The 72,089-nt window shown below is 42.0% G+C and overlaps 1 protein-coding gene across 1 annotated transcript; it reads left to right on the top strand.

Moving 5' to 3' along the window:
• Positions 1 to 55,626: 55,626 nt before the first annotated feature.
• LOC127663470 (general transcription factor II-I repeat domain-containing protein 2A-like) lies at positions 55,627 to 68,533 on the top strand. Its single transcript, XM_052155072.1, has 4 exons — positions 55,627 to 55,782; positions 56,037 to 56,165; positions 66,870 to 67,424; positions 67,553 to 68,533. Exons 1-4 carry the CDS (start codon positions 55,627 to 55,629, stop codon positions 68,531 to 68,533), a joined length of 1,821 nt encoding a protein of 606 aa, XP_052011032.1.
• Positions 68,534 to 72,089: the final 3,556 nt, after the last annotated feature.

Raw genomic sequence — 72,089 nt, 5'->3', positions numbered from 1 at the left:
AAGCTGCGAACTCGCCCTGAGACGAGACGGCGGTTACATCGCGACGTCGCTGGGGCAAATGAGCGTGCTGGGTAATGGGAGATCCGTGGAGGGTTTCCCGGCAGAGAAGCTCCCATTGAAATCCTCAAATTGCCCCCAGTGCTAACCGGCCCCACCTCATACCCGTGGGTAGAAGGGCCGAGTCGGGGAGCCACTGGAGTGGCTTTCCCTCTTACAAGAGAAAGACGTGGCTGCAATTTTTGTCAGAATCATGCCCTCGATAGTGGCCATGGGAAGCGGAGAGGTAATGATCGCAACCAGGAAACATACACAAACGAAAAAGGCATCTGAAAAATATGTTTTTCGTTTGCACCATTCTTTTAGAGAAAACGAGGGCTAACTAAATCCTTCCAAATGTTTACTTTATCTAATTCTTTGGAAATTATTTTCTTATGCTTTATCTCCTACTGTAATTTCTAACCCGATCTCATGACAATAAACAAAAGTATGAGGTGGCAAAAAGTAAGACTTGATGGATACAAAAACTTACAACTTCACCTCTGATCAACTCACCAATGAAAACAGTAAAGTTTTTTTTTAATTTAATCCATAACCCATACCTAAACGTAGAGCAGTCAAGAGATGAAACCCTCAGGTGCACCTTGTCGTGGCTTCTGCCACCTGTGTAAAAGATCACTCTCGAAGTCTTGTGGTTTACATATGTGAGCACCTTCATTCTCACACAGGCCTCTACACAACATACTCAGTAAGATACCTTCTTGACCACCAGAAAAAATTGTAGAATGAAATGGCTATATTTACATTGATTATACTTGATTAATTTATATTTAACTTAATAAATATATTCCACATTATCCCCCCTTTTGGGACTTACATAAGTTTCACCTTCAATCGTCAACCTTACACAGATTGCAGTTTCATAATTCAGTCACCTCAGTTATGCTATCTAAATTAATACTAAATTAAGTCACACAGCTTCGGTGGAGATTTCAGAACCAAACATCTCTATTCAAGTTTGATTAAGAATGGAGTAAAATATTCTGTCTCCCTATTATGTCATTCAATAAACTAAATATATAAGCATGTTATAAGCATGAGCGTGCAATTTGTTCAGCCTTGCCTGTGGTTGTCACAGTTATGTAAAGTATATCAAATATTAAACAAAATAGTCATCATAATATTAAGAGTTCTTTTTTGTAGTGTAGATATATTCAACACAGATGCTTTGCGCATTGTAGAGGGTCAACTCTGGGGAGAGGTTAGGCTAGCACTTTCATCACGGGGCATGGCTCATCATTCATATCCTCATATATATTCATTAGCGGAATCAATTTCTTCCCATTTTGGTCTTTCTCTCTATCCAGGGTAGTTGTCATTGCATTGGACCATTCACAATGGTCAATGTCATCTGCTTCACTGTTGCTTAGATCAAGAATGATTTTACCAATGGTAACACACAAAAGAATATTATTATTCTCCCACAAGGATTGTAATTCCAATCATTATACCAATTTTAGCCAATCATGCACCTCATTTCTTAAACAATTCTATTTAAATTGTAATAAACAAACAAGACAAGGAATGTTAATCTTTAGTCACCACCATGTTTTATTTTTCCATTCTTCATTAATATTAAAATATACCAGAGTTCAATAAAAGCTTAAGTAACTGTAATAAACAATTTTTTAATCTTAATTCTTCATCATACAAGCATTCCCAGGTTTGTTTAATACTTCTTTAATAAGATAGACACTCCTTTGTCTGCAACGGTTCTCAAAACTTTACCCCCAAAATCAATCTATAAATACTCTTCTACACAGGGTATGATCCCCTGATGGCACAGTGACAGAACTCTTGGTATTTCACACTGTGATGAGAGGTTTTAGTAAAGCAGTTATTAAAATGCAGTAGGGTTGAGTGGAACTCACAATTTTTGGGCAGGTATTTTCTAAACTTCCCTTTTGATGCTTCCGACCTAAAAGCATCCATCCACTTCCTTAAACCCATCTCAGCCCTTCTTGGGCAGGCTTCCAGGGTGGTGATGCTCTGCCTTAGGTTGCCCCACTTTTTGCCATTGGAGTCTTACCCATCACTGGGTAATCACCTCTTTCCATTGGTCTCGATACCACTCAGACCTATTAGTCAATCCTTAATAAATTGGTATCAGTAAACAGATATTTTCTTTTGTTTCAGGGAGTATCATCTGAGAACCGCCACAGCCAATGAAATCATCTACAACTGCTTAAATATGAAGACAGTTCAAAATATTTTTTAATTCACAAAGCATTATTCAAAATTCAACAATCTATTAACATTTTATAAATTAAAGTAAAAGTAAAAATGCTGCAATTAAACTAATTTACAGATCATTCATTTTCATCCAAGTTGTATTTCTTCTCCTTTAGCAAATGCCACAAAAGACCTTGTATCATGGTGGGGACTAACATCAAAACAAAACAAAATAAAGGGTAGCCTCTGTCAAGGTTCTAGAAAGCTTAATTTAAAACATCACCATAATTCAATAATAGTTTATATGTAGTTTTTTAACCTACATTTATCAACTGAATCTCTTATCTTTAGAATAAACACTTAACTCCACATTACTGTCAGAGATCAGTCAAGTTCATTGCAGTCCACCACTCAAAGATCACTCTCCCCAGAATTCTAAATCACAAACACCTGGTCATCACTTATCACCTCATCAGCCAACTCATAAAAACACTCACCTTGTATCCAGTCTTTGTCAAGCCTCCAACAGGAACAGACCATTTCTCCCTGAGTCCTGATATCTCCGTCGATCCTGAAAACCTGAGTATTCCGTTTTCTTACCTGATTCATACTAACCCTATGCACTGTTGTTCTGCCATCTCCAGATCACTTATCCGATTCCTGAACCCTTGTCTGAGATCTGATCAAACCGGCCCGATTGCTCCTAGAAAAGAGAAGGAGTTAACGAACTGATACAGAGTGAATGTTCTAAGATCCAAGTCATTTGGATTTCCAGTTGTTCTCCGTGCAACAAACTATCTTCACTAAACCAGCACCTGAAAAGTCACCTGATACTTACCTTTCACCTTCTATACTTGAATAAAACTATATTTGAATCACTTACCTCCGATCTCCTGGTCTCTACCCTGACAATTACCCTCTGAATATATAACATTTTTAATCATGATGAGGAAAGCTGTTTGAACCTCTCTTTCACATCACTGTGTATTTTCCTAATAAAAGAAAACAAAATCAAAAGAAAATAAGACAATTTAGAGATGTGCCTTTAGCACACTTCAAAAACTGAGAGTGTGAGAGAGAGTAGGGCGGGGGAGGAATTCAGAGGACGACATTCCATTCCTTCTCACTGTTTCTAATCTCATTAGAGCTATTCCTCATTTTATTTAGAATCACAATAATACATTTATGTTACTGTTTAACAGTGAAAATAGTGATACTTATAATAATTCATTATATTAACTGCTTTCAAACTCTCCCATCTTAAACCACCTTCAAAAAAACTCTTCCAGAAATTTCAACCTACTCATTCCCTACTTTCTTTTGTCCATCCAAACAACATACATAAAAAAAACCAGTAGAACCTTTCAGTATTCCAAATCTAAGTATTAACTCTCTTGTTAGAAATTTGATTACTGTTCCTGACCCCTGATCTGCTGATGGCACTGCTTCCAGCCATCTGCTAAATCTGCATATTACCACAAGCATATAATGCGCTAAATCTGCATATTACCACAAGCATATAATGCGCTAAAATCTGCATATAACCACAAGCATATAATTCTTTCCATGAACGTTCTTTATCATGTCCACATAATACATAACCAAATGCTTGAATGGTCCTTCTGGTATATGAACTATGAGTGTTATTATTCCCTTTCTGACATTGTTTTGAGCACAGACTTCACATGTGGACATAAAACTCATCAACCTTTGCTTGCAAAAATGGAGACAATATCCCTGTTGTTTATTTCTCCTTATCGCTTCCCCCTTGTGCAGTTGTCAAAACCATGCACATCTGTAATAATAACATTGAGAAGCTTAGTTGATGCTACAATATGTGCTTCATGAGAAAGCTATACCTTGTGAGTCTTCCTTTGCACCCCTATGTTCCTACATAGTATGCTCATATGGACTGCTTCCTGTTGAATTTGAAATATATCATCCAAATGTGGATGTGGTTCAATAAAAACCATTGGTGCCAATACTGCAACTTGACAGCCAGAAGCCTTCTTGGCTTCTATATTTCCAGTAATGATAAAGTCATTTTTTTGTTTTTCGTTTGTGTTGGCTTGACATTTAATGATCTTTTATGTAATATCATTGCAGAAATCAATTGTTCAATCTGTTCTGCATGAAAAATTAGGTTTCCATCACTTTTTCTAAAACCTTGTTGTTTCCATATTGCTCCAAACAGGTCAGAAACACCATGAGCATAAGCCAAATCATTGAAAATGTTAACTGTTTGTCCTTTAGCTAACTGACATACAACAGTAAGAGCATTTACTTCTGCTAGATCAAATCTTTACTAAAACACAAACATTTCCTTTCTTTTTCAACGTTCTCTTTACATTCAATACAACTTTAGCCTTCTGTTCGAGCAGAGCTTTTAATTTTCAACACCTATCTTATCCCCTCCTTTTTTCCTTTAAGTGCAGAAAAGTAGAAGTTTAAACAAAACAATGTCGTAAAGAGGCACAGTGGAAATTCAAACACATCTCTTGTATTTTGAAATAATTGCTCAGTAAAATACACTACATCCTTTTAATTTCTCATGACTCTTATTTGTATATCCTAATGTTTAGCATCATTTAACAATAAGATTTGTCAGTTATTATTCTCTTATACTTCTCAGCATTTCCTGACAAATTATTCAGATAAATAGCATAACCAAAATTCACAGTGCAGAAACTGTACTGTGAAGAAACTGTACCTTTAAAGTAATGTATTCATAGATTATTAAAGATACTCAATCAACTCTTTGTAGAACCCACTAACCTTTTTCTTTAAAGTGAGGGTACTTTCTGGAAAATTTGGGGGAGTAACCAATCAAATAGGTATTTCTATCTTTGCCAAACCGTTTGTTATACTTACTCTTTAAATCAATAACTCAGCGGTTAGATGCTGGATTTAAATTAAGACCCCCAGAACAATTTAGACATGGGTATTGAACCCATAGATGGCAGTCTGGTAAATAAAACACCCAACTGGTGGTATAAGACTGAAATCAACTTATCCAGAGAAATTTTAATCCACATTTGAAATGTCAAATTTGTAATAATTATCAGCAGTCATGTGAGCGGGAGGATCAATCGGATAATAGCCAACATTATTTAAAAAAATGTCTTCAGACTTCCTCTTGCATTATTAGAAGCTTCAATAAATCATCTGGCCTAGCCATCTGCAATGGTGAGATACTGGTTCCAGATAATGGAACAACATACATATAATGATGATAAAAGAAAGGGTGAAACATAGTTAGTATCAAAGACACACACACAGGATAGATCTTAATGTTTCTCCATGGGTTTCACTTACTACCAATGACCAATTTTTCTTAGCATTTTCAATAATCTTTTACAAACTTCTTGATCAGAACTTTTAGCACAAATAACATTCCAAAAAGAAATAATTTATATTTTGCTAGATATCAGAGCAATTGAGCAGAACTATCCACAAAGTTTGCTTAGTTCTGCCTCCTTATTAAAGGTTGGGACTTTATTTTCCATTTAATCTGGCATGATTGGTCACAGAACAACCCCAAGGAAAAAGCATCACAATATTGGCAAGGTTGCCACACATAAAGATCCAAAAACAGGCATTAAGAGCACAACTTCAGCAAATTGGAAAAGAAGAGAACATGAAATGACCCAAATCATTCTTACATTTATTTTCCTTTAGTTTTTATCTCAAAGGCAGCACTCAGTGTACCCATGATCAACCAATGCCTACACTGTGTATATAAAACAAGAAAATAAAAGAAAAAATATCTAATCTTAACTAAAACAATCTGCTATCTATCTTTTCTCAATTTGGTGAACCCATGTCTGAATGGAGACACCAAGAGAGACAAGTTTTCCCATTCAGTGCATCTCACTCAATCTCTCCATCAGACAGTCCCTAACTCAATAATAAACTACCTATCTTAATTTTGTTGGTTGATCAAGTTTACACCAATAAAGTTGCAACTGACATGTAAATTTTTTCTCCAGACATACTTAAACCAAAAACAAAACATATAATCATGGGTTCTTACTCAAGGGCCCAACAGTGGTATCTTGGCAGTGCTGGGGCTTGAACCCCCGACCTATCGGATAGCAACCCAGAGCCTTAACCGCTGAGCCACCACTGGCCCTAATCTGAGTGAACCTCACTTCTGCTGGCATCCCCCCTCACCAAATATCCCTGATTACCTGAACTGGACGGCTTTTGATCTTCCACGGAAGAAGCGCCGCAGGAGACGTGGCAAGCAAGCCGGTGTCACAGTTAGGTGGAAGTACGGCTGGGCTTCGGATCTTGCCTGCTGGTCCGGTTCGGCCCTTCCAACATTCTACTGCCGACAGTGCGTTGTGTGGCGCTCACCTGAGATCCTGCATCGGTGGCTTCGCTCAATTTCCCCTGACTCGCCTGCCAGGACCCCTCGGTGTATCCCCCCAGGAGGAGTGAATCACCTTAATCTCCACACCATCAGCTGTGTAAAAGTTACTGCTAGTAAACCATTACCACTCAGGATTGCACTTACCAACGCATGGTCTTTGGTAAACCAATCTGGAGAAGCGTTCTATCTACAGGAGTCTGCAGTTGTATGTATGTGTGTTTATTTCATTGTTTTTAACGTTGTTAGAGTGCTATTCATTGCTAGATCAGGTGCTGTTTGTTTACTGTCTTGAACGCGGGTCGCTTAAACGTGTGTTTGGTGTGTGCGCTATATTTGTGTTGACTTGTCCCATAGTATTCGCTGATAGAATTGTTTGACTTGTCACATAACATTCATTGCTAGATTTGTTTAAACTTGTCACGTAGGATTCGTTGCTAGATTTGCTTAGACTTCGGGTTGGTTATCTAGTGTGTGTAAAACTATCGTCGTTTTAGTGTCTGCAAACAGTGCTTCACTTGTTTTAGAGTATTATTTATTGCTAAAGTGCAGCATAATTTATTTGCGCTGTACAGAAGTTGCGTTTGTTCCCACGCAACCCTGAGTTTTGGTTTCGGGTGACCACGTGACTAGCTTTGTTGTGCTAAGTAGCATTAAGGCGTGGCCAGCGCCAGGTAAGCTATTTAAACTATTAGATATATAGTCATTCAGGAGAAGCGTTCTATCTACAGGAGTATGCAGTTGTATGTAAGTGTGTTTATTTCATTGTTTTTAACGTTGTTAGAGTGGTATTCATTGCTAGATCAGGTGCTGTTTGTTTACTGTCTTGAACGTGGGTCGCATAAACGTGTGTTTGGCGTGTGTGGCTGCTTTTTTCCACTGACCGGCTCATTAAAGTGTGTATTTATTGGACTTAATGCTGACGTGGAAGCGGCAGCGTAAGTGGTGGCCCTCGTGTCAAGCCCTCCTCGTGTGAAGACCTAGTTGGGTAAAGACCAGCGACCTGTGCGAGTCCACCGAGCAAGGACACTGACAAGGCTCCACTCACCAAAGCACTTTAAGTATTTTTCTATTCTACCTCTTTTATTATTTTACTTATACATACATACTAACATGTCTAGTTCACTAATAACACATGCCTTCAAGCACATCCCTGTTATCTGTTGTAGACCGTTCACAAGATACAGATGCAAGACAAAACGTAACCCACACAACCTACGGCCGCTTTGCACTTCAACACCTGCTCCACTCTTGTTCTCAGTTGGACTCTGGAACTGCCAGTCTGCTGTGAACAAAGCTGCCTTCATCCCAGCTTTCGCCACACAGTCCACCCTCAGCATCCTGGCACTGACGGAGACATGGATACGTCCTGAGGATACAGCAACACCTGCTGCTCTCTCCAACAACTTCTCCTTCTCCCACACCCCTCGACATACTGGTAGGGGTGGGGGAACAGGTTTGCTCATTCATAATAACTGGACTTTTTCAACACAGGCTTACATGTTGTTGTCATCTATCACCCCCCAGCTCAGCTGACAAGCTTTCTTGAGAAATTGGATGTCCTGCTGTCTTCCTTGTCAGAGGATGGCAGGCCACTTGTGGTTCTTGGCAATTTCAACATACAACAAGACAAGCCACAGGCCATTGAACTGAATACTCTTCTGGCCTCATTTGACTTGGAAAGACTACACACCACAGCAACTCACAGGTCGGGCAACCAGCTGGACCTCATTTTTACACGTAACTGTACCACCTCTAATATTCTTGTTACACCTTTACATGTCTGTGATCACTACTTCATTCAATTCAACATGATTCTCACATCCATTGTAAACCCGACTCCACCTTTGGTTTCCTTTAGCCATAACCTCCGTTCCCTCTCACCCTCTCGCCTTTCCACTGATGTCTCTGCCACTCTTCCCACAATAAATGTATTTTCCATGCTTGATGTAAACACTGCCACAGACACACTTAGCTCTACTTTAACAACCTGTCTAGACAACATCTGTCCTCTCTCCTCTAGACCAGCACGGACTACACCACCCAGCCCCTGGCTGTCTGACGTCCTTCATGAACATCTGACTGATCTCAGGCCAGCTGAGCAGAGATGGAGGAAATCTAAAGATCCAGCTGATCTAGGTAAATATCAGCTTCTGCTTGCAACTTTTTCAAATAACGTTAAAACTGCAAACCACCATATTACCAGACCAAGATCAACAGCACCACAGACACTCGTAGCTTGTTTAGAAAATTTAACACACTTCTCTGCCCTCCCCCTCCACCACCTGGCACATCACTGACAGCAGATATATTTGACACATTTTTACTGATAAGGTTACAGCCATCAGCAATACATTCACTGCACCACACCCTGTCAAACACCTGGCTCCTGTATGCAACTCTTCTTTCCCTATGTTCTCTCCTTTAACTGACACTGAGGTCTCTAAACTCCTGTGGCAGGGCGGAGGGCGGGGCCGGGTCGTGATACTACACACCCGGTCTCGTATTAGGCTAATTATGCCTCTGTGAGGTTTAAAGGCTGACTGCGGAGGGCCGTGCGAGAGAGAGAGATCGTTAGCGGACATGTCCGTCGTCCGTCGTGTGTGTTTGTGTTGTCTTTTAAGTTTATCATTAAACCTATTATTTATATTGAAAAGCCGGTTCTCGCCTTCTCCTTTCCATTGATTCCTTTACACACACATGACGGACGACGGACATGTCCGCTAAAGATCTCTCTCTCTCGCACGGCCCTCCGCAGTCAGCCTTTAAACCTCACGGAGGCATAATTAGCCTAATACGAGACCTGGTGTGTAGTATCACGACCCGGCCCCGCCCTCCACCCTGCCACACTCCTCCTCTCCAACCACCCCACAACCTGTTCCCTTGACCCCATTCCATCACACCTTCTCCAGGCCATCTCTCCGTCCATCCTACCGGCACTTACACAAATAATTAACACATCCCTTCTTGCAGGCACTTTTCCCACTACATTTAAGCAGGCTTGAGTAACCCCACTGCTGAAAAAACCTGCACTTAACCCCACACAGATAGAACACTACAGACCAGTCTCTCTCATCCCATTCATGGCAAAAACACTTGAAAGGGCAGTTTTCAATCAGATCTCCGCCTATCTCTCACAGAAAAAGCTGCTGGATGACAATCAGTCAGGCTTCAAAAGTGGACACTCCACTGAGACTGCCCTGCTGTCTGTCACTGAGTCGCTGAGACAGGCGAATGCTGAATCCAGATCATCCGTTCTGATTCTGCTGGACCTTTCTGCTGCCTTTGACACAGTCAACCATCAGATCCTACTCTCCACCCTCCCTATACTGGGCATCACTGGAACTGTGCTTGACTGGTTCAACTCTCGATTGGATTATTGTAATTCTCTTTATGTTGGTCTTCCTCAATCCTCTCTTTTCCGTCTTCAGCTGGTTCAAAATGCTGCAGCCAGATTTTTGACATCATCTAAAAAACGGGATCATATTACACCAATCCTGGCCTCGCTGCACTGGCTTCCTGTTTATTTTAGGATTCAATTTAAAATACTGTTGTTTGTTTTTAAGGCTCTTAATAACCAGGCCCCGTCATATATTAGGGATTTAATACAGCCATACTTACCAACTAGGTCTTTAAGATCTGAAGACAAAATGTTATTGCATATTCCTCGGTCATGTTGCATATGCAAGGGTGATAGAGCATTTGCAGTTGCTGCTCCTAGGCTATGGAATCAGCTACCACTTGACATTAGACAAGCTTCATCACTGTCTACTTTTAAACGTAGGCTTAAAATGCATTTTTATTCTCGAGCGTTTTGCAGTATTAAATGAGATTGGCTTTTTATTTATTATTTTATTTTATTTTTTTTATTTTTTTATGACATGTTTGTTTTATGAATGTATTGTATATGTACTTGGTGTGTTTGTTTTATTTTAATGTATTGTATATTCATCTGTGCAGCACTTCGGTTAGCTTTGCTGTGTTTGAGTGTGCTTTAGAAATAAATTTTACTTACTTACTTTACTTACTTACTTATCTCTCAGAAAGGTCCTTTGAGGTAGCCTAGAGAGAGGAAGTATCCAAGCCACACCAGTTACTTACTGGAGTACCTCAGGGATCAGTGCTTGGGCCACTTCTCTTCTCCATATACACAACATCACTGGGACCCATCATCCAGTCACATGGTTTCTCTTACCACTGCTACGCTGATGACACACAACTCTACTCGTCTTTCCAGCCCAACAACACTACAGTGACCGCTCGAATCGCTGCCTGTCTGGCAGACATCTCAGCCTGGATGAAGGAACACCACCTTCAACTCAACCCAGCCAAGACCGAACTCCTTGTCTTTCCAGCCAACCCTGCTGTTGAACACAACATCACCATGCAGCTGGGTCCAACTACAGTTTCACCTTCCAAAACGGTCAGAAATCTAGGGGTAACCATTGATGATGAGCTAAAGTTCACAGACCACATTTCAAAAACTACAAGATCATGTAGATTTACACTCTACAATATCAGGAAGATAAGACCCTTCCTCCCTGTACATGCCACACAACTGCTCATTCAGTCCCTTGTCATATCTAGACTGGACTACTGTAACGCTCTCATTGCAGGCCTTCCTGCATGTGCTATTAGACCTCTCCAAATGATCCAGAATGCAGCAGCACGTCTGGTCTTTAATGAACTTAAGAGAGCACATGTTACACCAAATTTTGTCTCTCTCCTCTGGCTGCAGGTTCATGCACGTATTAAATTCAAGGCCCTGATGCTGGCATACAAAACAGTCACTGGGTCTGCTCCAGCATACCTAAAAACATTTATGCAGAGCTACGCTCCCACCAGAAGCCTGCGGTCGGCTAAGGAACGTCGCCTTGTCGTACCAAAACAAAGAGGCACCAAAACACTTTCCCGGACTTTCAGTTTCATCATACCACGCTGGTGGAATGACCTTCCCAACTCAATCCTGGAGGCTAACTCACTCTCTATCTTCAAAAAACGCCTAAAAACACATCTTTTCCAAAAGCACCTAACCGGTCACTAAAAAAAATTAAAATAAAAAAAAAATAATAATAATTATTTACATTTCTTGTTGCACTTAAATCTGTTTTGTATACTATTCTGATGATAGTGAAACTTTGTAATATGGCACTTTTTGTACCACTGTCTCCCTAAGATGATTCGCTGATGTTTTTCCTCTTTTGTAAGTCGCTTTGGATAAAAGCGTCTGAAAAATGAATAAATGTAAATGTAAATGTAAACAAAACTTTTATACTACATTACTTTTTTAATTCACAAAATTTAGATCTTATTTTTGTCACAGAGACTTGGATTAAAATGGGATACTTAAATCCATTTTCTGAACTAGTCCCTCCGGACTGCTCATTCTTTAATTTCCCTCAGACTACTGGTTGCGGCGGAGGTCTGGCTTCTGTTATAAAAAACACACTTCACTGCCGCTCCGTTTGTTCAGTGGGTAAATGGCCCCACTCATTCACATGGTCATACACTTGACTTGGTATGAATGCATGGAATATCTGTTGAAAGCATTGAAATCAGTGTCAACACCTTTTCTGATCACAATCCGATCCAATTTTCAACCTCTTTCTCTCTGACTCTGTGGTAAAAATCCCATCTCAGGTACGCTTGTCACGGTTATTTTCTCCACGCTCCTCTACAGATTTTTTAAATGCCTATAACGTGGTCCATAAACCTCTGGATTTTGCATGTTCATCAAATAATTGGGATGCTGAGAAACATCTCAATTTAATAAATTCCATGTGTTCAAATACCTTAAACTCTATAGCTCCACTAAAGGCACGTCACTGAAAACCAAAATTAGAGCCCTGGTTTAATGATACTACGCAATCACTCAAGCAGATCTGCCTGCAGGCGGAACGTCAAGGGAAATAGGACCATCTACAAGTGTCTTACGAAATAATGAAGAATGCACTGTCCACCTTCCAAAAAGATGTCAAATCTGATAAATCGAAATATCTCTCTGAGATTATAACTAAAAATTCCCATAGACCCAGAACTCTTTTCTCCACCATCAATAAAGTTTTAAATCCTAACACAACTATTTTTCCTGAGACATCAGTGGATCTGTGTGAAAACTTTCTTAATTTTTTTTACAGAAAATGTTACCAGTATTCAATCACAGCTGCTGCAAAATGTTCATGACCACTCATCTTGTCCAGCTGTTTAGAGTGAATTTGAGGCTGTTTCTCTCCAATTATGCAGAGAAATCACTGAACATCTATAAAATGTCATGACAAACAAGCTCTGCTCCTGCAGACTCTTAGCTTGTCTGCAGGAGCTCAACCTGGCTGACAGGTAATTTCCTACACCTAAATGAGAATAAAACAGAATTTATTCTGTTTGGACCAAATGTGCTTAAAATAGTGAAGAGCATTGACTTCTCACTCCTCATCTCACTTCTCATCTTCTTCTTTGATAGTAGCCTAAAGTTCGACAAACAAATTAACAAAGTGGTTAGATCAAGGTTTTTCCACCAATGTCGTCTAGATAAAACGAAATATTTCCTATACAGGAAAACTTTTGAAATTGTGATCCATGCCTTTATTTCTTCTCGCTTGGTTTACTGTAATTCTCTGTAATCTGGCCTGTAATCAGCTCTATCCCGCCTGCAGATGCTCCAAAATGCATGACTTTTAACTGGTAGTTGTAAATATGAAAACATCACTCCCATCCCGATCTCCTTCCACTGGTTGTCTATCAGATTTCAAATTGATTTTAACATTTTAACATTTGTATAGAAAACTTTAAACAATCTGGCAGCCCATTATCTCTGTAAATTGGTTCGTCTGCATAACCCAACCAGATCACTCAGATCCGGGGATTGTGGACTTCTGTCTTTTCCTAGATCAAAGATGAAGCATAGACGTGAACAAGCTTTTTGTATCACTGGCCCCAAACTGTGGAACAGCTTACCGGATTACCTCAGGACTGCCCCCTCTCTATCTGTTTTTAAATCTTTGCTTAAAACTTTATTTTCATTAGCTTTTATTGCCATAAATCATGGTTAAGCTGTGAAATTGCCCTATTACCTATGTTTATTTCTGATATACTGTCTTGCCTGTGATATCACTGTAGAGCTCTTTGGTCAACCATGGTTGTTTTGACCAAATGTGCTATATAAATAAATGTGATTTGATAGTCAGTTTCCTGATTTGATAGAAGTCTCCTCTTCACTTTCTTTCTTCCTAATGTCTAATATTCTACTTCTATTTTCTCACCAATTTATCTGTCTCTTGTTTCTCAAACTTTTCTATATATTTCTGCTTCTATTACTTGCACATCTTCTTCAATATCCACTTCTTCTCTTCTCACTTGCCCTAGTGGTTCTTCTTCACATACTGTTTTTTCTTCATACTGTGCTTTCAATTTTTCTAATGCTGTCCATGCCTGTTCATAACAATTCAAAGGCTGGTTTCTCTCACTTTTTCTATCATGTATCTTCTTCGGTCTCACCCCCAGCCTTGTTTGTCTTTCTTTTCCTAACTCCAAATGACCCTCCATCTGCATTTCTCCTAAAACATCTACAGCACAGTTCCCTTAAGTATTGGGATCTGACCTTCCGGGGGCACATATTGAGGTGGTTTGACAGAGACCACTCCTTTTTTACATATCTCTTTTTCTGCACCCTTCAGTATTTTTATTGCCTGTCTTATATTTTTCATATAATTTCTCCTTCCTTTTTGAACAGTGCTAGCACTTCTCTCTCTTTTACTCTTATTTTTAGTTGAATAATTTTTGTATCAAAGTTTCCACAACGCTATACAAATGTCCCTTCCTTTGACCATTTTGTCATCATATATTTGGTTCTCTTTTGCCATTTGCTTGTAAGCTTATCTATAAGTTCTCTACACAATGGATATTGTAATCCTAATATGTCCACAGGAGTGGCTGCCATGATTTTTTCTTATAATACAACAAACCCTATCTTTAGGAAAAATTTATCAATGTATCAGTTTTTGTAACAATTTTTATTTGTTCAAATCATTTTATCTTCCAAAAGAAATAAAATTATTTTCATTTATTTATAAACCAATTTCCCTTATCTTCTTCATTTTAATTGTAATAATTATTATAACACATACAGGTTAAATGTTCATATATGTTGTCAATTTACTTTTAGGATCACAACAGATACTTTTTCTTAGATAAGCGTTTCTTAGAAAAAGAGTCTTTATTTCTTTCACTGTTATTTCTACTTGGCATACAAATAAATAAAATAATTTTATCACCATTCATTTAGATGTATTTCCTACCACAATAATCTACAAAAACAATTTCTTTCACCTTCATTTTTTTATTTAGTCCCTTTATTATTTTGTGGGACTCAAAATCTCATACGTACAAATTCTCATACACTCATTCTTTGTCCTTTTATTATTTAAGGCTCATACATTCATCCTTTGCCCCTTCATTATTCATGGTTCATTCTCTCATCCACTCCTCTCAAGTGTGACAATAACTGTGCCCCTCTGTTCAGTCACACTCACGTGACGGTCCAGGAGGCACCCACTGTCCACAAGATACAGAGATTATTTTCTCATACAGCCAGTCACAGATATTCTCACACAGACACAGACAATTATACATACACTTTTCCTTCTCTACAAAGCCTGGTTAAAAATGTAGAAAATGCTTTAAACAAGTACTTAAATGCATACAATACTGTGAATGTTTAAGCATGTATTAAGTTTCAAACAAGCACAAAGGCACAGTTTTGTATTTTCTTTATTCTTTTTTTTCTGAAATACAAAACGGTTGATCCCTATCCTTTTTCCCCAAAATATATTTTTGTATCCTTTGTTGATTATTTTAATCTCACCTGCTCTAATATTGGTACCAGGAGTGGGGTATCTGACTGTTTGGAGATAATAGGTAATTTGTTTTTGTTCTTTTTGAAATATGGTAGAGGTGAAGATAGGTGCCAGTTGGACACAGAGTGGAGGCTGAACATGCGTCAGCTAAAGGTGACATGGCGAGGTGATGAGACTGCTGGATGAAAGAGAGTGGGCACCTGAGTTTTGCTGATTCCACAGGGGTATTGATGAGACACCTATGCAGTGACTGTCTAAAAGAGAACATAGAAGTATTATACATACTGTAAAGCAGTTCAATGGAAAGGAGGATGCAAGAACCGGCCTGGCGATATAAACAATATTTTAATGATTAACTTAAACAAAAGACAAACACACACACAAGACGGACATGTCCGTAAACGATCTCTCTCTCGTCGGACGTCGTCTTGGAGGCTTAATTAGCCTAATAAGGGACCGGGTGAGTATAATCACGACCCAGCCCCGCCCTCCGCCCTGTCACACAGACATTTTGGCAACATATCCTTTTGATCCAGAAGAAAATAAAAACCCATTATCGACTGATTAAGAGACTTTTTTGCACACAAGTAAATTTTATTGGCTTCTACTTAGTCAAACTGCGATAATGTGAACATTTCAAAATGTCACAATCTGATAATGATGGTCCAGTATTACTAAATGATGATGAACATGGTGCAGGCAGCAGTATGCATGATGTTCAGGGACAAATTCAATAACTCAACAGAAAGCATGAGCAGAGAGCCAACCAGGTCTTATGTACGTATATGTACCAAGAGAGCGTCACATCCAACCATTCAGTTGTGATTTCAGCAATTGAGCAGTCTATGAGTCATCATTGTGTAGTTTGAAAAAATACTATTTTGAATTGTGTTTAAAAATAAGTTATTAAATACTAATTGTATTTATAACCCCAGTGAGAAGGTGACTATGGCAAGGAACACAAAACTCCATAAGATGTTGGTTAATGGGAGAAAAATAACCTTAGGAGAAACCAGACTCACTGTGGGGGCCAGTTCCCCTCTGGCTAACATCATGAATATAATATAAATATTACTTATGTATAGTGTAATTCATGGTTTAAAATGATTTTACTAAGTAAGTGTTAAGGGACAGTGTTTAAATATAGATTGTGTATGAACTGTAAGATTAATGACTAATGTCTTTGAAGTCCAACTGCAGAAGTTCACATAGATGCAATTTTCCTTGTTAATTGACTGATGAAGGGTTTTGTTGGCAATTGATAGTCTATGTATTTCATTTCAAGAGTGTAGTCCATCAATAGACCGAGGTGATGCAGGCAGAGATCAGTGAGGTGCATTGCAGTTCAACCTGGCCAGTAATTTCAGTGAGGTTCGGTGTGGTCCGTCCAAGGTTCAGACAATGGCATATGAAGTACCCCATGTCTTTTGGTTGGAATTGGCATCAGTTCATCCTCTGAAGTCCATCATAATCGACTGAAGCGATGTATGGCTGGCACCGGCTGCATGTAGTCATCATCACTCAGAGACACGTAGCAGTGGAGTCCAACACGAAGCAGGAATTGAGCTGAATCCAGCTGGTTCTGGTGACATCAGGATAGGAGTCCCGAGGTTGAGACAGGAAAACAAATAAAATAATATTATTGTAGATGCCATTCAATAGCTGTCTTCTTTGGGACAGGCATGATGGTGGCAGACTTGAGGCAATTGGGGACAGTGCACGTTGACAAGGAGAGGTTAGGAGTGGAGTGGAGCCAGGTCTCCGATATTATATATTATGATCAAGCATTCTTTCACCCTTTTATGACTTATACCATATTATGCACCTCGATGATCAGCTCCAGTTCTTCTATTTTGTTGCTGAGTGATCTGGCGTTGGTGAGGAAAATGCTGGGCAGCGCAGGCTTATGAGGTGCTCTCTTTAGCATTGTTTGTAAGCCTGCCCGGAAACCCCACTTCCGTCTCCTTTCCCTCTGTCGCCTCCTGTGTTTTCCATCCGGTATAATAATCCACGGAGACCCCGCTGGACGAACAATCTCCTTTGGAAGTTATTTGTTGTAATAATTCCATATAAAGTCCAGTTCGCAACACGATGCCCCGATCTTTAACAGAATATCATGGTTGTATGTTGAGTTACTGACCAACAGACAGGCATACAAAACAAATAATCAAACATAAAAGACTGTTTCAGGGAGAGAAAAGCCGCTGCGTACGTGTGCATCAACATCTTAATGTGTCTCCCCTCAAAATGACTCAGACATTCATTGGTATATAAAGAAAACAGAAGAGGAGACTGAACACAACCATGTGGCAAACCAGTTGAAGACAACAATAAATTAGACAGCACACCATTAACTTGTTCTCTTTGAGGTCTATTAGTTAAAAAAAAATCAACCATCAAACACTCAATTTTAAAATCCAAATGAAAATGACCAATTAGTTTTCTTGCTAGGATATGGGGCTGTATACAATTAAAAGCAGAAGAAAAATCCATAAAACGCAAGCATACATGATTTTTTGTCCCAAAAAATCATGTACAAGTTGCATCTTCAACTCTACCTGGTCTATATATTTAAACTATATAATGTCTATTGCTATCTCTGTCAAGGCTAATATCTCTTATACAAATAATCTCTATACAAATGATTGTCAGAGTCCAGTTACTACCACTCAATACTTTAAATATACAGATGATACTGCCATTCTTGCACTGCTTAATAAGGACATGGACTATCAATGTTCCATAGCATTTTTTTAGTACATGGTGTGATGATAACTTTCTTTTCCTTAATATTTCAAAGTCTAAGGAACTGGTCTATTACTATTATAGGAACTAAGTTTTATTGAGTTAGTTCTTATGTATGCCATTTGTTATTTCCATATGCTAACAGTTACCAATAAGAACAAACTCTTAAAGATAACTAATCTAGCGATAAAAATTATTGGTATTCCTACCTCAAATTTATCAGACTGTGCTACTTTATATACGCTTTGGAAGGTACATGCAATTTTAAATGATCCGGACCATCCACTTTTTCAGTATTTCATCCTCCTTCCTTTTGGCCACAGGTATAGACTACCCATGTGCGAAAAGGCCATTTATGGTAGGAGTTTTGTTCCTATGGCTATACAAGCTTTACACATTAGTAATCAACCATTATTATGCCATCGTATTTGTTGTATGATCTTGTGTGTTTTTTGTTTTTTTTGTCCCTCTATGTTTGTGATTGTTTTGATGGTTAATATATATGTTGTTGTTGTGTTTATGTTTTTCTACGTTTTTTTAAAAGACTTCATCACCATAGAAGTAAGTGCCACCGGCCTGTCATCATTAAAGGAAAGAGGATTCCTTTTCTTAGCAACTGAAACTGCTATGGAATCTTTCCAAAGATGAGGGACTTTAGAGAGCTTTAGTGATTTAATGAAAATAAATGAATCATTATCTGAAAGCTGATCTGCGCAGTTCCTCAGCAGTCTGCCACCAATAAGATCAGGGCCTGGTTTCTTCTTAACCTTAACCTGACTAAAACATTTCTGAACATCAGCTGTATTGATTTGAAATTGGACAGAAATGTCTGAAATCACTGAATTCCCATTATAATCAGAAAATTATATTGTAAAATCTTGAGTCAAATCAATGTTTAAAATAAATTAAAATCATCTGCTAGTTCATGACTGAGTTTCCCTCCTAAATCAATACTTTTAGTGTTCTGTTTGGTACCAATAATAGACTTAAATGCATCCCAGGCTAAATGAGATTTTACATATAAAAACAAAGTCTCTACTTTTTCCTTATAATGCAATTTAGCTAATTCATTTCTCATTTGTTTCTGAGCCTCTTTTAACAAATGCTATCTCCCTGTTTAAAATAATTATTCCTTACATTAATTACATTTTTAACATACTTCGTGATCCATGGCTTGGTATTCGGAAATACTATACAAGGTTGATAAATGAATGAATTCTTCACATAATACAATCTAAGCAGTCTCTGTGAGATTGTCCAAATCAGTACATACAGACTTGAAAATGTCCCAATCTGTACAATAAAAACATCCAATCAAGCCTTGAATCGAATCATTAGACCACACAGGAACTAACCTTTTCTCTGTTTTTCCCCTTTTCAAAGCTGGTTTGTAAATAGGAGCCAGGTACACAGCATAATGATCAGACAGGCCTAGCGGGGCTCTTAAAGACAACTTATATGCTCCTTTAATGGACCCATAACAGAGTATTCTCTGCATCTAGTTGGACAGTCTACATATTGATAAAAGTGGCTGTGTGATTTCTTAATTTTACAGTGATTAAAATCTCCCATCAAAATGTTAGGCGCATCAGGTGAAATACTTTGCAGCCGATTCACTGTTTTGCATAAAATATCAGATGCATTCTTCACATTTGCCTTTGGGTGGACGTAAACAAAAGAAACTAATATTTGTGGAAACTCCTGGGACAAGCAAAAGGGACAAAGTGATACTGAAATCAATTCAATGTCAGGACTATACACAGATTACCTCAAAATCACAACTTGAACCAATGTTTTTAACATACAGTGCATGCAGAAAGTAGTCACAGCGCTTCACTTTTTCCACATTTTGTTATGTTACAGCCTTATTCCAAATTGGATTAACTTCATTATTTTCCTCAAAATTCTACAAACAATACCCCATAATGACAACGTCAAAGAATTTTGTTTGAAATCTTTGCAAATTTATTACGAATTAAAACGTACATAATTATACATAAGTATTCACAGCCTTTTGCTCAGGCCTGATTGGTGGAGTGCTGCAGAGATGGTTATTCTTCTGGAAGTTTCTCCTCTCTCCACTGAGAAATGCTGGAGCTCTGTCAGAGTGACCTCCTCCGATCACTCAGTTTGGCTGGGTAGCCAGCTCTAGGAAGAGTCCCGGTGGTTCCAAACTTCTTCCATTTATGGATGATGGAGGCCACTGTGCACAGGTGGACTCCAATCAAGTTCTAGAAACATCTCAAGGATGATCAGTGGAAACGGGATGCACCCAAGATAAATTTTGAGTGTCACGGCAAAGGCTGTGAATACTTAATTACATGTGACTTTTTAATTTTTAATTTTAAATACATTTGCAAAGATTTCAAACAAACTTCTTTCAAGTTGTCATTATGGTATTGTTTGTAGAATTTTGAGGAAAATAATGAATATAATCCATATTGGAATAAGACTGTAACATAACAAAACCTGTCTGGGGAGGATGACGATATGCTGTCCACAGCAGGTTGGTGGAATATTACAGCTGCCAATGGTTTAGACTTACCTTGCCTAGACTATCTTGAGTTGGAGGTAGAAACCAGGGGTATTACCCTACCAGATTGTGGTTTTCTTGTAGTAAGAGACTCACAAAACTCTTCTTCTGTACCAGCCCTCATTGGCATGAACATCATTATCAGATGTAGACAATTGGTTCATGCAGAGTTTGATACTACCAAACGTGGAGATTTGCAGTCTGATTGGAGGGAGGCATTTCAGAAGATCCAGAGTAGCGAAGCATAGTCCTAGTAGCTGGAAAAGACATGGTACACATACCCGCTTTATCAATTACAATTGTAATGGTCAAGGGAGCAAAGAATATGTTACATGATGGTTCATATGACTTCCTGTAAGAACCAGTGAACACACCCTTACCTCTGATGGTTGTTCTCTCTCTTTCAGATAAACTGTTGTTTCCTGTACAGGATGTGAACCTCTCCGCAGAAGATATCTGGTTACAGGTCATAACGAGACTTGGTACTCATGGGATGTGTAAGGTGAGATCTCTGAGAATTTCAGCTGATATCGAATAAATCAGTGTAAAGACAAAAGTTATTTGATGACAGCTCCAAAGAAAGAGTTTCTCAACAAGCTACACATTGCTGGTACTCCTAAACAGCAGGCAGAGTTGAGTGATTTGCTGATTAAATACTCTGATATTTTTTATCTCAAGGGTGAAAACCTTGGTTTTACAGACAAAATGCAACATGAGATTCACATGGTGGATGATGGCCCAGCCTTAAAGGTGCATCCCACCCACTCAGTACAGTGAAGTCAGAGAACATCACCAAACTCCTTAAGAAAGGGGTTATCCAAGTTAGCACTAGAGCTTATGCTTCACCTAGTTAGGAAAACCGATGGCAGTCTCAGGCTTTGTGTCAATTACAGGCAGCTTAACTCAAAGTGTTTCCTATGCCTAGGACAGATGAAAGCTTTAATGTACTACAAGAAGCAAAATTATTTTCTTCCATTGATTTAGTTGGTGGATATCATCAGGTTGCTGTCCACATGCGAGACTAAATAACGTGGGGTCTATAATACTGCATTTATGACTCCATTTGTATAATTAAGTATTCTCGTATGCCCTTTGGTGTATACAAAGGACCTTTGACATTTCAACGTCTTATGCAGGCTTCCATGGGTGATATAATTTTTTAGATCATGCAAGTGTACCTTGATTACATGCTAGTGTAGTCATCCACTTTCCCTGAGCACTTGCAGTGATTGAAAATAGTATTTAACAGACTAAAAGAAACATGTCTCAAAGTTAAGCATGAAACATATAATTTCTTGCAGCAAAAAGTTCTTAGGTCATCACATCTCAGCTCAAGGTATGGGAACTGAGGAGTTAAGGAATTACTCATTCTTAGGGTTCTGTATTTACTACAGAAAGTTCATTGTGGGTTTTTCTAGAACTTCCAGTCCCCTCCATGATTTAATTAACCTGTGTATCAAGCAGGTTGAGACCACAAAAAGAGAGTTTAGTGATTTGTGGTCATCAGAGTACCAAATAGCATTTGAGCTTCTCAAGGAGAAGTTTACTTCTGCTCCTGTGTTAGGGGATGCAGATTTCAATATTCCTTTCACATTGAAGACTGATGCGAGCAGAGAAGGCCTGGGTGCTGTCTTTTACCAGCAGCAGGGTGTGTTGGAGAGCTTATGTCAGTACAGTAAAGCAGTAGACTTCGTAAAGCAGAATAGAATGACAGAAATGATAGTAGCATGAATCTTGAGCTACTGGCCCTCAAGTGGGCTATCTCTGAACAATTCTGTCGTTATCTGCTGGGTTCCAATTTTGTGGTCATAAAAGATAACAACCCCCTGTGCAATCTAAAAAGGGCCAAAAATCAGTGCAACTTAGAAAAGATGGATCGCTCAATTAGCCATCTTTGATTTACCACCCAGGGGTGCGTTTCCCAAAAGCATCGTTAGACAACTTTGGTCGTAAATTCCATCATTACCAACATAGTTCAACGATTTGGTGTTTCCTGATACCATAGTTTTGAACAAACATTTGCAAACAGCATCGCAAAGTTGTGTGGTTGGAACTACAGCTCCAATAGTTTGCTGTGTGGAGTGAAGGATTTCACTTTGCTGAGGCTTCTATAACTTTAATACCATAGAGTATATATCTTTCAATCTATCAAGACTTTGATCACATTTACATGCATTAAAAAAATACTTATTCTGAGTTTTGCAGAAAGCCTTTCTTAAATGCCCATGCAAATGCGAATGCAAACGTTTAAGCACTTATGAAGCCTGTAAAGAGAAATCTCTTTAACGCAATCAGTTTCTGTTGGCGAACACTGCATCTGTTTCCATGTTAATGCACAAGTGGCTGTGTTCCAAATGGGATAAATCAGCCTCTGTAGTGCACTTTATAGGGAGATCAATCATGATAGATCAAAGTGAATTCCAAATGACTGTTATTTTGGAGCCCCACATCTTTCAGCCCTCCAATGCTCTCACAGTGGATGGTAAAGACTTTGAAGGGAACATGTATTGCAGCTTAATGCATCTGTCTCATTACACAGTGCATGCCGATTTCATGTCTTCAGCTGCTTTCTTGAATTAAACGTCTTGCTGGTGTACGTAAGCTATTATAGTAAAATATTCCTGGAAGTCTTTACTCCACCCCCTGCATAACATCATTAACGACAGTTAATTTTTTTTTAACCAATGTGGTTGGAACAATGGATGGCAACATAGTAACTATGGTTTTGGGAAACAGTCCTGACTAGCTAGTTCATTTCTCCAATAATGCATTGTACTATGGTGGTTAAGCAGTGAGTTACATCATTGTTCGGGAAACACACCCCTGGATGGCATAATGCAGCTACTAATGCCCTCTCTAGGCAGCCATCAGCAGTAGAGCCTGCCACTCCTGAAGATGCAGAATAAGACAACTGCATTGCCATCTGCAATATTATAAACAAAGAAAAAGTGAAAAGTGCGGTAGGTTTAGATAGATTTGTGCTTTAGAGTGTGGAGTAGAGGAAGGCAGTAATCCTCTGTGGCAGGGCGGAGGGCGGGGCCGGGTCGTGATCCTACACACCCGGTCCCGTATTAGGCTAATCAAGCCTCCGTGAGGGATAAAGGTCGACTGCAGAGGATCGTTCGGGAGAGAGAGATTGTTAACGGACATGTCCGTCATATGTGTGTGTTTGTCTTTTGTTTAAGTTTGTCATTAAAACTATTATTTATATTATCAAGCCAGTTCTCGCCTCGTCCTTTCCATTGATCCCTTTACACCCTCACATAAACGTGCCTACTCTGTTGGGTTCTATAACAGCTGAACTGAAGGATTTTCAATTTAAAGATCCCCCTCGCAGTTCATTCAGATCCTTTTGTGAACATAAACAAAACGCCACCGCTCATGAGAGATAGGGTCTATCAAAGTCTGTACTGTCACTGACAAAGCAGTAGAAGTATGTTAGAGAGATGGATGGCTTGATTTATCGCATTGTGAATTACCAAAATCGTGGTGAATGTCAACAGCTGCTCTTACCCTCATGTCTAAAAGAACAGGTCCTTGGAAGTGTTCATGACAGTATGGGACATCAGGGCATTGAGCACACGCTAAACCTGTTGAGGCAACGATGCTTCTGTGTTGGCATGTAAAATGATGTAGAGTGGTGGGCCAATCAGTTTTTGCTCAGTGCGTGCGCTTTAATAGAACACTCCATGATCTAGTACTTACACTTCCGTCTGAAAAGAAAAAGCATTATCCAGAACGCCTTCCTGAGTTGGTTTGTGCTTATAACGCAACACCACATGCAACCACTGGATGCTCACCACATTACTTGCTGTTTGGAGTCAACCCGCATCTTCCAGTAGATGCACTGTTAGGTCAAGAGAAAACTGTGGACAGAAAATGTGAAACTTGAAAACCCTGTGTCAGATGTTGAAGCCCTTATAGGTGAACCTGTAATGATTTCAGGGAACATTGAACAACAAGGTTCGGTACCAGAGAGAGTTGAGTCTAGCAATGTCACATCTCCTAGAGTGACTGGTCCCGAGAGGGTTGAGGCTGACACTGGCACGGCTCCTAGAGTGTCTGAACCAGAGATGAAAAAGCCTGTACCATCACCAAGAAGAACTGAAAGAGCCAATGCTGGCATATACTCAAACCCATTTAATGAGCCAAAATCATTCACTCAGTGAATGAAACTCAGTTTCACTCAGTTCTTATGTCTTCTCTCAGGTCTTTTCAAGTCTGGGTAGTGTGTCATTTAGATAAGTTGTTAAGTTGTTAAGAAGTGAAAAATATGTATTAAGTCATCAGGGCAATGACTTTTAGCAGGAGAGAATGTAGCCAAGTGGAGAAATTTAATGAAATTTAACTCTAGTCATAAATTGGACGTGGCCCCTTTAAGAACCGGAGTTCTGCGACACCTGAGTTTCCTGCCATCTCTCCTGTTAGAGATGTGAGAAGATACATTGTGCAATAGATCTCCCGGTTTTGTTCAAAGTTTGATAATTCTTTGGGTAAATATCAAATTTTACACAAAAATGCTCATGCATTACATTACAAATGTGTTCAGAAGAGTTGTATGTTAAATTTGAGTGTTTGTTATTGGTTGTTTTTGAAGGATGCATATGGATTGCAAGTACTAAATGCATAAAATAAAGTTTTAAGCATGTATTAAGCATGTGTTGGCCCCATCATTCGCTGTCCTTTTTGAGAAGGCAGTCAAAATTAAAACCCAAAATATATTTTTGTATCCTGTGTTGATTATTTTTGTATCCTGTGTTGATTATATAATGTTGGCTACATTTTAATACAATTATAAGTTTTCAGATTATATTTGCACATCCATGTCTTTAAGTCATTTAAATTGTACTCCAAAACTTAGTAAACAAATTGATGTATTAGGTAAAAGTTTCAGCATTTGCATTTGTAAGAATTAGAAATGTTATTTCTACATCTCAGCTCTGTCCAAGAGAGATGCTGAGTTGCTGCATTCCTTTCTGTATGCATTATCAAACATCTGTTTCATATTAACTTGGAGTTGTAAGGAGCCCCCTCCTTTTCTTTCTCTGTCTATACTATATGTGTGTGTGTACTTTATACGCAGTGTTGGGGAGTAGTTAACTACAAGTAGTGACGGTACTAACTTAACTACATTTTTCAGTAGCTTGGCAGTAGCTCAGTTGCTTTTCAAACAGTGTAGCTTTTCCAGTAGCTAACTACTTTGTGCAGCAAGTAGCGGTGTCGCGCGAGCAAAAGCTACATTGCGTTCTGTCGAGCCTGCGCGAATCAGCGCGATGCAAGGATATTCTTCTTCTTTTTAGATTACAAACTAATTTTTTGCCATTACCGCCACCTGTTGTTTAATCATGCATCTTGCAGCTAACGATTCACTAATGTACAGAAGTGGTTTGACACACACACACCCATATGATCCATGATGGAGCAAGACGTGGCGACAGATTTGGAGGATGGAGAAACAACTAACGTTAATTACCCATGGCCTTATTTGTCCAAGTTCATGTCTCTCTAAGAAACGACAGGTAAAGGTTACACTTTTGTATGCAATCTTTGCAAACCAAAGTTTAAAACGCTGTCTACGTCGAAGACCTCAAGCACAAATTTAAGGACGCACATACAGGTGAGTAATGGCCATTTTAAATGTATTAATTATCCTGCTTTATTGCTCTCTATATTACATCAAATTTCTATTTATGATTTAATTACAATGACCCACAATGATCTGTACGCCAGTTTGGTAATGAACCTAAAAGACCCCTAACGTCTGTGCCATCTTGTCAGTTCAACAAAAAATGTAATCTTAGTTTGTTTATCGCACGACAAAGGCTTTGATCTAATTAAATTGCTGTATAGATTTGTTGTGACTGGTTTCAGAGCAAACCGAACTGTGCTCACAAGCAGCTTGTGATTCACGTTCTTCTTTCACAGTAAATTCTGCGAGCTCCATCACTGCATGTGAGTGAGTTTAACGTGCTTTTTCAAATACCAGTTACGCTGTTTAACGTTCACATAACTTCCAACATTTGTGTGGGCAGGCAGATAATTACAGCATTTCACTCGATTTGTAATATAAAAGCATTTTTAATGTAATAGAAGCGTAAAGGTCTCGTCACACAGTTTTCCGCCAAAATAAAATCTCAAGTGTTTAATCCTTTCAAGTGGAGAAATTAAGACAAGTGTTATCATTTAGCTACCTTAGTGTAAAATGAAAATTAATATAAAAAGGAAACATTCCTTTTATGTTGTTGCATGCATGTTGTTGTATATGTTATGTACGCAGTTGTATTATTAGTAGGCTTATATATTTCTGTCTTGTATAATAATAATTTAAAAGTATGGCATTTAAAATGTGTTTTTCTTTCTATTTTTTTCTCCTTTATACTATAAAACTAAATATTTTACTTTCCTCAGACACTTATTCAGTTATTTATAATAGACGTTGTTCAAAACAAGCAAAAGTAGTTTCAATGTAGCTAGCTACTTTTTGATAGTAACTTGTAGTGTAGCTAACTACTTTTCCAAAAGGGTAGCTTGTCTGTAGTTTAACTACTTTAACTAACGAGTAGCTTGTAGCTTGTCAAACTACAGTTTCAGAGTAGCTTCCCCAACACTGTTTATACGATTGTCTATGGCATGGTCCATCAGGCTCTCGTAGAGAGCAGCCTTTTCATATAGGTTTTGGGCTCTCAAGGTTTCGAAGGAGATTGTCATATGGAATTGTTATCTATGAGGTAATGTCTATTTCTATTGGTTTAGAGATGTGAACTCCCTTCAGTATTGTCATATATATTTGTATGTTATCCAGGAGAAAGGGAGATGCATACTTTGCTCCCCAACGTTGGTTTCATTACTTTGTATTGATTCATTCACGACTCAATAAAAAACGGAGAGAAAAGGCACTGCTATCGTTTAGAAGACTTTCATTTCTAACAATTGGGGGCTCGTCATCGGGAATCTCCAAACGGTAAGAATCTAATCTAATTCTCCTTTTAATGAGGAGTTGATTCTTATTGTTTGTTGAGAAATAATTTTAAAGTATATGATTATAATGTTATGATAGTGCCGTATTGCGTTATTGAAAGACCGTATAGGTCATCAGAGATTGATGACTCCCCGTGTTTTAATTAATGCGGGAAGGGCGATAAAGGACATGATCAAGTTTATTTATCGTTAGTAGTGTACGGTCTCCTCGTATTTTTGATAAATGCGGGAAGGTTATCCTCGTGTTTCTAATGAAATGCGGGAAGAACAAAGAAAGAGAAATGGATCCCCACTTTTTTTTTATGTGGAGTTCCTCGTAAGTTTTTGATAAACTACGGGACGAACGTAGAGAAAACGTGATCAATTTTCTTCGTTGTGTGATTTCCTTACTTTTGTAAGAAGGATTGTTGCGAGATATCTCAAAAAATCTCCGTCGTTTTTTTGGGGGTTTGTGAGTGAATCAATGCACAGTTTATTTTGATTTTTTTTTTATTTTGTTTCCTTTTCCTCTTTCTCTATTCTTCTTCTTTCTTTGCTTCCTTGACTAAAATGCTTTACTAACAACTGACACTGCAGAAATTTTCTTCTTTGTTTTCTGAAGAAAATTTGAATTTTGTTTATTCTGAATTGGAGAACATTTTTGTGTGGTTTCCAAAATGGGAAATAAAATAAGTCCACCTTTATTTAATGAATCTCTGAAAGATTTTATGGACAGAAATAATCAAGCCTTTTTTACGGAACCTTATTTATCAAATTTAGCTGGCTGGTCAGAGGACAAAACACAATTAGATAAATTTCCGCATGAAGGATCGTTTAAAGATACAGACATGACTGCAGCGAAAGACAAAACTTTTTTGAGTTATGATTATCTTCAGGCTCCGTTAGTGTGTGAGCCCGTGAAAAATAAACTGTATCCTGATTTGAAAGCTGCGACTGCATTTCCGTTCGTGGAAACTGCAGAAGGATTTAAGGTTCATGCCATTGCCTTTTGCTGATGTTATAGCTATCACTACGAATAATTTTTTAACGATGTCAATTGATGATCTTGGCAAGCGTTTACGTGAGCTTTCCTCTGCTGGAGCCTTTGCTTCCTCCAAAGGAAAAACTCCGATAATGTTACAAGTTGATGCTGCGGCTCAAAAACGTCCGTTTTTTCACAGAACAAAGCCTGTCAAATGTTATTTTTGCGGTCGCTCCGGACATGTTGCAAAGTTTTGCAGACAAAGAACTGAGCAGCAGCCTAATAGAAGCCAGATGCGTAAGCGCTCTAGTGACTATGAGAAAAAATACCCTCTTTCGCTTTCTCCTAACCGGAGACAGAGTGTAACACATTCAGATAGATATCCAACTGAATGGAATCGTGCCTGACGGTGCGAGAGCAAAGAGTCTGAGTTTTCACTACTTTCAGTGCAATATCCAAATAAATCAAATGTTTTGCCATTCCTTGAATTAAATGTTGACCATAAACCATACATGTTTTTAATCGATAGCGGCGCTTCGGTGTCCTCGTTATCTTCCGATGTGTACTCAGGCTCTATCACAGGAAAGAAAATTAATTCTGTAGGGATTAATAATGTTCCTGTGAAATGTGAATTGACGCCCACCTTACCAAGTACTTCTAAGGATGTACCGACATTGTTTAAAATGCATGCTTTTGCAATCATACCGAATTCTCCATTCTGCCTGTTAGGTAGAGATTTGATGCACAAACTTGGTATGAAATTGAATTTTGATTCTAACTCTTTGACACTTCTTTTTCCTTCAGTTTTTTCCATTACAACCGACACAGGAAGTGCTCTTGTTGAAGATTCGTCATCAACTGTGCTGTTACCAGAAATTTCGGGAGTCAACCCTCAATTGTGGGCGGAACACAAGGATGACGTAGGGTTAATAGATATCCAGCCCTACAGGGCGAATTTGATAAATACTAAGCCTGTGTTTCAGAAACAATACCCGCTTTCAAAGGAAAAAGAGGAGGGGCTTAAACCTCTCATTACACGATTTTTGGAACAAGGCATTCTGGTTCGAACTCATTCACCTTATAATACACCAATCAATCCAATTAAAAAAGCTAATGGTACTTGGCGTTTAACGCAAGACCTGAGAAAAATTAATGATTTGATTAAACCACTTGCTCCTATTGTACCAGAAGTTCAGGCTATAATTAATTTTATTCCTTCAGAACATACATTTTATTCTGTTATTGATTTAAGCTCCGCATTTTTCAGTATTCCTGTTCATCGTGATACTCAGCCACTATTTGCATTTTGTTTTCAGAATTGTCAATACAGTTGGACACGTCTCCCTCAAGGGTTCAGAGATTCTCCGGCTGTTTTCTCCGCTGTAGTGCACGATACACTGAAAGATGTCAATGCTGATGACATTCTTGTCACTGGTGCCTCTGAGGACATGTGTGCTGCTGCCTCAAAGATTGTTTGCAATGTTCTTGCAGAGGCTGGTTTCAAGGCATCTAGAGACAAACTTCAATGGGTGCAGAGAAAAGTCCATTACCTTGGACATGAACTGTCACAAGGCCAAGTTCGTCTGTCTGCGGACAGGATCAAAGCCATCGCTACATTTAAGCATCCATCCACACGGAAGCAAATGCAAAGCTTCCTGGGACTGGTCAATTACTGCCACCTGTGGGTGCCTAATTGCTCCATGTATGACAAAATCCTGCGAGAAGCTACGCTGGGTGACAAAGACGATATTACATGGACAAGTGAGATGAATCAAGCATTCAGACATTTGCGATCATCACTCTTAAGGCCGCCTGCCCTTGGCCTACCCTGTTACACACAAGACTTTCATCTATACGTGTACAAAAGTGGTGGCACAGCTGCAGCAATCCTGGCCCAAGAGCATGGGGGCACTTTCCGTCCAATAGCTTATTTATCTAAGACCCTTGATTCGGTCGCTAAGGGACTTCCGGCTTGTTTGCGTGCAGTGGCTGCCACAGCAATCATGATACAGGATGCTGAAAAGGTTGTTTTGTCACATCCTCTCATTGTACATGTTTCTCATCAGGTAGGAGCCATTATGCATAATATTTCGACTCAACACATGACTGCCCAACGCCGTTCCGGCTATGAGGCTATATTGTTAGCTGCTGCTAATGTAATGTTGAAAGTTACTTCTGTTATTCATGGCCCTACTGTACATTTGCATAGGTTGCTGACACAAGGTGAATTTGAGAGTGACGACCACAACTGCCTGAACAGGATCCAAATTTCGACTGCTTGCAGGCCAGACGTTTCCACGTCTGTCCTGGAGGAGGGAATCCATTGGTATATTGATGGATCCTGCTTTAAGCCAAACGACAGTACATATTTGTGTGGTTATGCTATTGTTGAATTGCCTAATAAAGTAATTGAAGCGTATTCACTGCCACATAAATCAGCACAAGTCGCAGAACTGATTGCTTTAACAAGAGCTTGTCAATTGGCAAAACTTCAGTGTATCAACATATATACTGACTCCAAATATGCGTATGGCGTAGTCCATGATTTTGCTAAATTGTGGGAGGAAAGAAATTTCAAAACCTCCGAAGGAAAACCAATTTCGCATCACAACATTGTGGCCGAGCTGATTAGTGCAGCACAGCAACTATCGAAGCTTGCTGTAATTAAAGTAGCTGGTCATAAAACAGGTGAATCTGACGAGGCCAAAGGTAACAGATTTGTGGACGAAGTAGCGAAATGGGCAGCAAAAGAAGCAATACGTAGTCCGCATGTAAATGAACAAAACAGTGAAGTGCCGATGATGAATTCATCGTTGATTAATGATATGGATGTTAAAATCTTACAAGCGAAGCCTACTCAACATGATTTAACTCATTGGGCAGCCAATGAAGTAAAACCAGATCAAGTTGGTATTTTAAGAGATATACAAGGTAGAATCGCGCTACCAGCATCTACTGTTGTAATGCTGTGTAGGCATTATCATGGTGTATCACATGTGTCACAAGAGAAAGTGATACAAAATTTGAATCAATCATACTGCATTGCAAACGTTCGAAGAAATACTTTGTTGATATTGGATGCTTGCCTGGTGTGTGCGCAAACAAACAGGCACAAGGCAATCAGCCATGATGCTTTACCGCATCCTGAACTTCCTTTCCAATATTTACAGATCGATTTTACACACATGCCTCCATGTGGAAATCACAAGTATTTGCTCGTGATTATTGACCGATTTACTAAGTGGCCTGAGGCTTTTCCGTGTGGAAAAGAAGACGCAAAGACGGTAGTGAAGGTTCTTGCCAAAGAAATTATACCGCATTTTGGTATTCCAACTGTTACAGCAAGCGACAATGGAACTCCATTTGCTTCTAAAGTAACACAATTATTAGCTAAAAAACTTAGTATTAATTGGCATTTTCATATCCTGTATCATCCTCAGTCTTCGTCAAACGTGGAACGTTTGAATAAAACGATAAAAGAACGTCTTAATAAAGCGTGTCTAGATACGGGCAGAAATTGGGTTGATGTATTGCCTGCCGTACTGACGGAAATGAGAATGTCTCCGTCAGCCACTACAAAAATGTCTCCCTTTGAAATTCTCATGGGTAGACTTTTCCCGACCCCTTGGGTCAGAGGTCGCGCTGGCAATCTTTCCACAGGTGACACGGAGGTGATCATCGCGGATTATGTGGATTCCCTAGTTAGAACATTAAATGGCATAAATGGTGATGTTTCTCTCTCTCTCCCTCTTCCATCAGAAGGGCCAACTCATCCCTTCGTTCCAGGACAATCGTTGTTAATTAGGTGTCTGAAACCTATGAAACTTGGAGAACCGAATTATCTGGGGCTGGCCACGGTGATCACTGTGACAAGGACAGGTGTGCTGACTGATCTTCAACCACAGTGGATCCATGCAAGCCGCGTGAAGCTTGCTCCAGAGGGAGGCCTTACTGATTCAAGGTGAACGGTGAAAGCACTGGAGGAGCTGAACACGCAGCGCCAGTGCCCAACTGGAATCTTTGAATTAGGAGGACCTGAGGAGGAACCCGGAACAGTCAACATGAAAACATTCCTACTGACACTCTGCATATGGCAGGTGTTCATGCTAGCATATGCTTGTTCAGTATCAACACAACAGCAAGGAGTCACAAGTGTAATTCTAATTCCTAGAAATAATGTATGATGGTTTATGTTTTATGGTAATGTTAAAGGAAGATGTTTTTGTTATGAAGGTACGGGTAAACATCCAGAAATGAAGGTACATAGAATGTCATGCCTCAAATGACCCTGAAGTATATCTAGACAGTGTTGGATAGCCAAGAGGTATTAAATGTTTGGATTCATTCTTGGCTAAAGATGGAGTAGGAATATGTAAAATATTTGGTGATAAATGCTATACATACATCCTGGGTCACATTGATGATGATGGTGAATTCATGAAGGTATGAAAGGAAAGGGATAAGTTGAATAAAGAATTAGCTGATAACGTCAGGGAATATGGGGACATTTTCCAATGTGTTTGGGTGGTTCGCACCCTGGATGTCTTCCATTATATCGATTGCTATATGCATTCTACTTACGTTATTATTTGGCCTATGTTTGTTACAATTACTAATGCAAAAGAGTGACTGTTATGTTGTACATATATACCAGAAAATGATGAAGATGGTCATATCATAGCTGAGGGTATAAATAATATGACAATAATTGTTGATGAATTACAGAGAAGAGAAGTGGATGATAGAAATGGGTTTGGAGATTGGATTACAAGTTGGAAACAATTACTTGTATCTTCTTTAATACCAATTGGAGTTATACTGTTAATCCTTTCATTTATTGTTTGCTGTATTATTCCATTCATTAGGATGTTGATTTATCGTTCTATGAATACTTTTGTATCGTCTCAATATTCTTTAGCAAACAGAACTATCAAGTACTAATGATTTTGAAAGAAATGTTTGATTGAAATATGTTTCATGTATTATTCTGTAATAATGGACATGCTGAGAATAATGTAATGTGATAATTATGTTATTGTATAACTGTCATTATCAAAGAGGGCACTGTAAGAATTAGAAATGTTATTTCTACATCTCAGCTCTGTCCAAGAGAGATGCTGAGTTGCTGCATTCCTTTCTGTATGCATTATCAAACATCTGTTTCATATAAGGGCTGTTCCATCATGGCTTCGGACAGCGAGGAGTGGTCAGGCTCACACGCCTCCTCCTCGGCCCAGGAATCCAGCAGGAACCGCGCCGGAGTCGAAGGGGAACTCACACAGGCCGTCAACCGCCTCGGGCTCGAGTGGTCACCGCCCCTTGAGCAGGCACCCAACAGACTTGACGGCTGCTTTCTACAGAGCCGCCGCCGCGCAGCACCTGCTACCCCGGGCCGCTCCCTTCCTGCCCGGAACTCCACGCCGAGCTTTCCAAATCATGGAACGTGCCTTTCTCGGCCAGGGTCCGATCCCACGTCTCCACCTCTCTTGCTTTGGTGGACGACGCCACTGAGAAGGGCTACGCTTCCATCCCTCCGGTCGAGGATGCGGTAGCAGCACACCTTTGCCCGCCCTCCGCGAGATGGCGGTCTAAACCAGTGCTCCCGTCTAATGCCTGCAGAACAACTTCCGCCTGTGTTGGCGCACCTATTCGCCGCCCGGCCAAGCTGCATCTGCTCTGCACTCTATGGCCGTCCTACAGATCCTCCAAGCGGACCTTCTGTGGTAGTGGGATGAGGAAAGCAGGCATCCAGAGGCGGTTGCAGACATCACGAGTGCTACGGACCTCGCCCTCCGGCTACCAAAGCTGCAGCCCAAGCTATAGGGAAGTGCATAGCGCGCTGACTGTGACCGAGAGACATCTGTGGCTAGCGCTAGCCGACATGGGAGAAGCAGGGCTCTACGTTCCTCAACGCACTGCTCTCTCCATCTGGTCTCTTCGGCTCCGCGGTGAGTGGTATCATTGACCGGTTTTCAGAGGTCCAAAAAGCCACACAATCCATTAATCTCTTTCTGCCTCGTCGCGCTAGCTCCTCTGCAGGCCGCCCACGTGAGCCTCCTGCACGAGCCTCTTCACAGCGCCCAGCTCAACAAAGCCAGACTTCTCAGCGTCGACAGGGCTGCCACCCTCGATTGCGCTCAGACAGCCACCGCAGACCGCCGCCCCCCCGCGGGCCTCGGACTAGAATTGCGCTGAAACCTGAACAATCGAAGTCCTCCTAGCGTTGTTGACAAAACGACGGATCAGTCCCGCTGCGGCGGACCACCGTCAAAGCTTCGCCCCTGTCAGTCCCCTTCCTTCAGGCTACTACAGTGGTAGATTCAGCAGCCAACAAGCCGGTGTTAGCGCCCGCTTGCCTGCGCTCAAGCGCCGTTTTCACGGCGACCCAAATAAATCTGGTAAAGAGCAAGCATGCCATATGTGTAGAAAATGTGCCCACAACCCAGTGTTCACCTCTACACACAAGCATTACACATCCGTGTCCATACCAGAGAGCAAACATGTCTTATGTGTAGAAAATGTGCCCACAATCCAGTGTTCACCCCTACACACAAGCATTACACATCCCTTGGCCCTATCACGGCACACTCACATAAAGCGGTTACTGAAACGCTCGAGTGTTAGGGTTAATAAACGCACCCACGAATCCGTCGCGGCGCCCATTCTCTGGCAGCTCTGTCACATGACCAGCCTTATGTGTAGAAAATGTGCCCACAATCCAGTGTTCACCTCTACACACAAGCATTACACGTTCCGTGTCCCCATCAGAGCACACTCAAAAGCGGTTCACGAACCACTTCGAGTGTTAGAGTCAATAAATGCGCTCACGAATACGTCGCGCGCCCATTCTCTGCCCGCTCTGTCACCACGGCCAGCAAACACTTCTCTGTATGTAAGTCCGTGCCCGTGACTATGCTTGCGTATCACTTAACAGGCGTGACTCTTTCCCCATTCACCTCAATCGGAAGTCACTCACAGAACAGCCTGTCCATGCTGTCTGCGAGCAGTCCAGCATAAGCACAGTAAGCGGCTCACACATTCTGTTCAGCGCTGTGTCGCGGCAATCAGAACGATTTGGCCACTCACCCTCTAACATTACGCTTCAAAGCGTGGGAAGATATCCCAGGGATATCCGAATGGGTGTTAAGCACAATAAAACAGGGCTATTTACTACAGTTCGATCGCCGTCCTCCTCGCTTCAGAGCTGGCTCGAAACTACTGTGAACACGGAAGCTTAGCGTGCATGCTTCGTTCAGAAATAGCAAACCTTCTGTGCAAAAGGGCCATAGAGAGTGCCGCCTCCCTGAGCGAGTCAGGGTTTTACAGCCGTTATTTTCTTGTCCCCAAGAAAGGCGGCGGCCTCAGACCAATATTAGATCTCAGGGTTTTGAACAAAGCGCTTGCAAAAGACCGTTCAAAATGCTTACAACCAGCAAACTCCTCGCGCGTAATGCGCCAGGGGACTGGTTTATTTCTCTCGATCTGAAAGATGCATACTTTCAGATTAAGATAAATCCCGTCACAGGCCATTCTTGAGATTAGCCTCGGCGGCCAGGTTTATCAATACACCGTCCTTCCGTTCGGCCTGTCCTTAGCACCCGTACTTTCACGAAGTGCATGGGCCTGGCGCTTCGCACCCCTGCGGAGTCAGGGTTTGCGAATTCTGAACTATTTGGACGATTGGCTGATTTTGGCACAATCACATACGGAGCTTCTGTCTCACAGGACAGTTCTCCTCAGTCATCTGAACAGTTTGGGCCTTGCAGTCAATTGGACCAAGAGCTCACTACAGCCCAGTCAGACAATTTCCTTCCTTGGAATAGAACTAGACTCAGTGGCAATGGCGGCTCGCTTATCTACACAGCGCCAGCGCCGTGTGCAGTGACTAGCCGCATCATTTCAGATGAACAGCCTCACACCTCTGAAGAAGTTTCAGAGAGTGCTAGGCTACATGGCCTCAGCCGCAGCAGTACTTCAGCTGGGTTTACTGCGCATCGCCCGCTTCAGCATTGGCTAAACACCAGCGTCTCGCCGGGCTTGGGCCACAGGCAGCCAGCCAATCAGAGTGACTCAGACCTGTATTTCAGCTCTGCAGCCCTGGACAGTGGCGAGTGGTATCAGCGGGGAGTGATGATGGGAGCTGTATCTCGCCGAAAAGTCATCTCCACAGACGCGTCCAACACGGGTTGGGGCGCGGTCTCGCGAGGGCTCTCCGGTTTTTGGCCTATGGTCAGTTCAGGAAAAGCTCCTTCACATAAATTGTCTGGAAATGATAGCGGTCAGTATGCGGCTCGTGCGCTTCCTCCCGATCATTCAGGGTCACCGCGTCCTGGTCCGCTCGGACAACAGGTCTGTGGTATCCTATCTAAACCGTCAGGGCAGTTTCAGATCCAGGAACCTCTTCCATCTGACCGAAACGCATACTGAGTTGGTCCCAGCGCCACCTGCGCTCGCTGAGGGCGATGCGCGTGCCAGGCCACCTGAGCGATGGCCCAGACAGACTGTCCAGAGACAATATTCCCCCAGGGGAATGGTCCCTGCACGCTCAAACAGTCCAGGCGTTATGGCGCACATTCGGTAGAGCAGAGATAGACCTCTTTGCGTCAGAAGAGAACTCTCACTGCCCAATATTTTTCTTGAGCGAGGGCAGCTGGCCCAGGACTGGCCCAACCGCCCGCTTACGCCTTCCCTCCCGTCTACGCTATTGCCACAGGTAATGCAAAGGATCAGGAAGCAGCGCCACTCGGTGCTCCTCATAGCCCTGCACTGGGAGAATCAAACATGGTTCCGGAGCTTACGCGGCTGTCACTGACAGCGCCGTGGCCCATCCCAGTGAGAGCAGATCTCCTCTCGCAAGCTTGCGGAGCGATCTGGCATCCCCACCCAGAGCTGGAGCTACAGCGTGGGTGATCAGCGACTACCGTCGCTTTGCCAGAAGGAGTAATAAACACCATCATACACGCTAGAGCCCCCTCCACGAGAAGACTCTATGCGTCAAAATGGTCTGTGTTTTCAAAATGGTGCACCGACAGAGTCCTGGACCCACGGACATGTGGGGTGTCGCCGCTGCTCATGTTTTTACAAGAGCTGCTGGATAAGGGCAGATCCCCATCCACGCTCAAAGTGATGCGTGGCGGCCGTCGCGGCGTTACGCTGAACCCCTGCACGGCCAGTCACAGGGTAAAAACGAGCTGGTCATCCGCTTCCTCAGGGGAGCTAGAAGGATGAACCCTCCGCGCCCCCCATCGGTTCCTATCTGGGACCTTTCTATAGTTCTCGAAGCTACGAAAGCCCCCCCTTTCAAACTGCTTCAATCCGTGGATGTGAAACACCTCTCATTTAAAACCGTTTTTCTAACTGCCCTATCATCAGTTAAACGGGTGGGAGACCTTCACGCGCTATCTGTCAGCGCTGCATGTCTTGAGTTTGGACCAAGTGACTCCAAGGTCTTTTTAAAGCCTAGACACGGCTACGTCCCCAAGGTGGTCGGTACTCCTTTCAGAGCACAGATCATTTCCTTGTCGGCGCTACCAGCATCTGATAGCGAAGCGGCGCCAATCTCCTTTGCCCAGTCAGAGCACTGAGATTGTATACTGCGCGCTCCGCATCTTTCAGAAGCTCCGAGCAGCTTTTCGTTTCGTTCGGAGGCGCACCAATGGTCTCGCCGCCTCGAAACAGACACTGTCCAGATGGATAGTGGACGCTATTGCTGCCGCGTGCGGCGTCAAAAGACCTACCATGCCCGCTAGGCATTAAGGCTCACTCCACTAGAGGCATGGCCTCCTCGTGGGCATGGTCCAGCGGGATTTCCATTCACGACATATGTGTGGCAGCGGGCTGGGCTTCCCCTCCACCTTTGTCAGATTTTACAATCTGGAAGTACCCGCTCTGCAGGCTAAACTGCTAGCGGTTTAATACGCTACAGCTCCCTGGTGAGCTGCATTAATGGGACACAGTCCACACAGACCGGCACCGCCGCTCTGTCTTTGTGCTTATGTACTACACACACACTGGCCCGCACTCTTGCCGGCCAAATATTAATTCCCCACTCACAAGGGCTCCCCGGGTCCCCTTAATTCCCTGGGGCTCATGCAGTGGATGCTTGGCGACGCGGCGTTGACAAAGGGTTCCCGTAGTGTAAGCTAGCTTACGCAATACAAGAGAACCTCTTGTAAGAGAACAAATCGGTTACTAACGTAACCTCGGTTCTCTCTAGATGAGGAAGCAGTATTGCGTAACTGGCGTCTTTCAGCGCCACGGCGATTTTTAGCTTCATTCAATGAAAACCAGGGTTCCAGCCTACGAACTACGCTTATATGCACTCTAGTCACGCCCTTTTTGGCGGGCTTTGATGCAGTGGCTGCGGGCGCCTCTCATTGGATCGCGAGTTCAGCCCAAGCTCGTCTATAGTCTGCAGCAGTTGCCGCAGAGCAACCAATGAGCTCGCTAGCTAGCCCGCTTAAGGTCTGCAGCTGCCGCACTGCGTTGACAATGGATACAAAATTAAGGATAATTTTTTGGCTTCAATATCTCAGAAAAGATGAATCTTTCCGTAGCGTAAGATAGCTTACGCAATACTCGTTCCCTCATCTAGAGAGAACCGAGGTTACGTTAGTAACCGATTCGATATTTTTGATTTTAGCATTTTTGCGGCATCCTATCAGTTCTTAAGGGAACTTCGAGCACCACGCTTCAATGTTGTGTCCAAACTGCCAGGCTAAAACCAAGTTGGCCACTGGCCACTCCCTTTCTTGCTCAAAATTATTTATCTCTGTCAAATCCCAGCCAAGTGTCCTCTAGTAGCAGTGCTTTCTGCAATCTATGAACCTGCTTTACCGTAACCTATCTTGGCCATGTAAATGTAGCAGCACAATTGCTGTTGCCAAATGTGACCTTCACTCATTTGTCCACATGCCCATACTCTCTCTCTCTCTCTCTCTCTTTATTTCTTTTACCCTTGCTGATAATGCCATTAGCATTAAAAATGCATCTTCAGGAAAAAAAAAAGACTAAACTCACTTCAAATTGCACATATTTCGATTTTCTGCAGTGTGAGAAATACATCCCAGTTCAGGTTCTCTTTCCAGATCATTTCACATGCCTTTAGCAACCCCTCAACTGCCTCTCTAAGATCATTAAGTTCTGAGAATAATTGTGTCATTATAAACTCTAAAAAATATTCTCTGAAATTATAAATCTGCAGAGACCCCCAACCCTATACACATAGGATTTAGACAGTATCAATATCCAGAAAGATTCTTCAGCTGAAATTGGTCTATACTTACTGAAATTCAAAACACTGCTTTCAGTGATCAAAGCTGGAAGTGTTGTTAACATGTGGGCATGAATGAGCTCCAGTTTCCTTGATAAATGTACAGAAATGTCCACATGATGCATTGTTTTGAGGTTCACGTACATTGTTAAAGCAAGTGACTCAACACATTACAAGTTGCGCAACAAGGCAAGGTTTCAGATGGAACCAGGAAGACACTGGACATCCATGGTTGGGTTGAATTGATTTTTATTCTGATGAAAATCAAATAAAGCCAGTGTGTGTTCAACCTTGTAACTTTCTCACCCATATAGTAAACAATGGCAAAGAGGAGAGACATTCAAGCAACAACATATTTCAACAATTAAAACAGAAGATGACAAAGCAAAATGTTACTTGAAGAAAACAAAATAAAGCCAGACTTGATAAATAAATAACGTGGGGTCTATACACAAAAGTTATTGTTTTTCTGGTTTATAATGGTAAGATCTTCTAGAGCTACAATAATTAGGTGGAGACTCTGTATATTATTCTTAAGCATATGACATTTCAATGTTTTTGAAACACTAGAAACTGAACGTGTAATTTTATAGATTTCTTTGAGGTTTGACGGTGAAATAACATGCTTGGAATTTAATGTGAAAATGTATTGTTTCCCCAAAGAGTAATATCATCTATTGTTTTAGAGTTTAATTTTAGAGAATGTTGAGTCTAGTGGTCTGTGATGTTATTAATGCACACAATAACCACTCTCTGGAAAATATGATTGTGGCATTACCATACGTTGCCCTTTCTTTCTTGATCTAATTTACCATAAATATCCAATTTTATTTCCATAGATTGAATACTTGTACTATTTCAATCTATCAATTAATTTTTTTGGTAAAGCTCATTGTGCCTTAATTGATCCCAAATGGAATTTAATCCTGCAATTCAGTGTGCTACTTATTAGAAACCAGTTTAAATCCACAGTAGAGGTCCGTTGTCTGCTTTAATTAGTGTATCTTTACTATTAGGGAAATCCATTGTGGTGGTCAATATGTTTAGTGGTCCTACTAAGCTAGGCATCACTACTGTCACTTTTAAACTTTGGCGCATAAATTGCCCCATACCATTTGTGTATGAATAGGGTTGGGTGCTATTACTATTCAAAGAAATTGGATTTTTAACTTGGGCCAGTAAGCAGCCACCTAGAAATGCCCTAGCTGCCACCCATAACACCATAGCAATGTGATTAAAACACTCAGAACACTTTAACAACCAATTGCCCTGGGAACCACCCACACACAACATTGTTATGGCAAGTTTTATTCTCACATATTGTTCAAAAAGGTTTTTGAAAAGCCAATGAGATGATAACTTTTTTCCTACATTAATCCCTAATTATTGCTTGAGCTTTTAGCCTTGACAGCGGTGACACTAGTTTTCATGGAAATCTAAAATGCTCCAAAAACTTTTTCTTTTCTTTTTTCCTCAGGGTTCTTACACCTTTTCCAAAGCCAAATTCAAGCACTTTTCAAGCATTTTCATGGTGCATTTTCAAGCTTTTCCAGCACCTTACAACTGTGGTAAATAATATGTTTACATACATATACATACTTAATCACATTAAATCATATGTTATTGTGCTATTAAAAAAAACACATCATGCAACAATGTGAAAACAGGTCTCTAGCTTGCAAGGAAATATGAGTGGAAATTACTGCGTGTGAATATGGAAAATTATTTGGTTGCACTAAATGTCTGACACCTGTCATCAAAGCTTATGAACTTATACCATCATAATCAAAACTCCTTATGCATCTAACCTTAAATACAAATTACGTTTTAAATTGCGAAAAAAACAAACAAAAAAAAACTATACTAACCTCATGGATGACTGACATGTGCGAGTCATCCAAACAATGAAGAATTTTACTTGCTATTACTAAGCTATGTCACCTAGCAATGTGCCTGGCTGGCAAAAAAAAGATACTTGTGTGACGCACGACACATGAGTAGATGCATTTTTTAATCACAAAAGATTTAGTTATTTCATTGCATATTTTTCTGACCTTTATGACACAACTATTTTGGTGTTTCTACACTAGAGGGCACACAAAATTATTTTTGCCAGTGATAAATACATGAACTGGGTTTGAATGTTATTTTAGACAGTGATGAAATTGAAAGAACCATATTCAAAACAGCGTTACTATAAATGCAAACTTTAATACAGTGAAAAAGACACTCTATTAGCATAACACACACACACACACACACACACACACACACACACACACACACACACACACACACATACATACACATACATACACACACACACATATATATATATATATATATATATATATATATATATATATATATATATATATATTATGGTTTTGTACTGTTGAGTAACAAATTAAGATAAAACCTATTCAGAATAACCACTTCAGATATTGTGCAAATCTTCTGTAAATTTTCATAAACTTTTGTTTGGGAATTGTTTCCAATCAGCTTTAATTTGCTGCTGTCAAGCAACTGTTTGATGCTGAACACAACAATGCTTTGCGTGTTCCCGGAGAGATTGACAGGCAGGAATTTGGCCAATAGTTGCTAAAAGCCTCTTAAAATCGACTAATTGGTGTGCGAGAAAGCGGGACTTACAAAGACGGGTTAAAGCAATGCACATCATAATGAAAGTAAAGCCGACTCCCTGATATTTTCTCAAATTTAGAAATCCTGGCTGGACACTTTTTTAAGGTCAGAAAAAGAGGACATGTCTGGGGAAATCTCAGAATGTTATTCACGTACCGCAGTTTGGGAAACACTCATATACAGAAAGCGAGCAACGAGCGTTCCCCATCACTGAAACAGAAGACTTCAGTCTAGCGCGAGCTCACTATGCACTCTCGCATAAACTCCTGTTATAATCACTGAATCTAACTGTCTAAACGGCAAAATGAATCTTGTTAACATTGTATCTGCACTATTGATGTTGATGAGATAATTCATGAGGGTGCAAAATTCAGTCAGTGAGCACACGCACTGAACACACCTTTTTTCAACCCTCCGCCTCCTGAAAATCGACTATCATTAGCGAATTTGCCAGCTAGCTTAAACTTAATTGGCCTAATAGAAAATCCCCTACAACTTACCTTCCACATGGTTCGAAAGCACAAACTCTCTCATGGTGAAAAGCTGCACATCCTTTTTGCAGACTTTACAGGAGGCTACTCAAGGATTTGGTCCTCGTTTTCACCATAATTTGTATTTTTCGTTCTCAATCCAACACTAACTGAAGCGGCAACCTCTCGGCATGTTGTCATCTCCCACTCTGTTCCATCAGAGGGCGCACATCAAAAAAGACTGGCAGATCACACTATATCCACATGCGCAGACTTGTGTGGAGTTGTTTTATGCAAAAGGCAAAAGCAATTAGGCTTATTTTATCTAAAAAGTGAACTATTCAGTAAGATAGCGAATTATTATGAAAGCAAATCAATTACAATTCAAGCAGTTTCAAGCACTTAATCCAAAATCCAAGCACTTTTTAAACCTCGAAAACACTACATTAAAATTCAAGCCTTTTCAAGGATTTTCAGCACTCGTACGAAGCCGGTTTTCTGAACGATTGTTCTCTGTGCTCTGGTCTTCATCGTGCATGTCACTTTGCGTGTGTTTACAATGCACAAGATGGTGTTCAGGTCCTTGTAACCTTGTGGGCTGGTTTTAGCCAGTCTGATAAGAATGCACCACATTTGCGGACCAATGAACGCTGCTTTGTTTTAAAGGAGTAGTGTGTACAAAAACAGATAGGTAAACTCTAGAGAGATTAGATGAGTGTAATTAATTTAACTGCTTTATTCTCAGTAAAAAATAATTCTCATAAACATGCCAAATATGATAAATATAGAATAAATACGATACAATAAGATAAATACTAAATACAGTGGACATCGATAGATAGATAGATAGATAGATAGATAGATAGATAGATAGATAGATAGATAGATAGATAGATAGATAGATAGATGGATAGATGGATAGATAGATACAAAGAGTCTTTGACTTTTAAGGTCTCTTTTTATTAATTAAATTAGAACAAAGAGAGACCTATTTATTTATAAAACAAGATAAAAGTTAAAAGGATCTCAACATGCATGAAAAAAAAAAACCATACCATTGTACCGTTTAACAGTAAAATAACATTTCAGAAATTTAGCTTAAAACCCTCATCCTCAGGCTCACAAAGTTACAATAGTTACAAACTATAATAGGCATATTCTATAGTTCATCTATTCTTTATTAAACCCTAACCAATAAAGCAGGATCTACCCCTCTCTTTTATTTTTTTTTCTTGTACACCATATTGCTAGTTTTGCAGCACCACATAAAAAGTAGCACCACTTTATGTTTGTTATTCACAAAATGTTGCGGACCAAAAATAAACAATGCATGATAAAATTTGCCTGTATATCATTGACCCAAACTTCCACAAAATTTAAGATTTGATTTAAATTGGAACACTAAATAAAAAACATGAAGGATGGTTTCAGAAATCCAGCAAAAGGGACATCCCATCTCATGAGAGGAATTTATCCATGCTATGTGTCTGTTTGTGGCCAATATCCCATGTACAATTCTCCATGAAGATCTCACACTTTCGTTTCAATGGGTCTTTTGTACAGGGACCTCCAACTACCTTTCAGGGAAGAGCCTGAAACCAGCAACTCTTTCGATTTAGTGTCTCATACATCTTTAAGATGTTGATAATTTGATTGTTTTTACACAAGTTCTGTAAAGAGCCTTTCTACTCAAGTCAATAAAAGGTGTAATGCTGGATTCCCCTTCTGTCGCTCTCTCCACGTTGTGTCGGAAAAGCGACACTAGGGGTCTCTCTTGAGCGCCGATATTCACCTCTGACCTATTGAAAAGGGCCAGTGAGAGTTGGCAGTCAGTATTTGCATACCCCGCCCCCGCATATGGGTATTTAAGCGGGGCAAATACGGAAGTTTAGTCAGAAAATTTCTTCGGAGCCGATGGTCTGTTTGCAGTCTGCTGCGAGAATACAGAAGCCTGAACGTTCCCGTTTCTCTGACGATCTGCCTGCTGTTGGATTTGACGGCGCACAACAGCGGCTTTCTCCTACTTTGCACGGCGTGCATTGTTGCCCCTGAGTGCTTCGACAGCCCAGACACACACACACACTGTGTATTAATAGAGCAAATTTCCCTAAAAGAGCAAATTTCTCTAAAAGAGCAAACACAGCGGCGTTGAACGTCCTTTTCAGGACGCGTCTTTTTCAAGATGCCCTTCCGCCCCTGTGTCGTTCCTGGATGCGGTAGAAGCCTCTCTACTTCAGACGGCCAAAGGCGCTGTCTCGTGTGTTTGGGCCGCGATCACACCGAGGCGGCGTTTGTGGATGGTTCATGTTCTCACTGCGAGAACATGACCATGACCACGTTGCGGTCGCGGCTTGCTTTCTGTTGACCACCCCAGCTGCACCCCGCATTGCTCCTTCTTCCCACGGGATTGAGGACGATGTGGTTGGCGCTGTTGGCGATTTGGGGGCGGCAGCGGGTGCGGTTTCGCCGGGTAGCCCCCCGCAAACCTCCCGTTCCCCGACACGCTCGCTGGTCCCCGTCCAAGCTCGCGGCGATAGCGGCTCGCCTCACGGCCTGGCCGTCTATCTTCCCGAGTCCGAAGCAGATGAGCTCGCCGCTGCATCGGGGAGTGCAGTGTCTGATGCCGAGGACTCCCCTGGACTGCCGCCTTCGGGCCAGCAGGCCCAGGCTGAGGCCGACGCTCAGATGACCGACATGCTTTCCCGGGCCGCCGTCAGCGTGGGGTTGGACTGGAACCCTCCGTCCTCCCCACAGCCTTCACGGTTGGATGATTGGTTCCTGGGGGCAGCGCATCCCCCCGGTCCTGTTTTTCCCGGAGGTGCATGATGAGCTGACGTCTACGTGGAGAGCCCCGCTCTCTGCTCGTCTAGGTGCCACCTGCTCCACCCTCGACGGCGGAGAGCGCCACGGATACGATAGGGCAGTTGTGTACCATCTATGCCCCGTTAGCCCTACCTCCTGGCGTGGTCGCCCCGTACTCCCATCCAAGCCCTGTAGGACAACATCCTCGCTCAACGCGAAGGCCTACAGTGCGGCTGGACGTGCTGCCTCCGCCCTGCATGCGATGGCCCTCCTGCAAGTCCACCAGGCCAAAGCTCTCAGAAACATGCACGGGGGTGGACCTGATCCTGATGTGCTGCAGGAACTGCGCTCAGCGTCCGACCTCGCCCTGAGAGCGACGAAGGCCACAGCACAGGCACTCGGACAGACGATGGCCACCCTAGTGGTCCAGGAACGCCATCTTTGGCTCAATCTGGTCGAGATGCGTGAGGCTGATAAGAACCGCTTCCTGGACGCACCTGTCTCCCAGATTGGCCTTTTCGGCGACACCGTCGAGGACTTCGCCCAACAGTTCTCCGTGGTGAAGAAGCAGACGGAGGCCATCAGTCACATCATGCCCCGCCGCAGACCTGCCGCTACGGGCCCCGCCCCGTCTGCCCGCTGAGGGTGTCCCCCTGCAAAGAAACCAGCTCCTGCTCCGCCTCAACCTGGGCCCAGCTCTCAGCCCCAGCGTCGAGCACCCTGCAGGCGGCGCATGCCCCCTGTCTCACGAACCCCCTCTAGGACCCGGAAGGCTCCCAAGCGTTCCTGAGACAGCCGACCCAGAGCCGAAGACGTTAGCTCCGGAGGTGGTAAGACTGCTCCTTCCCCCGGTGGAGGGCCAGGAGGAGAATCCTTTGTTTTTTCATCTGCCACACCCCCTGACGGGGGCTGTGGTACCCACATTCTCAATAAAAGAGCTATTTCCTTTGCCTCTGGGTCACCTGGCCCGCAAATGCCGTTCTCACGGCAATCTGCTTTCAGATTACGACAGTCCAGGTACACCGGACGCCGCAATCCCGCCTTCCGCCTGCCCACGACTGTTCCCTGGCCGGCCGGTTCAGACGAGTCCAGAGGACGCCAGCATCAGACCTCCTCCTCAGTCACGAACCCGCCCCCTGCGGGTGCGCGGAGCAAGGTAAGTGCTTTGAGTCTATTCTCAGCACCTCAGCCTCAGGCCGCAACGAAGCCGCCCGACGCTGCACTACCTGTTCCGCCCCGCTGCGAGGCCCTGCCGGGTACGTCCAAAACACTCGTCCCTTTGATGCCCCTAGCGCAGAGCTGGGAAGCATGGCTTTCGCTTCCCAACGCATCACGCTGGCTGCACCGGACCATTCGACTCGGTTACGCAATTCAGTTTGCCCGGCTCACGCCCCCCTTCAGGGGTGTCCGCTTTTCCGCAGTACACGGCGAGCATGCCAGTTCCCTGTGCACGGATATCGCGACCCTCTTAGCCAAGGGCGCGGTGGAGCCCGTCCCTCCAACCGAAATGAGGAAGGGTTTCTACAGCCCTTACTTCATTGTACCCAAGAAAGGCGGCGGCTTATGACCAATCCTGGACCTGCGAGTTTTCAATCGGGCCATGTTAAAACTCCCGTTCAAAATGCTCACGCAGAGAAATATTCTGGCTGGCGTTCAGCATCTAGATTGGTTCGCAGCAGTAGACCTGAAGGACACGTACTTCCACATCTCAATTCTGCCACGACACCGACCCTTCTTATGGTTCGCGTTCGACGGCCAGGCGTTTCGGTACAAAGTCCTCCCCTTCGGCCTGTCTCTGTCCCCTTGCGTCTTCACGAAGGTCGCAGAGGCGGCCCTTGCCCCGCTACGAGTAGCCGGCATCCGCATTCTCAACTACCTTGACGACTGGCTCATCCTAGCACACTCTCGAGAGTTACTATGCACACACAGAGACCAGGTGCTCCGGCACCTCAGCCGTTTGGGGCTTCAGGTCAACTGGGAAAAGAGCAAGCTCACTCCGGTTCAGAGCATCTCTTTTCTCAGGTTGGAGTTAGACTCAGTCTCAATGACAGCACGTCTCACGAGCGAGCATGCTCAGTCGGTGCTGGACTGCCTCGCTTCCTTCAAGCCAGGCACAGTGGCCCCTCTAAAACTTTTCCAGAGGCTCCTGGGGCATATGGCATCCTCCACGGCGGTCGCGCCGCTGGGGTTGATGCATATGAGACCACTCCAGCACTGGCTCCAGACTCGAGTCCCGAGACAAGCATGGTACCACGGCACGCATCGGGTAAGGATCACCCCCGCCTGCCTCAAAACACTCCGACCCTGGACAGACCTCTGCTTTTTACGGGCAGGAGTGCCCCTGCAGCAGGTGTCCCGACGCGTTCTGGTCACAACCGACGCCTCCCGGTCCGGGTGGGGTGCCGTGTGCAGCGGGCACGCAGCAGCGGGCCATTGGAAAGGGGCCCTGCTGCGTTGGCACATCAATGGCCTGGAGTTGCTGACTGTCCTTCTCGCTCTCAGGAAGTTCCTCCCATTAGTTCGGGACAAACATGTCCTCGTGAGATTGGACAGCACCACGATGGTGGCGTACATAAATCGCCAAGGCGGCGTACGCTCCCGCCACATGTCACAACTCGCCCGCCGTCTCCTCCTATGGAGCCAGCAGTGACTCAAGTCGGAGTGGAGGCTTCACCCCCAGTCGGTCAAGCTGATTTGGGAACGGTTCGGCAAGGCCCAGGTAGACCTGTTTGCCTCCCAGGAAACCTCCCATTGCCCGCTCTGGTACGCCCTAACAGAGGCTCCCCTCGGCACAGACGCGCTGGCACACAGCTGGCCCTCGGGGCTGTGCAAGTACGCATTTCCCCCAGTGAGCCTTCTTGCACCGGTGCTGTGCAAGGTCAGGGAGGACGAGGAGCAAGTCACGTTAGTGGCCCCCTACTGGCCCACTCGGACTTGGTTCTCGGAACTCAGACTTCTTGCGACAGCTCCTCCCTGGCGAATTCCCCTGAGAAAGGACCTCCTCTCTCAGGGACGGGGCACACTCTGGCACCCGCGCCCAGACCTCTGGAACCTCCACGTCTGGTCCCTGGGCCGGGATCGCGGAAGAGCTAGCCGGCTTACCGGTGACCGTTGTGAATACAATCAACCAAGCCAGAGCCCCTCTACCAGGCACCTTTACGCACTAAAGTGGCGCTCGTTCATAGATTGGTGTTCTTCCCGAACTGAAGACCCGCAGAGATCGCTGATTAGGTCAGTGCTCCTGTTCCTACAGGAGAGGCTGGACAGGAGGCTGTCCCCGTCCACCCTCAAGGTGTATGTTGCCGCTATTGCCGCCCACCACGATCCTGTAGACGGCAAGTCTTTGGGTAAGCACGACCTGATCCTCAGGTTCCTGAGAGGTGCCCGGAGGTTGAATCTCTCCCGGCCAGGCCTAGTTCCCTCCTGGGATCTCTCGGTAGTCCTGGCAGGACTCCAGAGACCTCCCTTTGAGCCGCTTGAATCAATTGGACACGGGGCCCTCTCTCTTAAGACGGCCCTGCTGATCGTGCTCGCCTCTATCAAGAGGGTCGGGGACCTGCAAGCGTTTTCTGTCAGCGACACTTGCCTGGAGTTCGGTCCGGCAGATACGTCTGTGATCCTAAGATCGCGACCGGGCTACGTGCCCAAGGTTCCTACCACACCCTTCCGAGTTCAGGTAGTGAACCTGCAAGCGCTGCCCCGGGAGGAGGCAGACCCAGCCCTTTCGTTGCTATGTCCAGTGCGCGCCCTGCGCATTTACCTGGACCGCACACAGAGCACCAGACGCTCTGAGCAGCTCTTTGTCTGCTTTGGGGGATGGCAGAAAGGGAATGCCGTCTCCAAACAGAGGCTCGCCCACTGGGCTGTCGACGCCATCACACTGGCTTATCACACCCAGGCCGTGCCCCTACCCTTGCGGGTCCGAGCTCACTCAACAAGGGGTGTTGCGTCCTCGTGGGCACTGGCCAAGGGCACCTCCCTAGCAGACATCTGTAGAGCCGCAGGTTGGGCAACACACAACACCTTCGCGAGGTTTTACAACCTCCACGTTGAGTCGGTTGCGTCTCGTGTTTTGTCAGGTCCGAGCCCATAGAACTCGGTAACACGTAGACCGACCGGCCGGGTGGATCGCTTGCACCCAGCGCCCTTTTCCTGACGTCAAGGTAAAGTAGTGCGCCTTCTTCCCAGGGCGCCCCACTCCGAGTCGGGACCCTGGTCGATTCCTCCCCAGCCCTCTGGGTCCGCAGTTCAGTGGAGGAACTCGCCGACCCAGGCCACTGCGGGTACCCTGATGGCTACCCTGTACTGGTATAGGTGCTCCGCAGGTGTGTAGGTAAGGCCTCCTGCGCAGACTCCCCCTGTGTGTAATTCCACGGTTCTGTCCCCTTACGAGCGGACCCCCGTGTCTCCCTTAGGCAGTTACAGCTGCCCCGGTCGCTGTGCTGTAGCAACTCCCCCCTTTCGAGGCTGGATCTACCACCGCACCATACTTTCCACATGAGCCCTAAGACGGCCGTGTGACGTGTCTACCACTTTTCCTCCTCGAGAAAAAGGGCAAGTGTGGTCTCCGCAGGGTCTGGGTAAGACCCCCTTCCCTATATGCGTGTAAGGGCCCCGGCCGTGATTGCTCTATGCGAGAAACATAGAAAGAAAAGAGGCCCAGCCAGGCTGGCCCGTTCCCATGTTGGCAAACATCGCCTTGTTCCCCTCCTAGGGTAACTAGAAGGATTCCGATGTTCTTATGGGGCACTGGGGAAGGGTACGTGCAGCCAGGTACAGACGATGCGTGGCACTGGATGAAATCCCTGCCTGCCTCTGTATCGGCGGTTCACGCATCACGGTTCAGCGCATGGCAAGATTGGAATGGGTCCCCTAGTGTCGCTTCTCCGACACAACGTGGAGAGAGCGACAGAAGGGAATGTTTGGTTACATATGTAACCTCCGTTCCCCGAGGGAGGAACGACACGTTGTGTCTTTCCTCCGCCATGTCGCTGAACCGAGCCACTGTTGTGGCGGACCATTTCCGGCTCCTCAGAAAAATCCTGACTAAACTTCCGTATTTGCCCCGCTTAAATACCCGTATGCGGGGGCGGGTATGCAAATACTGACTGCCAACTCTCAGTGGCCCTTTTCAATAGGTCAGAGGTGAATATCGGCGCTCAAGAGAGACCCCTAGTGTCGCTTCTCCAACACAACGTGTCGTTCCCTCTCTCGGGGAACGGAGGTTACATACGTAACCAAACGATTTCCAAGGAAATTAATTCCCAGCTTCCTCTTTATCCCCCCCCAAAAAACATGAAGTTCAGGAAAAAATGATACTCTGACGCACAGACCTAAATTCTTCCTTAACAGCCACTTCCTCAGCTGTAAGCAAACTAGTTCCTCTCCTCAAGATTACACATTTTAAAAAGTTCTGCCTCCATCAGAGCAGAGCTAATGGTGGCTTAGCATAGCATCTCAGTGGTGATAAGCAGGTTAAAAAACAAAGGCTCTTCAAATAACCACTGGTCTTCCCCATTCTCTCAAAAGGAAAGGGTCTTCCATGCTTGCACAACACTTTGGTAAAAAGGTATTAGTCCTTCTAAATCCACTCTCTCTAGAGACAGAGCAAATAACTGTCTATCTAGGCCCAGTCTTGTGGCCTTGTGCAACAAATCATACGCCACAGCCATCCATTGGTGGTGCTGATAATATAAAAGTATCTGCACTGCTAGTAGATGTAAGAGAGCCACCCTAGAGTTGATGTCAATTAATCATTGTCACCCTTCTTGAAGTGGAATGTAAAGACTTGTGTGTAGTGCTCATCTCACAATTTCTAGGTCACTATAACATGAACAACTATGGAACGACTGGGAATTTTGGACCAGAATCAGAAAATCAGGATTGACTCACTGAAGCAAAAATTAGCAATGACGACAGTAGGGAAACAGGATTCTAGAAGCATAATAAAAGACTACTCAACTACGGGAGTGCAGTTAACCAATGAAAAGGTATGTGTATTATTCTGATTTGTCTGATTTTGTATCTTTGAAATTTAAATAATGAAAGAAAACAAACAAAACCAAAATAAGTAACAATAAAAAAACCTATGTAAAATCAATGATAAACAGAAATTCAAAAGATATTATAGTTCAAAACCAGTTCAGGCTTCCAAAATCAGTTTCTTAATTGAAATATAAATTTAAAAAAATTCAAGTTCAATGTCCCATAAACAAAATCAGTGTCTTAATTCCAATTTTTTGAAAGACAATATGAATAGTGAGGTTCATAAATGGTGGAACAGTTCAGTTCATGAGTGAAAAAAACCCTCAAGTTTGTACCCAGGGAAATCCAGGAAAATCTGAAAAAAATAAATCTCAAAATGTGTGTAGTTCTGTCCTACCAACAGGAAAATGTACTATTTTACTTTGTTTCCAGGCACAAATCGATGAGATGGTGTGCCAGTCCAAACCAGGTATGAGAATTCAGGATCACAGCAGCAATAACTCAAACATATAAAAGAGAGGAGGGAAAAAAGAACAAAGACAAAAAACAAAACAAAAATCCCAGTCTTGCAAAAACAAAGCCAAAACAATCATTAGTATTACTCAGTCATTCAAATAAACAATTTATCAATGCACAATGTTAGCAAAGATAGCACCACTTAATACACATATCACTTTTTAAACATTTAAACAACTACATACAATCACGGATTATATTGAAACACACTTAAAGCATTTTTAAACATTTGTTTACATCGCTCATCACCTTTTAAATTCCTTCTTTCCCATTTCTCACCCAATCATAACATCCAATCATTAAAATCATAAAAACACATTTCTTATAAATAATTTTGTATTCACAAAGGAGAAATATAACTCAAAGAGTAAAGAAATAGAGATACTCTCTTCTAGACTTTTTTTTAGCAGTGGCGGGACTAACCTTTAACCTCACCAATCATGAATCAGTTCAGCCCAGAAGAGAGCTGATACACTGCAGGATTTAATAGCTAATTAAACAATTTAATTACAGTGTACTTACATTATTTAAGTTAGATTGCATTACTATAAAATTATTACTATAAAAGTAAGTATATTCTACTAATTTGTAGACCAATTTGAATGTGTGAATAACTAAGTTAAATGGCTTAAAATGATTACGTTTTTGTCCTGACCACACCTCAAGTCACATATGTCATGTCTAATAATTATGACGTTGTATCTCATAGTTATGATTTTATATCTCATTAGATATTATCTCATAATTATGACTTATGTCATAATGACAGTATTTCATAATAATGAGAACATTTCCCATAATCAAGACATACGGTCTCATAATAATTACTTATAATTATGTTCAGTCATTATAAGATCATAGAAAGTCAGTATTATGAGATTTTGTTCTCATTATTATGGCACACTATGTGATTTAAAAAAAAATAAAAAAATTTGTGGCGGAAACAGATTTCCATATGTCTATGGAAAATAAATTTCTGAGAAGTAAAATTTTTCTGTCGATTCTGTATGTCTAAGGGCACCAAATCCTACAGTAACCACGAGCCTCTGCATACATTACTATGGATCCTACAGTACACCACGAGCCTCTGTATACATTACTATGGAGACGACTCTGGCTAGAAAAAAACATTCAGTATTATATTATATTATATTGTTGTCGAAGGTAGCTGCTGCATCTTTTAACAGAATACAGCGTTTGGCAGATTCTTGAGGCAATTCACGATGGGAACGTGAATGCACACCTCGCCAGCGCATCCCCCACGCTAACGTTTCTGATGCTGGTTAGCAGCTGAGTCAGGCAATGCAATTTTCTCGCAGTTGCAAAAGTATGTGCAAATTCAAAGTGCTGTTAGTGAGAAGTTGGAAAGTTTGTTTTAACCAGTTCGACAGAAATGTTTTCACTTGTTACATTTTTATTACTTCATTTCTTCCCTCAAGAGGCTGTTTGTGAGGAGTGAAAAACATTGTTTTAAACTGTTCGACGGGACATTTTTCACCTGTTAGCTAGTTACTTTTCTCTCTTGCGTGTGGCGGACACCACTGCGCTTGAACCCCCGCCCAGTGTGTTTGACAGACATTGTTTTGTCTGTAAGGGACATTTTTCATCTGTTAGCTTGTTATTTTCCTCCCTCGCACGCTGGAGGGTGACAGAACGAGTGCTGAACCACGGTCTACTGAATCTAATGAGTGCGTTTTTATGTTAATGACCACATTGTATTTTGACACTGCTATTGATTGAAATGAGGCAGTGGTGGCTCAGTGGTTGAGGCTCAGGGTTACTGACCAGAAGGTTGGGGGTTCAAGCCCCAGCACCACCAAGATGCCACTGTTGGGCCCTTGAGCAAGGCACTTAACTTCAGGTTGCTCTGGGGGGATTGTCCCTGTAATAAGTGCACTGTAAGTCGCTTTGGATAAAAGCGTCTGCCAAATGCATAAATGTAAATGTAAATAAAAAGTTAATTAATGGTTTAAAAACGAAAACAGTAGCTATTGGATGTAACTCCAGTTTTATCTAGGTGCAGAGCTCTCTAACAGGCTTTTCTGTGATAAACTAACTTGTTTTATTGTGTTGCAGGTCACAGGAAGAGATGCTTTGGAAGTGTAAGTATTGTTCAAAACTGTGAAAAGAGAGCAAATCTATTTAAATATCATAGGCTCAAACACGGACGTTATGCAAGAACAGAACCATTTCCTTCTTTACATCAGGAATGTCTATGTGCATTTAAATCACTCAATGCACTAAAAGTACACTTATCCCACCTTCACACAAAAAATCCAGATCAGTAACCAAATGTAGATGAACCAGTTAAGTTCTGCTGTCTGTCTTGTTCTAAGGCTGATTACTTTATTCACCTGCATAATGCACATTTGAAAGTAAACCATAAAGTCAGGTGCCTTTATAAAAACAAACTTTGAAAGCAGTGTCTACTCCACTTTCAAAGCGCATAATTGTAAAGTACACAAGGAACAGAACTGGAAGAAGTCAGAAATTTAGCGTCTTATATTTTTTCCCCAGATGGCTGTCCAACAGAAATTAACCATGAGAGGTATTGCCTCCAAGGTAGATAGAAAGATGATGATGACGACAACACGACCAGACACACTTGAAGATTTGATTAGCTGTCTCAAAGGCACTCTCCAATCAAACTACTGCTTCACCTTTCAGTACCAAGAGCCTGAATTTAACAACGAACTGTGTAATCTTACAGATCTCTCTGAGCTCCCAGAGAAGCCAACCATCAAAATCATCCCTATAATTGAGATGGTACCAATCACTGCACAAACTGAATTTTCTAGTGACACAAGCAGCCAGGCAGACACAGAGATCCTGTCCAACTCCTCTCTGGATAGAATTTCTCAGTGGCCAGATGTATTTTACATTCCCAAATTTTCTGTTGACGTTGAGTACCGGCTTGATCAAGGTCTGCTGTATCTCAAGGATGCAACAAATCTGAAAGTCACAAAAGAGCTTAAACATGATATCCTTGTTGGCATTGTAGACCATGTAGGCATTTCAAGCATACCCAAAAAAAGGAAGAATTTGAAGCTGTTGCAAAAGCCTTAGTACAATCACACCCATGTCTTAAAGAATCAGGGACATCCTCTGACTTGGAAGGATGGAAGAATAGTCTGAAGTTCAAGATGGGTAATTATAGGTCCAAAATGTGCCAGCTGGGTTAACTTGAGGCCGCTGTCAATGGTGGTAAACATGGAAGGTGTACTACAAACAGCGACCCTCCCAACAAAGACATCCCAACAAAGAGGGGATGGATGACCACAACCTTGAAGGAGCTCGTCAGATTCTTGTGAATGAAATGATAAAGACAAAGCCAAATGGATCCCTTGTTAAGAAACAGATGGACATGACGTTTGCTCTTCGCAGAAAAGAAGTTGTCAAAGACAAGCCTGACATCAGCCAGATGGTACTTCTATGGCCAGCTCTTTTTACAGAAAGCCAGGTATGTATGAGAGTAAACAAATGTGCTTGCTTTACTACCCGTTTTTAAAAGATGGCTCCGCTCTATTCTTCACTGCACCTCGATGCACACATTGCTCCCAATAGCCTTTGCATGTGTATCAAGGTGCAGCAAAAAGAGCACAGATGCATCTTTTAAAATCATAGATGGGGTCATTTGACCGTGGGCTTATACATGGTTTGCTATGTTTTATGTTTCAGGGTAATTACGAGTTCAACAGATTGGTGGGGATAACTCTCAGAGGGAACTTCTTTGATGCACTTGACCATTTCTCTCCAAGCCAGATGGACCTCTTCAGGAAGAAAAAAGGTATTTTTTGTCAGACAAAGGTGGGTTGACTTGTCTATATCAGTCTAGTCCCTTTCTTCCCTATTTCCGTTCCTCTCCTTTCCCTTTGCCTTTCCTCTCTCTTCTTTCTTCTTTTCTCTCCTTTGCTCTCTTCTCTTATCGTCTCCATCCTTAAAGGGATAGTTCACCTAAAATTTCTGTCATCATTTACTCACCCTCATGTCATTCCAAACCTGTATGACTTTCTTCTGTGGAACACAAAAGATGATATTTTGTATCATATATTCCGTATAATGGAAGACAATGGGCACCAAAGTTGTTTGGTTATCAGCATTCTTCAAAATATCTTATGTGTGCTGCAGAAAGAAAGAAAGTCATATAGGTTTGAAATGACACAAGGGTGAGTAAATGATGACAGAATTAGATGACTGATGACGGAACCCCTTAAAATCTCTTCCTCTCCTCTTCTGTCTCTTTTATTTCTCATTTTCTTCTGTTCTCTCCACTTTATTCTCCCCTTTTCTTGTTTCATCTCTCCTCTTCTATACTTTACCCTTCTGTCCTCTCCCTTTTCTCTCCTATCTCCATTCCTTTTGTGTCATCTCCCCTTGTCCTGTCCTTTACTTTCCAGTACTGGAAAATTGCAGTGAAGTCATAAAGATTTGTGGGGAAGTTTGGGAATTTAATTAATACATGTGAGTATCGTTAGCAAACTATGTTTAACAATATGTGCACTATCTTCCAAACCACTGAGCCAACAGACATTATGTGCCTTTGTCTTCGGGGACTGCCGGTCATTTTGGGGGATGATCCTTCTGTCTTCTTCAAGACCTGCTCTGTAAGTAATAATTTGTTAATTTGTTGTAAATTCTGCAGGTACATAATTATTTGTATTTATTTATTTTCATTTTAAACCATTAGTGAAGACTGTCTGCTACTAATTTCAGTCACAGTTGTGCTGAAAAGATTTGAAAAACTGCTCCCAGAAATTTAAGGTGTATGACTCCCTTTACATTTGCATAGTTTTTATTTTTGTTACTTTACTATCACCAGTTGGAAGTTACACATATATCTTGTACATAAGTTTTGGGTTTGCTTTTTGTTAAATCCTGGATATTCCAACAAGTGCACTCATTTCAGTTTGGGATCCAAAGACATCTGCAAAACTTTCCACTGGTGACAGTAAAGCAGTTTAGGAAAATGTACTTGGAGTCACATGATTCACAAAAATATTGCATGGCAACATAGAAGTTTCTGGGAACAGTTTTTCACATCTTTTGAGCACGAATGAGGCTGAAAGTGGGTATACTCTCCATACGTGCTAATCTACAAAACCATATTTGGTGCAGTTCTGCATTCAGTACTTGTAATAAACAGATCCAAATAAGTGAGTTGACGAAAAAGTCAATTTAAGACTGGTATTGTCCTTTTAATAATTACTTTCAGTGCGGTTTATATTATATGGTGCATTTCATTATACAGCCAAAGGTAAATTTTGGTGGACAACACGGCATTATCTAACTGGCATGATAATATCTTCTTCTTGTCAATCTGTTTCTTTCTCTGTTAGGATGTAACTGACAAGGACTTGTACTGTCAGACTCCAATGGGAATCCTCTGCGTTGATCAAGAAAGTCCAACCTGCCTCAGGCCTTCTGTGTCCTTTTTGGACTGATTTATGCCCTGCACCTGGACTACCCCAAGTGCATGAAAAACACTTTCTCCTTTATTCAGCAGGTAATGCTCAACCTGGGAAAAGGTGAGCTGACACACAAAGTTCAGTCTTTGAAAAATCAGCTTGCAGTGCAAAACGATACCACTGCTCCAAATATCAGGTGGTTAGTTTGAATATTTTAGAATAACATGTTTACTGTTGTTTCATAGAGACAAAGAATCAAGGCAAGGCAATATGTTCCTTGACTGTGTTGTTGTCTGTTGTATTTTCAAATGAAAAGTTCTAAATTGAAATAAAACAGAAAAAGAATGTACCTTTGTTATTTGCTTTCTTTGTTTTTTCTTAATTTAATTATCAAGTTTAACTAATTAAAAACTATTAACTTAAGAAACTAACTGGACAGAGCAAATTAAATTACAAATGATTTCAAGTTAAATCAACTTAGAATTTACTGCATTGAACTTCAATATACTAAGTGAAATAACTGCAAAGTAATTGATATTAAATTTCTTTTTAGCCTAGACGGGGATGCAGTACCAACATTCTCAGTTAAATATTTATTTCCTTTGTCTCTGGGTCACCTGGCCCGCAAATGCCATTCTTACGGCACTCTGCCACCACACCTCAACAGTCCCGGCACACTGGACGCGGACCCTCCGCCCTTAGCCCCATGACTGTTCCCCGGCCGGCCGGTTCTGACGAGTCCAGAGGACGCCTCTACTGGACCTCCTCCTCAGTCACTAACACGCCCCCTGCCGGGAGTGCGGAGCAAGGTAAGTGCCTTGAGTCCTTTCTCAGCACCAGAGCCTCAGGACGCATCCTCGCCTCCCAACGCAGTACTACCTGCTCCGCCCCGCTGCGAAGCCCCGCCGGGTATGTAAAAAATAATCGTCCCCTTGGTTCCCCTAGCACGGAGCAATTCGGTTACACAATTCAGTTTGCCAGACCAGGTAGTGAACCTGCAAGCGCTGCCCCGGGAGGAGGCAGACCCCGTACTGGAATATGTGCTCCACAGGCCAGGACTCCTGCGTGGACTCCTCATGTGTGTATTTTCCGCGGTACGGTCCCCTTACGAGTGGACACGCATCTCCCTTAGGCAGTTCCAGCTGCCCTCCGGTCGCCGCGTTGTAGCAACTCCCCCCTCCTTGAGGCTGGATCTACCCCCTTACCATGTTCCCACATGCGACTTGAGTGGCCCATGTGATGTATTTTGCCACTTTACCTCCCCCTTCCTGGGCAGGTGTGGTCTCCGCAGGGTCTTTTTCCCCTGAAAGAATAGGAAACTGGGTAGGACCCCTTCCCACGATGTGTGTCAGTGTGAATTTGTTTGTCAGTGTATGTGTATCAAATGAATCAGATCAATCATTCAGATTCTGTCTTTCAAATATCCTTAAATCTTTGTTTTGTTCTATGTGGGGAACAGTCCTACCACACAGTGTAGTTTCAGAGCTCTGAGTTCAAGATTTCATGAATTGGAAATCCAGGAAATCAACGCAGTCTTCTTTTACATATAATGGTCAGTTCTGGTCAAACTGGGTTACTCGCTACCTATTTCAATGTCCAATGCTTTGCCTTCTCAAACGGGGTTGTCTTAAAGACCTGACCGGTATTTACAAAACAGGCACTTATAGAATTAAACTGCAAAACATTTGTTTGGACATCACATCATTCACAATATCAGATTGATCACGTTCCTTATGAAAATAAACATATCACACATATTAATATTGTATGTGGAAACATCAACTAAGTACTGATGTTTTTAAACAGCAGCCTTTGATGAAATTAACAGAAAAATATTCTAATAACTACCGAAAACACCATCCACAATACAAGAGAAATTATATATGCAAGAAAGCATGTGTTATTTTCAATACACCTTTGCAAAATAGATTATATTCAGGATCTCATTCAGTAAGATTTGCCTATTTTGCCTGCACAAAGTGCATACTAAATGTAACCCAGTTACAAAATATAAGTTTAATAAAAATAAAATCAAGAATTATAAAGAGGATTTATGTTACTCCCACTCTAAACCAATCAAAATGCATTTAGGCACGTTGTCCCGCCTCCTGATGCTGTTGATTGGCTTAGCCGACAAGATGCTTGAGAGGATGTGTGAGACTGTGCAGATCACACTAGAGAGAGCACATGTAATTGCTGATCGGCAGGTGTGAGGGAGATTTAGTTTGACTTTAGTTTGAGATTTAGACTTTGTTAAAAGTTTGATTATTATTTGAAGATTACAGAGACCATTGTTGACTGTACAGTTGTTTTATGAACCAAGTTCCCAGAATATCTTGAGCACCCCATTGATGACACAAAGCATCGGACATTGAAGTAGATGGTGTGTCACCCAGTTTGACCAGAACTGATCATTGTATCCAGAAGAAGACTGAGTTGATTTTCCTTGATTCCAATTTAGTGACAACTTGAACTTGGAGCTGTGAAACTTCACTGTGTGTTAGGACTGTTGCCCACATAAATCAAACAAAGATCGGAGGACACTTGAAAGAAACAATCTGAATAATCAGACTGACTAATTTGTTGCACATATGCATATAATACATATATATTGAACAGATTCACACTGACACACATTTAAAAGTGTTCCCTTTTCTAAAAGCTACACTTCTGATGCTGCGCTGGAAAGTGCTTTGGGAACAACTTTATGTGTGATCAGCTGTGAATATGTGTGCAACACATCAATAAAAATTGGCCCGGAATTTATAGCCTCTGCCGGTGTAATCATTGGATGCAACTGCAGCAGGGCTATAAATAGATGCGTCACAGGAGCGTCATCAGATCTTTTGTCTTCAGATCACTCTGTGTTTGTGTGATTCACAAGCCTGTCAGAACTTTCTTTCCTCTGTTAGGAGTTAGAATTTGTTAGGCAGTGTGCCGAAAACCTTTTCTCTACTTTCTCTTCTTTAAAAAAAAAAGAGAGAATGACTGAAAGTCAGAGCAAACGATGCGTGTTCCCTTGTTTACGCTCTATGGCTGAGAGGGACACGCATCAGTTTTGCTTTGTTTGTTTGGGGGAAGAGCATGCTGCTCTCGCGTTGGGGCAGGGCAGGTGCGCGCATTGCGATCTTCTCTCAGTCAAAATGCTTCGACCTCGCCTTGCTTACTTCCGAGAGTCGGCACCCACTGTCATGTCCTGTTTTGTCACGATATGTTTATTCCTTCCCTCCACTCTGTCGCCATCTGCTGGCCCTTCTAGGTTTCTTCTCCCCCCTTTTTCTCCCTTCCTCCAGCTGCTCCTCATCTTCCCTTAATTCTCTGTTAATTCTCTTCCCAACTGTTCCCGCTTCCCGCAGATTTGATCTCTACTTCTTTCTCCGCTTTCGCTGTTTCGTTGTCCGAGTCTCACTCGTGTTTCACACTAGAAACTAACCATAGTATCTTTATCGCTGTCCAGTCCTGTCCTGTTGGCATCCGCCGGTCTATGTCTGCTTTAGTTAGCACAGAGAGACACCTATGGCTTAAACTTTCGGGCATCAGAGATAAGGACAAAGTTTTCCTCCTTGATGCCCTGGTTTCGCCTTCTGGCCTGTTTGGAGACGCTATGAATACAGTTATCTCCAGGTTCCAGGAGGCAAAAAGCCACAAGGAAGCATTTGGGCAGTTTTATTTCTCGCCGCACTCAGGGGGTGGGGCTGTCGGCCACCCAGACCCGGTCCTGCTAGAAAGGAGGCTCAGAAACAAAGCATGGCGAGTCGTGCTCCCCCTCGTAAAGACTGGGGACAGGCTCGTCACCCTCAGCAGCCCCCAAAGCAAGACCTCAGGGGAGTAATTTCTAAGAGGAAGAAACCCTGACGGTCTTGCGCCCAGCCTTGTGGGGGTAGCCCCCCTTGGGACAGGGCGCATGTATCATCCACTTCGGCCCTCCCGGTACCTCCATGAAACCTCTCCATTTCTGCCGCCTCTGGTGTTTCGGGAGTTAGATACTTCCAACGAAAAGTTGGGTGCACGACGCGAAACACCCGACATCCCCTCAACAGGAAGTGTCAAAATTAGAGAACCTGGCAGTGTGGAAACTTCTGCCAGGTACTTCTATGTGGGTCCTAAGAACAGAAGAAAAAGGCTTCAGAATTAAATTTGCTTGCCGCCCTCCGTGTTTCAACGCCATGGTCTCCAATACTGTAAAACCGGAGCAGGCATGTCTACTGTGGAAAGAACAGCAAAATCTCTTGGTCAAAGGGGCCATATAACGTGTTCCACTTCCAGAGAGAGAGTCAGGTTATTACAGCAAATACTTCCTGGTTCCCAAGAAGGGTGGGGTGTTGCATCCGATCTTAGGTCTTCAAGGCTTGAATCGATCAGTCAGGGTGTTCAAGTTCAAGATGCTAACTATCAAGATGGTCGTGTCTCAAATCCAACATCAAGATTGGCTGGTCACAGTCGATCTCATGGATGCATATTTCCATATAGGAATTCTGCCACAGCACAGGAAGTTCCTGGGGTTCGCTTTTGGGGATGAAGCCAACCAGTATCGGGTCCCTCTATTCGGCCTAGCCCTGTAGTCCCGCACATTCACGAAATGCATAGATTCAGCACTGGCTCCTTTGCGACTCCAGGGCATCCGCATTCTGAATTACATAGACGACTGGCTGGTACTAGCACAGTCTCAAGAACTGGCAGATCAGGACAGGGATATTGTCTTAGCTCATCTGGTTTCTCTGGGTCTGAGACTCAATGTCAAAAAGAGCATTTTCTCTCTCCCACTCAGGAAATCACCTGGGGGTTATATGCGGTCACTCTACCAGATGAATCTAGGCCAATAAATCGGGTGTCTTTGAAAGATGGTTCAGTGCACATAATGCAGATACAGTTAACTCCCAGATTGCTTCAGTTCTGGACTTTCTGCTGGAAAAACTGTCAGCAGGCATATGCCCCGCTACTCTCAGGGTCTATGTGGCTGCCATTTTGGCTTGCCACACCCTGATGGATGGGATGCCCTTGGAGAGGCCTCCTGCTAGAACCAGGACTCATGGGACTTAGCAATAGTCCATGAGGGTCTGATTGAGACCTCCTTCAAACCTCTAGAGTCAGCGTCTGACAGACTTCTGACTGTCAAGATGGTTTTTCTTATGGCGATTACCTCTCTATAGAGAATTGGGGATCTACAGACTCTGTCTGTATTGCCGGCCTGCTTAGAATTTGCCCCAGGAATGGCTAAAGCAATTTTTCACCCTCACCCTCACCCTGACTACCTGCCTAAGGTACCTTTCTCGACCTTACATCCGGTCACTCTCAAAGCCTTATGCTCCCCGCCGTTTGCAACGCCGGAGCAGGAAAGACTTCACAGATTTTGTCCAGTCCGTGCCCTTCAGACTTGTGTCCACCGCACTAGCCAGTGGTGTAAGTCAGGGCAACTATTCGTTTGCTGGGGGCGGCCGCCACGTAGCAGACTATGTCGCATTGGATGAGGGACGCTATTGCCCTGGCCTACGAGGCGTGTGGTCAAGCTTCACCGGTAGGTATCAGGGCTCACTCTACCAGAGGGGTCGCCTCCTCCAAAGCCTTGGCTAGAGGTGTCCCTCTGCAGCATGTTTGTGATGCGGCAGGCTGGTCCTCTCTGCACACATTCATCAGATTTTATAGTTTAGATGTTCATGCCACTCTGGGCTCTTATGTCCTTGAGTCGACATCTCAAGCTCATGTCTGAGACCTCGCATGCTCTTGTGAGCACACTACACAATCATAGGGGGTCCGGACAGCCACAGTGCGGTGGCATGGGTATTCTAGTTCCCAAAGCGCTTTCCAGCGCAGCATCAGAAGTGTAGCTTTTTGAAAAGGGAACGTCTTGGGTTACTGCAGTGTAACCCTTGTTCCATGAAAAAATAGGAACTAGATGCTGCGCTTCATTGCCACACTGGGATGCCCCAGGACTGCTCTTCAGACAAAATACCCGACGACGCTCCTGTGACGCATCTATTTATAGCCCTGCTCCAGGTGCATCCAATGATTACACTGGCAGAGGCTATCAATTCCGGTCAATATTCATTGACGTGTTGCACACATATTCACAGCTGGTCACATATAAAGTTGTTCCCAAAGTGCTTTCCAGCACAGCATCAAGTTCTGCTTTTTTCAGGGAACAAGGGTCACACTTAAGTAACCTGAGTCGTTTTATTTCATTTTATTATTGTACGCCGGCTTAATTGTTTTGTAACTCTGTACAAAATTATTTCTTGTTTCACTAAAGTTCCACTGAAACAACATTCACTTTTGCTGCATCTGTCTTACCTGAACCCCTACAAACCTAGTATTGTGTACTTACCTGTAGATAGGTGGCATGTAAAAATGTGGCGAGCCAACCAGGAGTTCTATTGTGGGACAATTAGACCACAACTGAATGTAACTAAAAGTGCATTTAAGCTGCACTAGATATTTCTGTTCTGAAAATATCAAAGTGCCTAATTTTTTTTGTAGGTTGAATGGCACTGAAGCAGATGAGGAAGTTTTTGACTATCTCAAATAGTTTGGTTCAATTTTAAAGTCAGTTGACATTAGGCTGTCTGATTCCAAATACAACAACCCGGTCATTGTAGAGTACACATGAGGCTTTTCAAGACAACTTGCCTTTAGTTATACAATGCATTACTAATCCTGATATAATTCACCACATCGCATGCCTATCTAGTGCTTACAGTAGTGAAGTAGGTTCAGCAGCCATTAGCACCTTTCTGTTGGAGCTAAAAAGCTTGGCTAAACTGAGTGGTAAATCCTTTGAGGATGTTCTCAAAGAAGAGTTTGGTAGAATCACAAAGTCTATTGGAGAGTGTGAGCCAATTGTAGAAACAAAGATAACTCAAGAATCAGTTTCAGCCCCACTAAAAGAGACAGTAGAAATGCCTTCACCAGCTCACGAATCTCAGTATGGCCCATACTTCACACAATGTTGAGTGAGTGACAGATAGGGAATACATTGTATTCAGTTAGCTATTTCTAGTACAGTTTGAATGCAATTTTGGTCACATTCATCTGTGGAGAATTCTCCTTCAACAGAACTCCTGGCTGGCTTGCCACATTTTTCTGTGTAACCCATCTGTAGGTAAATACACTAGTGCTAGGTTTGTAGGAGTTCAGGTGAGATAGTGCAACACAAATTAATGGACATGACACTCGGTTTACCAAAAGAATCAAGTATTTTAGTGAAACTTTAGAATTGTGTACAGAGTTGCAAAATAATTAAACGGGCATACAATGTAAAATAAAATAAAACATTTTTAAATGTGTGTCAGTGTGAATTTGTCTGTATGTAATATGTGTTTCAAATTAATCAGATCAATCATTTAGATTCTGTCTTCCAAGTACCCTCCGATTTTTGTTTTGTTAAGTGTGGGGAACAGTCCTGCAACACAGTGTAGTGGAAATCCAGGAAATCAACTCTGTCTTCTTTTACATGTAATGGTCCATTCCGGTCAAACTGGGTGACTCGCCATCTATTTCAATGTCTAATGCTTTGCCTTCCTTAAATAGGGTTGTCTTAAAGACCTGACCTGTATTTGCAAAACAGGCACTAATCTGTGCTGTCTCACACAAACTCTCAGCCATCTAGCTGGCACAACCTGTCATTGGCATCAGGAGGCGGGACATTGTGCTCTAGTGCACTCTGTTTTGCTTAGAGTGTGAGAAATATAAATATTTTTTTTTTTAAACTATCTCTTTTTATTTATTAAACTCTTTTATTTTTTAACTGTGTTGCACTTCCATACAACATATAAGAACTCTCCTCACTAATAACCTGAAAGGACACATCAAGTGTTTTAGTGGGATAGTTCAATAACATATAAACTTTTTTCCTGTAAGATAGCACATGATTAATAGTTTCATTCTTGCAACCTAGAGGAATAATTTTCACCACTTTTTAAATGTATTCCACTACAGATTACAGAATATATGCTGTAAAATGTAATTTGTAACATATAAGGTCAGTAACATATTCTAAATACTTTGGATTACTTCTTCAGCAATGGAAGGATTTTCTCACTTGTTTTGACTATAAAACCAAATATACAGATGTTAAAAATACATTCTTTGAAAAACCTAAAAAATCATATGCAGTGCTGTTTATAAAACAAGATCAATCAAATTGATCTTGTTTTAAGGATGTTTTTAGATTTTTACAGGAAAACAATAATACAATTATCAATAAAATGATTTTTGCCCTAATATCAAAGGTCATACTAGAAAAAAATAAATTATGATCCAACATGAATTTTCTTGATAAACAAATATGATGTGTTTGGAAACGTGTGTGTAAAATGGCTAGAAATAGCATTTTAGTTTAGCGCAAAGCTGACAATTTACACAAGGTTTATTTCTATTTCTTCTGCTTCAGACTTACTTCAAACTTACTTCTCTGTCTGCTCGAATGAATGTAACACATAAGAAAGTGTTTCACCGCTGTTCAAATGCACTTTGGATCACATCATTTATACAGTATGTATAAATATTTCCATCTGAAAGGACTACAGTGGAATACAGTTACTTATATTTTGTATTTTAAATACGTAATCCCATTGCATGTTTTCCGTTACTCCCCAACCCTGTATGTATATATCAGGGATGGGCAACTGGCGGCCCGCGGGCCGCATGCAGGCCCGCCTCCTCACTCAGTGCAGCCCGCGGGTCAATTTTCAAATACCATAGAAATGTTGGTTTCACGGGTTTTACCGCATCTGAACCAATTTCAAATGGTAATGATACAGTATACCGATAGAGGGCGCCTCCTATGCAAAACGCGCTTAGTCGGATCTGCTTCATTACAGTCAACGATGAAGAGAGAGAACCATGAGCGGTAAAAAAAGTAAACTGAATCAAGAGAATCGTACTTTTCAGATGAGATGGGAAACAGATTATCTGTTTACAGAATTCAAAGGTAGACCTATGTGTTTAGTGTGTTTGGAAACAAGATCAGTATTTAAAGATTTCAACTTAAGTCGTCATTAGGGACAAATATGGAAAGTACACCGGAGCTGCTAGGGCCGCTGTTATAGCTGACCTGAAAAGAAAGCTCAATCAACAACAGAGTATTTTTACCAGAATTACATCCACACAGGAGTCTGCCCTCAAGGCGTCTTACTCTGTGGCACTGGAGCTTGCTAAAGCCAAGAAGCCCTTGTCAGATGGTGAAATGGTGAAGAGGTGTGCAATGGAAATGGCCAAATCATTTGGAGACGAGGATATGGCTAAAAACTTTGAAACTGTCTCCTTGTCCCGTCGCACAGTGACACGCAGAATTTTTGACATCCATAATCACGTCGATGGCAAATTGAAACAAGTCATGCACAACTGCAAATACTTCTCATTAGCGTTGGATGAGAGCACAGATGTGACGGATATTAGCCAGCTACTGATTTTCACTAGAACGATTGACAGTTCATTTGTTGTACACGAAGAACTTTTAAAATTGGTGTCGTTGCACAACACTACTAAAGGGACGGATATTTTCAACGCCGTTAACTGTGTTGTGAATGAGTATGGTGGCTTTGACAAGCTGTCAGCCGTCGTTACTGATGGCGCACCTGCGATGCAAGGAAAACACAATGGTTTCGCCGGGCTCCTCCAACAGAGCGGGGTGGACTGTCCTATACTGCACTGCATCATCCATCAGGTGAGTTGTTTTATCTTCAGCTCACTTTTTGTGATTATGAATATGGGCGGCCTTATGAGATTAATATGACAGGATAGGCCTATGTGTCGATTTTAGCGCTGAACCTAATCTTTATTTTAATTCTACAGGAGGCTCTCTGTGCCAAGACACTTAACTTCAGTCACGTTATGGATCTGGTGACTAAAGTTACAAATCTCATACGAGGAGGGAATAGGTCTTTCAGTCACAGGAGGTTTGTAGCTTTTTTGGATGAAGTGAGCGCGGCGTATGGGGATTTACAAATGCACACCGAGATTAGATGGATGAGCCGAGGAAAGTGTCTGGAGCGGTTTTTTGCGTTGCGCACCGAAATTCCTGTGTTTTTGGAGTACAGTGTTCGAGGCGATACAAGTGCCTACACCCGAAAACTCAGAGACACAGAGTTTCTTTGCGATATGGCCTTTCTTACGGACGTTACCTCACACCTCAATCACCTGAACACACAGTTACAGGGGCGAGGCCAAACTGTATCCGACCTTTACGCACACATGAATGCATTTCGGAGTAAATTAGAGCTTTTCAAAGAAGAATTTTCATCCAATCGTCAACATTTTGCACACTTTCCCGCTTGTGAAGAGATGTGGAGAGATGTCCCTGAATGCGATAACATTTTTCACAAATACAGAGCCGACATCGAAACACTGCAGCAGCAGTTTAAGTGCCGCTTCCATGATTTCCACGCCATGCAGCCACGAATAGCGTTATTCACTGACCCCCTCTCTGCTCCTGTCAGCGAGCAACCCTCCGAGTTGCAGCTTGAACTCTGCGAAATTCAGTCAGACCCGTTTTTTCAAGCAAAGCGCAGTGAGAGGGGAGTTTCATTTTGGAGGATACTACCAGAGTCCCGCTTTCCACTTCTCAGGGATTTTGCACTGTCAATGGCCAGCATGTTTGGGAGCACGTACATTTGCGAGAGCAGCTTCTCCACAATGAAACATATAAAGTTGAAAGAGAGAAACAGGATCAGCGATGACGTTCTGTTTCAGCTCATGAGGATTGGCTGCACTAACATTGACATTGACATCCAGTCTATTGTACGCCAGCAGGAGAAACCACAAGTATCTCATTAACTTTAAACGTTTCCCCCCTGTAGGTGAGATATAGCCTATGGTGGAAAGTATGCTTCACTTAATACTTTTTAGTGCTGTGCCATCATTGAATGTTTTTTTTTTTGAGAGCCCACAATGTTTGCACTGGAATAATAATAAAAAATAGAAATACATTTTTGCTACTCAGTAATGTGTTTTGTTTAAAAGTTCATTAATGAATAGAAGCAGGAAAAAATAATTGTGTATGGAAATGCAGGTTGGATCACTAAATATTACAGAGTAATACAGACATACATGTGTTTTGTTCTTCTAAAATGGTAGCTCTAATTTTCCAATATCCCATTAAGTATTTTCACTTAATAGGCTACTTTTCAGTTTTGTGCCATCATTGAATGTTTTTGAGAGCCCAACATGTTTGCACTGGAATAATAATAAAAAATGTTTGCCACAGTAATGTGTTTTTGTTTGTTTGTTAAAAGTTCACTCATGAAAAGAAGCAGAAAAAAATTATTGAATATGGACATGCAGGTTGATTCACTAAGCAGAGTCTGTAATACAGACATACGTATGTTTTCTTCTAAAATAGTACCTCTAATTTTCCAATATCCCATTGGTGGAAGTGCACGGTCACATTTGGCCCTCTGATAGTGACGATAAAATATTTGTGGCCCTCACTATCATCAAAGTTGCCCATCCCTGGTATATATATATAAACACACACACACACACACACACACACACACACACACACACACACACACACATGTTGTGTTTCCATGTTTTATGGGGACTTTCCATAGACATAATGGTTTTTATACTGTACAAACTTTATATTCTATCCCCTAAACCTAACCATACCCCTAAACCTAACCCTCACAGAAAACTTTCTGCATTTTTACCTTTTCAAAAAACATCATTTAGTATGATTTATAAGCTGTTTTCCTCATGGGGACCGACAAAATGTCCCCACAAGGTCAAACATTTCGGGTTTTACTATCCTTATGGGGACATTTGGTCCCCACAAAGTGATAAATACACGCTACACACACACACACACACACATACACACACACACACACACACACACACACACACACACACACACACACACAGTGCTGGCAAAAGATTTATGCATTTGTGAAACATGTTGTATAGTGAGGATGTCTTCAAAAATAATGCCATAAATATATTTCATTTATCAATTAATGTGTGTCACCCTAACGTTCACCACAGTGACCCTCAATTCATGTGTGTATATTCATTTATGTTTAAGTGGTATTCAGGTATTTAAACAATGTGGACTTCAGCAGTTCTGATCTTTTTTTTTATTTTATTTTTTTATAATTTATTTTTCTACTTGTTAAATTGTTCAACTAAATTTAATTATAGATTTAGATGTAGTTCTGTTTTTACACAACCTCTGCTTTGGCAATATTGTATTGTTTACAGTCATGCAAATTAAGCCACTTTGAACTGAATTGAGCTGAATTGAGAGAGAGAGAGAGAGAGAGAGAGAGAGAGAGAGAGTGAGTGAGAGAGATGGAGCGTATGTTGATGATGCTGTAGTCTGAAATACATCTTTCTTAGTGGAAAAATATCCGTCCATGCGGGGGTATTCCTCTCTGTTTTGCGGTAGTCATTCAAGAGTCATTCACAATAGAAACCGCAATCTCTTCCACCATTTTGTCCTTTCCAATGTGGAAAGTCCAGTAAGTGCCTTGAGTTTGTGTAATTAATCAGTCTGTTGTGTCTCTCAGCTATGATGAGCCATAATTTTGAAGTTGTTAGTTTAATGACATTTAAAGCCATTTCCAAGCTTTAGTACTGTAATAGTAATATGAGCGATCACGGTGCACTGTTGAATATAAACACTGAGTGACACTGACTCATTCACATCACCAACTGGTTCATATTACTCACCAAAATTGCCTTTTGCCTCCACCTGCTGGCTAAAATATGTAATGTCACTATTTTAAATGTAAAGGGACAGATGGCTCTTAACATATCTGCACTGCTCTTACACTCTAGTTTAGAATGGCACAAACATAAGCAGAGTGATACACGCAGTGAAGCGTCCGAGTCCGAGTGTGAGACGTCTCTCATCCAATCAGATTTGAGGGTCGGAACAAACTGTTGTATATATATATATTATATTTATATATACAGTGTATATATATATATATATATATATATATATATATATATATACACACACTGTATATATAAATATAATTTTTCTTTCTCCAGCTTAATTTGCAAAGACCACTACAGTTTAAATCCACTAACATAGGTTGATTTCCTCTGCAGAACGTTGCTCTGTTTGTTTCTTTGCAATTCACCTTTCTGAGGCTAGTGATACAGAAATGGCCTTTCTTAGCTTTAAAAAAAAAAGTGTACTCACTTTTGAATGGCACTGTATATTCATGACGTAGGCATGCAAATAAACAACAACAACCACATGACTAAACTGAGCTGACAGCAGGATAAAATAACCCATTGTGATAGTTTGATTGAATGTTTATCGACTACCTATTGCAGCGGGAACTCATTGACAACACAGTGAGACGCCATCAATGAGTTTTGTGCTCTTCTAAGAAACACAATAAAGCTCTAACGAGCTGCCCCGTTTCCTCTCCTTTCCCTTCATAATTTCTTTAAGCGAGGGCTGGCAGCAGGGTCCCCATTGTGTAACTGATCAATTAAACCCTGACTTAGGTAGAGCAGTGACTTCAGTCAGGGCTGTAAAAAAGTCCCATGTCATGGAAATTCTCACCAACTGACCCAGCTAGAATCAACTTCCCTATTCTACCTGACTAACCTGCTGTTCTCCCAGTTTCCCTATCACTGGTACCTGTATCTTCAGCGAATTATAACTCAGAGTCCACTGAGAGGTTGACAGTGTCCTGCCACAGACAATACTCACTCAATACAAGAATCTTGTAATCTGTCACTATGCATTCACTATAGTGCTAAGCTCAAGAGACCAACATTATGAAATATGGTTACAATAGAGAAAGTGATGTTAATACTGATAATTCTGGTGAAAACTACTGCATGTTCTAAGTAGGGTTCAACAATATAAGGTTCCCGTTTTTAGTTCCTCTTAAAATATTCGATTGTCTTTCTGAGCTACACTTCATATTTAACCCAAAAATTGCTAACACAACATTCTGTTTATTTATCCATACAAATACCCAAGCATTTTCCAGTGTTTACCTCAATATACTGAATGTGGCACACATGGATTAGCATACAATGTATTAACTACTGTGGCCCATCTCTTTTTACAGTATGCCAGAAGATGTGTTTATGGCTAAGTTATCTGCATTTATAAATTGGATTGGACAAGACGCAATGGAATACGTACTGTATATTTGTGCTGGTTTGTGTTTGGAAAAGTAGGGTTGGTGAACTTTGGCCAGAAAAAAGTTTAAGCATACACACAGGTTGGAATATGGACTGCGGACCACTAATTGTTGACGGCTGAGTATTGCACATGCAGAAAGTATTTTGATAAGGCAGTGTTGTGATTTCATCTAAATCAGTCGGAGGGCAACATACAAATTATTGACAGGCT

The sequence above is a fragment of the Xyrauchen texanus genome, chromosome 23 (genome assembly GCF_025860055.1).
Source record: "Xyrauchen texanus isolate HMW12.3.18 chromosome 23, RBS_HiC_50CHRs, whole genome shotgun sequence".
Taxonomy (NCBI): domain Eukaryota; kingdom Metazoa; phylum Chordata; class Actinopteri; order Cypriniformes; family Catostomidae; genus Xyrauchen; species Xyrauchen texanus.
This window is presented reverse-complemented; position numbering and strand designations above follow the sequence as displayed.

What these genes read in the sequence shown, in the direction of transcription:
- LOC127663470 (XM_052155072.1), top strand. Translation starts at nt 55,627, where the DNA reads ATGGATGACCACAACCTTGAAGGAGCTCGTCAGATTCTTGTGAATGAA. An exon ending in AGCCTGACATCAGCCAGATG is followed by an intron (nt 55,783 to 56,036) that starts GTACTTCTATGG and finishes TTTATGTTTCAG; the next exon opens with GGTAATTACGAGTTCAACAG. An exon ending in GTATTTTTTGTCAGACAAAG is followed by an intron (nt 56,166 to 66,869) that starts GTGGGTTGACTT and finishes ACATCCACACAG; the next exon opens with GAGTCTGCCCTCAAGGCGTC.